Genomic DNA, 72089 nt, shown 5'->3' on the forward strand with positions numbered 1-72089 from the left:
CAACTGCAATTTGAGAAGTGAAAGAGTATTACAAATTATTAGCCCAACATTTGTTTGGGTCAGAACTGGTTCAGCGTGCAGGTTCAACTTTGCCGGAAAAAGTGGTGGCTAGTCGGCACAAACGACCTAAGATTAATAAGTTACTCATATAAATTTAGGCTTTCTGGGAATAGCAGATTGTTGCATTTCCTCATGACTAAAATTTTATGAGTAATGATATTGAGGGGAAGATAAGATTGCATGATTTGTTCTAGGGTTTTATGTGGTTAAGGACTATTCGGTGCAACAAGTAAGAACATAGTAAATGGCATTGACCAGACACACAGACTCAACAAAAACCAGACAGAATCAAAGTGCCAAGTGTTTTATGCTCATGAAAATTAAGAATATTAAGCCTTAGGACATCGTTTCTACCCTTTGAATTGCTGCAGACCGAACATGTTCGTAGCTTATCCTATGCAGATGTGACTGTTCATGCTTGCTGCTTGTAAGTGTAAATAGCAGACACTTTTTTTTTAACTTTGTGCAATCATTTTTATTTTTTATTACTTAATTCAATTTATATCTCAGTCATAGGTCCCTCTCTCCTCCTAGTTCCATCCTGCTTCTTGCATTTCCCCTTACTTATACCTCAGAATAGGGGAAACCCCTACCCAGACACCCCAGCGCATCTATTCACGTGAGGACTGAATCCATCTTCCTCCCGTGTGGTCTGCTAGGGCAGTCCCATCAGGGGGAAGTGATCAAAAAGCAAGCAACATAGTCCATGTAAGAGATATCCCCACTCCCCTAATAGTGAGCCCACAAGAAGCCTAAGATGCCCATCGGCTACTTATCAGTAGAGGACCTAGGTCCAGACCATGCATTGTCCTTAGTTGGTGCTTCAGACTCCATAAGCCTCTCTGGGCTTCAATTCATTGGCTCTGATGCTCTTCTTGTGGAGCTTTTTGTCACCTCTGGTTCCATTTATCCTTCCCCCCTCTTTTCCAGTAAACTCTCTACGTTTCATCCATTATTTGTGGGTCTCAGTATCTGTTTCGAGCCGTTGCTGAGTGGAGCCTCTAAGAGGACAGCTCTCATAGGCTTCTGTCTGCAAGTGTATCAGAGAATCATAATAGTGATATAGGGGCTGGCTCTCTTCCATGGCGTGGGTCTTAGGATTGGGCCTAGCATTGGTGATACGGTTCCTCAATCTCTGCTCTCTCTGTTCTATCTTTGCCCTGCAGGTCTTGTAAGTAGGGTAAATTTTGGGATGAGACTTTTGTGGGTGCAGGAGGGCACTGGTTCTTTAATTATGCATAGAATTTGGCTGTCATCCACTGATTCAGCTTGTAAGAAAGGAAGAGGAACACAGGAAGAGCAAGCTAGCGGTAGCACAACATTGTGTCCTAGGGATAGTGTTGTTCAATAACAATGTCTTGCACTTGTGAGCATATATGAAACCAGTGCCTATTTAATGTATGAAATGCTGCCTTGAAAACTGCTATATAGTGAGTGCAATTTTGTGGACATGATATTTCTATATCAAAGTACCAGTGTTCAGTAACCATTTTGCTACTCTGTAGGCAAATTGCTGTTTTCCTGAATTGAGCAACTGTCATTTCCTTTTTCTTGTAAGTAGATGTGCAGTGACTCACTCTGTTGGGTAATGAGGGGTTAAGATTACACTTTCAGTTCCTAGCCTTTGGAGAAGTCAAACATTTGTGAATGAAGACAGGTTCATAAAAAAAGTACAATGCCTGGGATGTTAACAAGCTTTAAAGAGTTTGTAATTTTTTGTGTTACATCTTGAGAGAAGAGTTATCTGCCTGATTATGAAGAGCCTACCCAGTTTGGAAAATGTGAAACATTCAGCATGGTTGGAGTATAGGTCCCTGGTGTGAGGACAGAAACAGAAGGAAAGGAGTCTTTCTTTGTGCAAATACTTATAGAATCATGATGGCTTTCTACATGTGGATACATAGCCTGAGTGAAGCCATTGTTTCTAGCTGACACTAGAACCTGATGATGTAGGGCAAGCAGATGGAAGGACCAATGGATGTGAGGGGGAAGAAGGCAATGAATCAAGATCAATGATGATCTGCCAATGCCATGAATTGGCATCATGACTAAGTCTACATTATTCTCTCATGGCTTTAAAGACTCCAGCTTGATAACGAAGATATTCAGGAAGAGCTGGAGCCACAGCAGTTGAGGGCCACTGGTAGGATCCATGAACATGCACCAAGAGTGTGCTTCAGTGAAGCAATTACATCTAGCATAATTGTCACAGCCATGCCCTATGGTGACCTTTTGATGCAGGAAGAATGAAACAGTTGCTTCTCTTCTATCCTGCATATGCGATGTAGTAGATTTCCTATAGTCTGGGATAACTGGGAACCCAACTGTGAAGTTTGCAGGAAAGGGAATTCTAATTCTCTACTACCAAAGTTTGCGTACACCTAAATTCAGAATAACAAAAAACCAAATGAATAACATATAGTTTTTTTAGTTTTAGTTGTTTATATTAATTACAGTTTATTCATTTTGTATCCCTTTTGTATCCCCCCCATCCCCTTCCAATTCCATTCTCCCTCCTTCATCTCCTCCCATGCCCTTCTCCAAGACCACTGATAGGGGAGGTTGTCCTCCCCTTCCATTTGACCCTAGCCTATCAGGTCTCATCAGGCCTGGCTGCATTGTCTTTCTCTGTGGCCTAGTAAGGCTGCTCCCCCTCAGGGGTAGGTAATCAAAGAGCCAGCCACTGAGTTCATGTCAGAGACAATCCCTGTTCCCTTACTAGGGTACCCACTTGGATACTGAGCTGCCATGGGCTACATCTGTGCAGGGGTTCTAGGCTATCTACATGCATGGTGCTTCAGTCTCAGAAAAGACCCCTGGGCCAAGTGTATCAAAGCAGATGCTGAGGCTCATAGCCAAACTTTGGGCAAAGTGCAGGGAATCTTATTGAAGAAGGGGGAGACAGAAAGACCTGGATGGGACAGAAGCTCCACAAGGAGAGTGACAGAACGCATAGTTTCTGAAAACACGTAGTTGGCTGGATGGTAGCAGTGTCATCCTGCTTTTGACTATAAGTGAGACTAATGCAAACTCACAAGACTCGAGGCTATTAAATTTCTAATGAGTTTGCTCTTAAATTGCTTTCATTTTCAAAGATGAAATGCTGGGGAATGAATCTGTCCTAGATAATTTAATGAGCCTGGATTCGTAAGATTGCCCTGTCTCTCTCCAGTCACATCAATTGGTGGAATCATGGTGCTGAATGGACAGCAACCGAGCAACTCCATTAACCATGGTCCTTTGCTTTACATGAGGCACATTATGCTTTACATATGCCCACATTCCAAAGCCACCATTTACTTTCCTACCATGTTTATACCCTTTATATCTACTTTAGGAAACAAAATCAACAAAGGTATATTGAAAACCTTATCAAAATTCATTAGCCATTAATGATTGAAACACAAAAACAGGAAGTAAAAAATGCACTCTCAAAATATGTCAAGTCCACATAATGGAAATGAGTTGCTTTTATGAGCTCTAAAGATTGTCTTTTCTATTTCTGCCTAATTTTATTCAATTGAGTCCGACAAAACTTTTTATTTAACCTTTATCCCAGTTTCTTTCATGCTAATATTATCTAGTAGGGAAGATTCTGTGTATTTCAAGATTCAGTATTTCCTGATACTATAAAAATAGTGTCCAACTAAGTGAAATAATTTACTAAACTATTTTATTTCTGTATCCCAAATATTCTGTCACTCACTATTGAAAAGAATATATTTTTGAACATTTTGTTAAAAATAATGGACTCTGTGGAGATGGTTCAAAACTGTTACCTACAATCAACAAAGGAACAGCTATCAATTCATAGCAGAAATTATATTTTGAAATTAGTATTTATTATGTGCTTAATTTACAAAACATTTTGTGCACCATTATAAGTGCTTTAAAATATTGACTCTTCAATCGTAAAGGTAGACTTTATTATTTATGAGGAATGGGCATGGAAGAACAATGGATGTTCCAAATGTCACACATGTGTTATGCTAAGTGATATAGCTGAGTGTGAGCCAGAAGCTCTTTCTCCATAGTATACAGCTTTAGTCACGAGGCTTTACACTCTCCAGATGCACAGTTTTCATGTAGCTGTATTTGTGTAACTTGTCGGGGATGTTAAAAGCATTTGTACCTGGCTTTAAGTGTTCTCTTGAGAGGTGCATGGGCTCTGAGTTGATGAAGTACGGTAGGGTGCTTTACTTCATCCCTGCTCTAGGCTTCAGAGTATTCACTGTATTGTATTGTTCTGTTTTTCACTCATATAAGTTCCTATGTGACGGTGTAGCTAAATACACTGCAGAATAGATAAAAAAAAGAAGAGATTATTAGTTTGGGCCTTAATTTCAGAGAGTGCCAGTAGAATCTTGGAAGAGCAGTTTGTTTTGTGGCAGTGGGTTCATGTGGAGGCTGCTCACGTCATAGTGGATGAGAAAATAGATTATGACAGGCATGGGTACCACACTAGGCAGGGGATCACCCTCGAAGACCCACACCCACTAACCTACTTCCCTCAGCTGGGGCTCATCTGTGTTTCATAACCTCCCAAAATAATGCCACCATCTGAGAAATGATTGGTCAAAACATTAGCCAGGAAGGGACACTTCATTTTCAAACAGTATTTACCAAATATTAAATAGCTTGTACCCTACTAAGAAATGTAAATGAAAACAAAACAAGCAGATCAGAAATAGAGGAGACTTTATCCAATAGGTACATCCTCTAATGTACCAGAACAGGGCTAGCCATTTACATCAAGAGCTAATAACCACACACAAACTTCAACAACACAAATCAATGAGAATTTAGACTCACTGAGCAACTATACATGCACAAGAAAGCAATGTTTCATCGATGTGGAAAAATTCACTGTTCCTTGCATTCCTAATGATGAGTGCCAATCTGATGGACTGAATATCAAATATTGAACTGGAACACCATTTGGGGATAAAGAAGTGAGCAGAAAAGTCAGATTCAGGACTGGTTTGTGAGTTGCTTAGTTTAGAATGAGAAGCTCCTCCCTAACCCAACACAACGTTAAGAGCACACGAATATGTCTTTGAAGTTGCCGAGTCCAGGTCTTCACCATAAGATTTTCATGAAAAAGCAAAGGCAAACATTACTTTCTATCTTTACGTCGCAATTAGTTAATGGAGCTGAGCAGCGGCACACAGTCACCTGCTAACATTTTGTGTGCCACTGAGTGCACGAATCCTATAGCCATGACCCAGAGTATATTATCCATGACTTCATATTGATGTTGTTTTCAATGTACTGCAGACAAACGTCTACAAAAGAAAAGGCACAGTTTTAGTGAAATATTTTCAGATTGGCAGAAGACGACAGCACCTAGAAAAGCAAGCAGCCCAAAGTCTAACTGTTGCTAAAGTCTACTGTTGTAGTTATAGCATCACCTCAGGGGGAAAATGAGGATGTTTATATTTTTCAGTTGAAAACAAGTATTATTGGAAAAGGCACTGTGTTGTCTTACCCTGGAAACCATTAGTTCAGTCATTTTAAAGATGACACAACCTTTGAGGTTCTAATAAACTTCTCTGTCATTTCCTTTTACGTCATCTCAGCTTTTAAACTAAAGATCAGTTCCTTTAGTGGCATTGTGTTATTTTTTTTTTCGGGTCCATCTCTAGATTTTTACTGTTTTGATTCCTCCTGAAAATAGCAAATGGCATTTGGGGTAGCATGTTAGAGCTTTGAAAGTCCTTTTACACTGATTGGCACATTTTAGGAAAATGACATTATGACATTTTCATACACGTATATAATCTTTTTAATCACAGTCATCCACTTTTGCTCTCTGTTGTCTCCTCTCACTTCTTTTGACTCTCTACTAGTCCCTCTTCTATTTTGTGTCTCTTCGTGTATGTGTAATTCAATTAAGTTAATTAATTTCATTAGGGCTGCTTACAGGAACACGAGTGAGGGGTTGCTCATAGAAGCATGAACAACTTAACAATACCTATACTTCTGAAGAAAATGGCTCTCATGCCAAGAAGCCATTATCTGTCTCTAGATCCTAAGGTAGGACTATGGTCTAGTAAGTCCTGTCCCTGCTAGCAACCATGAGCTTGACCCATTTCGTATCAAAACAACTTAGTGTTAGAAATCTTAACTGTAGTGCTGGGAACACTAATGGTCAGATTAATTAAGTGATATGATGGTATATCACAGACCCAGAAGCTCGAATTACTATATCTACTTCTCTTTCATTTATCATCTCAACACGACAGTGGCTTATCCCCTTTGATAAAGAACCCTTACAGGTAAACAGGCACATGTTGGTGCCTCCCCAGGATGTTGTATAGATTCAGAGCATTGACTATGCTCCTTGCCAATGAGCTACGAGCTCTAATTTAGCAGGTCTCAGTGTGAGGCAGTATTAGCCTCCTGTGGGAACTTGTAAGAAATGCCCTAACCCGGTCATCCACAATTCTGGGGACAGATGTTAGCACATATGTCTAACAAACTCCCAGCAAGAGTGTGGCACACACTGAAGTTTGAAAAAACAGGTGTAGGACAAAAAGGTACTTTTACAGAGCCTGGGCTGTCTTTGGAAATTGGGGCCATGGTACCCATGCCACACAGCTCTCAGGAGGATGGAGATGCGATTAGGAAGAGAAAGATAGCCAGCCAGCATGATAGAAATGAAAACATTCCCAGGGTATTCAAGTTCATTGCAAGGATGAATTCTACTGAATTCTTTAAAATTGGTCTCTATGGGGGAGAAAAGCAAGATGGTGTTCTGATCACCTTTCTTGGATGTAGCAGTATTTCTTAGCTTGGAACTGACTGTTAATTCTAACATATGTCTGGGTTACCTATGCTCACGTTGTCTGTATTCAAAGTCGTTAGTGGCTGCCATTAAAAAGGAGGCAAATAAAGTTCATTGATCTGTGCCTTTGTTTTCTTTCTTTTTTCTTTTTTTTTTAACACAGGCACTTTGGGTGTGGGGGAAGTATGAGCAAAATGTGACCTTTTACTTCATCACCTTTATCTCATGTGCTATTTTTGTGATTCTAGCTTTTGTATTCCGACGGTTTTTGCTCAGCAGGCTAATTTTAGTCTCCCGGTTTGAATTACCTGCAATTTATAAACCAAAATACGAGTTCTTAAGTTAAACATCCTCATTTTACCAAAGACAACAAGTTCAACTAAAAAATTCTTATCAAAAAGGATAGTTAGTCTTGTTTCCCCTAAAATTCAAGGGAGTTTTCATCTCTTCCCATTCAAGAAGTTACTGTGCTTATCTGTAGCCCTCACCCTTCAATCAGCAACAGTGTTAATTTTATTGGCATTTTGAGGGGGTATAATAGAAAAGTTCAGTACAGTAAGTAATAGTTGGAATACAGAAACACACACACACACACACAAATAAATCAAGCCAATTCATGTTTCTGGTTCTTTCTTTCTTTCTTTCTTTCTTTCTTTCTTTCTTTCTTTCTTTCTTTCCTTCTTTCTTTCCTTCTTTCTTTCCTTCTTCCTTTCTGTCTTTCTGACTCATCTCTACAAAGGCAAAGAAGGGCTGTTAAATGCCAACCCTGCATCAGGTTTTGTGCCGTGTGTTAAGGACCACGTTATGTCATTTATGTGTTTCTTTTAATGGGAGGCATTCCATAACATCAGCTGGAGGTGGTGAGCTAAATCACCTGGCTGTCTAAGCTTTGGTTTTTGAATTGAGTCGTATATTATTTATGTAGTAGTTTTTGAGTGATCAGAAAATAGAGCAGTTGTTTTTTGTTCTGGCTCATGTGTTAAACAAACACTCTAAGTCTCTCCTGCCACATCATTTTACTAATTTCAGTTGCACTCCGAAGTGATATTTCTGACCTGGGGATTACAGTGTCCAAATTACTGAAGCATAAAACTACAGGGCTTCAGCAACTTTAGTAGTCTACAACCTGAGGGCATAAGTAAGTTTAGTAAGTTTAACTTGCTTGGAATGAGGGAAAATATTTATCCATAAACCAGACTTCTAACTGCATGTAACAGTTCTTTCTGATCTCTGTTTATCAAATCTATGTGTAGATAGAGAGATGAAAGCTTCCTACTCCAATATTTACAGAGAATACACAGTGCTGAATGTTTTGACTCTACACTCACATTATACTGAGGACAAAGGAGACTATGATAGCACTGACATGGTAACTCTAGAAACACTTGTCCCTGTCCTTTTGGATCAATGCTAACTCCTGCCCTGCTGCTTTAAAGGAAAAGGCCATGGGAAGGGGAACTGGTAGAATCTACCTCTGCCTGGTCTCAGCTGGCTGGGTCACTGTACCCAAAGAATGCTGCCCCGTAGTTTGTTTGAGCACTTAGCCTTTAGACTTCACTCAGAATTTAATCACTTATTATCTTCTGTCAAAGTATCTGTGACAGTGAAATGGGGCAGGCGATCTGGGCAGAGCCTGTTTTTTCTGCTTCTGAGCAAAGGGTACTTGGAGAAAAGCTGATGGCAGTGATTTCATGACTGAATGGGGAAATTGTTCTGAGGTGATTTTTTTTTTTCTCTTTAAAGAAAATTCTACAGGCCTGAAAATTCTAAGATAAGTGGAAAGTCCACCATTGTTTATTCTCTCACAGGCCTCTGATGACTGGGAAAGTACATCATCCTTGTTGCTCGTTGGCTGGATGAAATTGCACACAAGTACTTGAGCAATTGAGGTCAAGAAGCACTTAGACTTTATTTTCCCAGGTACTTTTCTGTCTGGCTTAAGTTTTACTTTATAGTTCTATGAAGCAACTATACTGTACATTGGATATGTTCACCTAACATTTTAAAAACTGTCTTAACTCTTAGGATTTCAGGCAAATGTAAGGAAATCTATTTTGACCCTCTGCAAATTCCCTCATCCTTTTTTTTTTTTTTTTTTTTTTTTTTGAGAAAGGGCTTATGATGCCATGTGGCTTGAACATGCTATGTATACCACACAGACCTAAAATTCATAGAAACTCACTAGCCTTTGCCTGTATAGTACTGAGATTAAAAGCTTACCCCACACCTGGCCTGACATTTTGTTGTTGTTTTGATAACCCACCAAGTTTAATTATTGTAACTCATATGTGTGTGAATGTGGGACAACCTATTTCATTTTATTTTCAGTCAGGTTTTTGTTTTGTTTTGTTTTAACAGCAACATAATTGAAACTAGAACAGGCCTCTACAGGTGAATCCAAGTCAGTGACAAGATTGCCTTCGTGCAGAACATCAGTCATGGTGGACCAAATCCAAGTCAAATGAACCCATCTTAACCTGAGACTTGAGAACATGTACAGACACACTCCTTCTATATGAGGCCATATTGGGTTCAGTTAAGGGCACTTACAGCTCTTGAGAGGACACAGGCTCAGCTCCCAGCATCCACATCATGGCACATAGTTCCTGGGGTTCCTACCCCCTCTTCTGGCTTCTGAGGACACTTACATATGCGGTGCACATACATATATGTACACAAAGAAATCTTATGTAGCCTCGTATTTTGCTCCTCTTCAACTTCCCCTATATGCCTTACTTTATTTTATTGTTTTGAGACAGTGCCACAGTACATAGCTCTGGCTGGCCTGGAACATGCTATGCATGAATAGCATGCTCCTCCACTTTATGGGTGAGAAAAACACCCATTAGCACAAAATAAAAATGGAAACAAATCTCAAATAAGTTCATATTCACAGAAGTAAATCCTAAGTTCATGGTAAGGTAAGATTAGATGGAAACACTTCTTTTCCTACCTTTGACTTGGTTTATTCTATTTTCACCAAGAAGGACAGTAGCTCTTCAGTAACTCTCATAACTACCTGAAACTGATTTACTGTCAATAAGCCAGCTTCATTCTGGTGATAAACAAAATGGAAGGACATGGACTAAGGGAAAGACCAAATAAAAATGCAAATAAAAGGAACAAATTACCAACCATTTGAGGAACATGAAGCATTCTCTTAAATAGTTATCTTATAAACAAAGAGAAAATGGTGATTTGAGTTTTGATGCAAGAATACGTGACTCAGATTTTCTCCCATAACTTCCTACACAGATGGCATTTCGAAGCTTCCTCTATATTTTCCATCTGCAGCCTAAAGAGAAATAACAATAGCAACATTCGCATGTGCTTAAGGCTTTAGAAAACATCAAAGTGGGCTCCCAGGAGTGCTGCGTGGAAACCTGACTTAAGCAAATCTGTTGGACAAAGCTGTATTTGGGTCCTAATGTTCCTGGCAGCAAAAGTAGACAGTAAGGGAACTAACAGAGGACAGAATATACCAACAATAATTTCTGACAGAGCATCCACACGGATTAGTCTGTAAGTCAGAAGAAATTAAAGACGTTGAAAGAAGTTGATGGTAAAGTAAAAGAATAGATGGTTTGTGGTGACGCCACCGTGACGGAAGAAAATTGAGCCTTGAAGGACTGAAATGAACACTACCATCCACTGTACGGATTTACTAATGAAAAAATGATTCTGACCCAGATACAACTATCGCAAAGCTGGAAGTGGTGAGATAGATTTTCATGACTTTTGTGATTAAAATCCTCCAGCTGATAGATTTGATGAGGCTTAATGCATGATCCTCCACAGGTTTTAAAAAAATTGAGGCTGTTATGCAGGATCACTTTTGAAAGCAACTGCAAAGTAAGCAGATTGTGCTTCCAACAACATGGCATGTTGACACAGCAGAGTCCTGAAAAATGGCAGGAGCTACTACTTTTCAGATTTTCCATGGAGGGGGCAGCTCTGACAATACATTACAAATAGCCTAAAAAGCCCACTGCAGCCTTCATAGCAGCTTTCCCCAAATCGCTAGAATTAGAACAATGACTCCAAGATACTCTAAAAATTGCCTCTTTTCATGCACAACACACCAGAGACAGAGAGATGATCCTTCTAAACCAAATCCACAGAAGCTCTTACTTCTGCCCCACCCAGATCCAGCTTCCTCTGTCAACACTTACCGATCAGGATCAGAGCATGCTTGATGACCTCTCTCCCCCACACGTACTAGTACCCACCTCACTGATGAAGCTTTCCCAAGCCTGTGCATACTTTTGTAGCTGTTGCCAAATGAAAGTACTACCTGCTTCTTTCAGGACATCAAGGCGTGAATACATAACCTCTGCTTGTTTTGATTTGCATGATCTTTGACTACCTTTGAAGGCTATTATGCTTCCTGCACAGAAATACATAAACGAGAGAGATTAACTCTGAGCAAGCAACAAAGTAATTTAGGGCCAATTGGATATCAAATGTGGCATCGATCATTTTGATAGGCAGATAAATGGTTGAAATCGGTTTATCTTTAGAAAAAGATCCCTGTGGACTAGCTGAGGTCTGTGATTATTTGGTGTTTGTAGGCTCAGTTGACTTTCTAGAGATCTCAGCTTCTTTGAGTTTCCTGCACGCATCATTATTTGAGAGGTTATTTGTGGAACTACTCAAAAATAATAAGAAAGTCACCTGCAAATAACTACTTGGTTCTATTTATATTTTTAATAACGTAATATTTCTGCTCTTTGATAACTTCGTCCAACCTATCCTAATCATATCAACCCTCTACTACTTCCCCTAACTCTTCTTAGATCCAGCCCTTCCTCCCTAAGGCCTATGCTCTGCTTTATGTCTTTTTTTTTTTTCTTTCTTTCTTTCTTTTTTTTTTTTTTTAAATAGGAGACTGTCTCAAAGCCTACATGCTTGTCCTCTGGCTATTAGAATCTTTGGGCCCTCTTTCATCCATGATTCCAGAGTCTTAAAGGTGTAGGGGCTGTGCTGTAAATGTAAATAGGGGAAGAGATCCCATGGTCAGTTATATTGTTTGGATGACTTCAGTTCAGTTTAAGTCAATAATTTTTGTTCATTATGAGGCATTGAAATATTGTATTAATATTAATATTGAAGTCTCATGTTGCTCATGTAAAAATGGCTATAGTGACCTCGGTACTTAGTATATGATGTTTCTTAAGAAAGATCACATAATTTCTGCAAATCAGTGACCCAACTTCCAGTAGGAAGCATTCACTCAAATAAATAACAGCTGTTCTGATTCATATTATTGTCATTACACGAGAGCCCATGCTTACATGTTTTGAAGTGACTCATTCAGTGTTCAGAGTTAAGACATGCTAAGACCTGACAGTTCCCATTAACTGGATAATGTGTCAGGTTTTACAAGGTATCAAACAAGTCTGCTCAAGAAAATCGTAGTATTGAATGATATGTAGAATAAGTATGCTGTGCTCACAATTCAAACCAGGAAGACTTTTAACCATACTGCAAATTAAGTCTTTGAACCAGCAGGATTTGATATTATGCTTTCAGGGGTTTGTTCTACTTGCGCTTTCTCTGTGGCTTCTATCGTTTGAGCAGGTTATAGGTAGTATCTCCATCAAGATATTTATATATTAGCTTTACTTTTTGGAGTGGAGACAAACCTAAATTTGGAATACACTATTCCAGAAGAATAGACAAGCACAGCCAACCAGAGTCAAGCATTTCCTGAGGCACAAATCTATTCTCTTTTGCATCCTACAGAAATTTAACATATACTACAAAATACACATTTTGGAAACATGATGCATGCACATTTAAGTTCTGAATCAAACAGAAGAATTCCTTGGCATTTTACATGCATTATCTACAACTGTGATCTCAGATACTATTAACTATTTATTCAATCTCAAAAGAAACATGAACTCACCTGGGTGTAAGAGGGGTGTATGGCTTTTTTTTTTTTTTTTTTTTTTTTTTTTTTACTCAATTACAGTTTCCCCACAAAGGACAGCATCATTCACAGTGCCTTTGAGCTCATGCCTCTTCTCTGATCAAAGACATTGTGCCTCAGGGTCTCTAGCAATCACTGTTGGAACAGAAGGATTGTGATAACTTCATTTGTCTTTTCACAAAGGCTAATTTATGGTCAATCTGGAAACTGAAAAAGGAATGAGTGATCTATTAAAATTCACAAATCTGAAAGTGTTTAAGATAAGAAAATCATATCATGTATGTACTTCATGCTGCTCAGCCTGTGGGTAAGATGGCATTCTCTTCCTTTTATACCTTAGACAAACTTGCAATTGCAATATGAGAGTTCAGAAGCACAGAGAGGTATAGCCAACAGAAGACACAACAAGCCCTAATTTATTAAATGGTGTTTGTTCTCTTTTGAACCCCAGTACCTTTCAAGACACCAACTCATGCCTTGAAATGCTTTTTGTAGGCATTCTCAACCAAGTTCCTTGGAGTCATCTGGACTCTCCATCACATCCTCTACTCTCTCTGGCTTTCCACTGCCTTTTTCTTCTGCCTCTATTCCCTATTCTGATTGCTGTGGATCCCCTAGCTGACTCTCAAGAATCTCCCAAATTTGTCCCCTTGTCTTTATTCTCTAGAGTTATGCACTACTCTCCTAACTCATGTCTCCATCTCTCGTGTAATCAGCTTAATCATTCTCCTAGACCCAGAATCTTCAATGCAACTTCAATACTTTGTCTTCAGGGCTAGAGAGATGGCACGAACAGTAAAATGCCTGGTCTGAAAGCATGAGGACCTGAGAAGGGACCCCTGGGACTCACGTAAAAAGCTAACTGATCAGATTTGTAACCCCAGTACTGCTTGGGAGAAGTGAAAAGACAGGTGAATTCCTGAGGCTCATTAATCACCCAGCCTGGTTAACTGTCTCAGAATATAAAGTGGAAAGCAATTAAGAAAGACATCTGATGTTCTGGCTTAAATATAGACAAGTGCACATGGCCACAGGAATGTCTACATACATATATTACCCACCCACACACATGGATGCATGCACATACAACACACACAGACAGACACAGACACATACACATTTTACATCACGCTATTTAGATTGTCCTAGTTTTCTGATCAAAGCCTTTTATTTTGTGTGAGAATAATCCTAACAGTTTAGGATGATTTACCCAGTGGCTGCTCAGTACCTTAGCTCTCTCTGATATTTTTGATCGACAGAGGAAACTAAATAGACACGCTTCTTTTTCCTGCTGATTCATATTCAGGGCTCACCCCGTTTGTCTCCCTTTTTTTCATTCAGTGTAAATAGAGGAGGGGTGTGAGTTGCACCCACGGGAAAGCATTACTCAACAAGTAGTTCATGGAGAGCTTATACACTGGCAAGCAGAAGCAAACACATCCACAGCTTTTAAGAATGGAGGAGCTTCTCCAGAGTGGAAAAGACTCAACATAAAAACAAGCTTAGTCATAAGGAGGTGTTTAAGTTCAATGTGTATGGATTTTCCATAACTCTTGAAAAGGGCTTGAACATTAATTGAATTTTATGGAAGCATGTTAAGAAGCTAAGATCAATCATAATTGTGTCTGTGTGGTGTCACTCTTCACAAGACAAGCTTCTTACAAGTACATCCAGTTTTTATTAAAAGTTTTCTTTTCCTTTCCCTAACCTCCTTCCCTAAAAAAAAAAAAAAAGTTATACCTTAATGCCACATAACATTCTGTAGCCCTGTAACTTATCTTTGTGCATGCCCCTTTTACCTTTCATTAACAGTCCAATGGCTGGGAATTACAGGCGTGCATTCCTGTGTCCAACTTATGCTATCCTTTAAGAGGCACCCTTAAGAACTCAGAAAGACAAACGAAACCCTCAGCTCATAAGACCCAATTGTTCAGATCTCTTATCAGCTCTTGCCCTAAGATCGCACATTTTTAACTTAAAATCAGCCATGATTTTAATATATACAACACAGAAATTGAAGAATGACTTGTGACTGGACATGACTCAAATATTTACACCACAGAAATTGAAAACTTTACAAGTCAGCTTGTCTTGTATTCTGTAAGAGAGTCAGTTGTTAAAATATGCCAGAACAAACCTGGAGTTGTTGCTCAGTGGTAGAACGTTTGCTTGGCATGATCAAGGCCTTGAATTCTGTTGTCAGTGCTATGTGGCCCTAGCCACATAGAAGAAATTGACCATATAACCATCATTGGTACCTGCTTTCTTAGTGACTTGTGACTATAACATTTGTTCCATATAGTCCCAATAACAGATTAAATGATTACTGTGGATACTGACTTTGAGCATTTTTTTTTTCTGGAAGAAATGAAGGCTGTGTTCAAAGGTAAGCTATGACTACATGATTCTCATCTTTATTCAGTTGAAGAGCCAGTATTGGAAGCACTGCAAGGCTTGTTTTGGGGACACTCTGAATACAGGAGAGTTTGTGAAGGCTACAAGAAGGCACATTTTTATCTGAGCTTGAGGAAGAACTTCCTTTTTAAATTATGTAGAATCATAAAGCAATAAAAGAACATGTGGGAATTCCTGAGATACTGGTCTATGAAAACTATATCTATATAATCAGGCACCAAGAGCCATTTGGAAAGGAAATTATAGAGAGGACTTGGATGATAAAATCTTGCACTAATATTCTCATGATTTATATAATATTTTGAATAATCTCAGGTCATCCCTTGATCTATCATTTTGTCAGCTCTCAGAAAGCCTTGCCTAATACTGTGTGGGTTTGGCAGTGAGGGATACCAATCAGCTATTTAAAAATGTCACTCAATTTCTTAAGTAAAAATTCAGAGTGTGTGGGGTACTTTAGTGTTTGGTTCTAAAATTAAATGTTGTCTCTCATCTGAGAGGAAGTAAACATCTCACCAGTGTCCTAGGCATGATTTCAGAGGCCCAAATCTATCAGAATAACTTCACTTGAGTACAGCCTGGCCAAAGGAAAGGAAACCTATCAGGAAAGAGCAAGAGGCTTGAGGCTCTTAAGTAGTGGGAAAGACATTCGGGAGGGGCGCCCTGTTTACTGATGAGAACTTTAAACACTTCCTCCACATCCGAGGGTAGCCCAGCAGCTAGAATAACAGGAAGTTCTCAGGCCAGCAAAACATGGCACCTGTGCAGTTTGCTTCAGTCAGAAGGGGCCGTTTCAGCAGGGGCTAAGACTGTGCGCAACAGGAACCACTTAAGCATTTTCACTGGATGTTAAAAATCAGGCTAAAGTGAACATTTCTGCCATTGTCCATATGTACACGGTGCTGGACAATGCTGAACAGGTTTTTGTTTTTGCCTTACTCAGTTGTCTTTAATGGGCTGGCCACTGGGAGTTTGACCATGCTCCAGTGAGTATATGGGCAGCACAAACTGGACTTGTTTTCTTTCTTTCGTCTTCTTTTTTCTTGGGGGAGGGGGTGGCGGGTTTCACAAGTGTGAGGAAGTGGACGAGTGTGAGTGTGATCAGGCTGCATGGTATGATATTCCCAAATAATCAAACACATGCTGACTTGCTGTGATTGAAACCATGGGTTCTATCCCCAGGACTGCACAGATTCAGAGCGGTGATGCTCATGCTGGTGCCATGCCTCTATCATTACAGCACTAGGGATGTGGAGGCAGGAGGATTAGAAGTTTAAGATCATTTTAAGGCTCTGTAGCAAGAGTCAAGTCTACTATGCATGAGACCCTATCTCAAAAGAAATAAAAATTCCTTTGAAAAAGAGAATTACTATATACAAATCATGTAGTTTTTTATAGCTTTACCCAAAGTATAATTGGCAGTATTTTCAAGATAAATGTGTTTCATTTGCATGACTTTAATTATACCTGATGCCTGTCTGTCCATTCCTTCTGCTGTGTAATTTTTTTTATCCCCCCATTTCCTGTCAGTCTGTACATCATGGAAAAAACTAATTCCTCTCAGTCACCCAACTTCTTCTAGGTATACTTCTTTTTAGTCTTCCCATTAGAATAATTTCACAGTGATTCTGACACCATTTGCTTTGTTTAACACTGTTTTAACTATTTTGCAACTACCATTTTATTTGCTTCTTCTAAGAACTATATGAAATATATATATATATATATATATATATATATATATATATATATATATATGCTTGGTGTTCAAACATATATATATGTATATATAACTTGTTTAACATGATAAGCAAATTAAGTGTATCTATTTTAAGATCCTTAAAATCTTTCAATTATAAAGAAATCAGACAACTCTCAAAGCAAATAATTGTAATTATAAGAACAACAAACAATACATGGGACCTCATGAAACTGAAAAGTTTCTGTAAGGCAAAGGACACTGTCGTCAGAACAAAACTAAAGCCTACAGACTGGGAAAGGATCTTAACCAACCCTACATCTGACAGAGGGCTAATATCCAAAATATATAAAGAACTAAAGAAGTTTAAAAGCAACAAGTGAAGTAATCCAATTAAAAATGAGGTACAGAGCTAAAAGAGAATTCTCTGTAGAGGAATATAGAATGGCAGAGAAACAGTTAAAGTAATGCTCAACGTCCTTAGTCATCAGGAAGATGCAAATCAGAATGACCCTGAGATTTCACCTTACACCCATCAGAATGGCTAAGATCAAAAATTCAAGTGATAGTACATGCTGGAGAGGATATGGAAAAAGAGCCTACATTGCTGGTGGGAATGCAAACTTGTACAACCACTTTGGTTATCAATATGGTGCTTTTTCAGACAATTAGGAATAGCGCTTCTTCAAGATCCAGCTACACCACTCCTAGGCATATATCCAAAACATGTTCAAGTAAACAACAAGGACATTTATTTGTTCAACCATGTTCATAGCACCTTTATTCGTAATAGCCAGAACCTAGAAACAACCCAGATGTCTCTCAGTGTAGGAATGGATACAGAAATTGTGGTACATTTACACAGTGGAATACTACTCAGCAATTAAAAGCAAGGAAACCATGAAATTTGCAGGCAAATGGTGGGATCCAGAAAAATTTCATCCTTAGTGAGGTATCCCAGAAGCAGAAAGACACACATGGTATATATTCACTTATAAGTGGATACTAGACCTATAATATAGGATAAACATACTAAAATCTAAAGATGAGCAATTATGGATCTTTTTACTGTTCTTCTGGCCTTTGAGAAATAGGCATTTAGCACTGACTCTATGCTCATCCATGTTTTAAATGAGTATATGATTTAGTACAAGGCTATAATTAATTTGTGCATCAATAACAGGATTATCTTAATGATAATGAAAAAATTGTGGGATTTCTATTTTATAGTTTTTTACATGAATAAAAAGAATCATTACTTAAGAAATAAGAACAACATTTTTATAAGATGTAGGACTTAAAGAAGATATTGTGAATGAGATTATCCACTTATTGCACACAATGATTGGAACACTGATTTGAGTCTGATTAGAACATCAGACTCACTAGGAGAATCGAATGATGGATGACACTAATGTAAATGCTGTATTCACTTTCTATGATTTTCCAATGAAACCATAGAAGTAAAATAAACATCATCTTCATGTTGACCAAAAGACTTGGTTTTAAAATAAATGGTACGCAAGAGTCAGGACAACTACTTAATTAAGAAAATTAATCAACTGAGAATTTTTTCAGTGAAAATCATCACTTTTTAAATGATAGCCTGGGAGGCTCCACCCCTGTCCAGAAAGCCATTGGCATTTGTTGTCTAGCTGGGAGAAGGAGGAATTCTTCAGAGGTGTCAACACTGGGTGCTTACTCATGCTTCAGCACACAACTCTACACCATACTCGGGCAAACCATGCCAATTAAAGCCAGCGGGTCACAAAAACCATGAAGTAAGGGGAAATGATGGGAAGAAGAAGACGGATTTTAGCAGGTGTGAGAGTATAAGAGAGGGTGTGCACATTCAAACTAACTGATAGACATGTGAAATTACCAAGGAATTAATGAAAGACAAACAAACAAGTCTCTCTTTCTGAGAATGGCAAGCTGCTCTTCTTTCCTACATGCATTTTCATCCATCCCACTTTTCTACTCCTTTTGGTCCCAGAGCCCTGGGACAATCCTAAGGTCTCCTCTCTCTAACACATTTCCCACTGTACCCACTTGCTTTTCATCTAGTGCTTTGACTTCAAAATTGGGGACATTTTTCATCAAGGTCACCAGTGTGGTATTTCACTGTCAAATATCACTGCTCAATACTGAGCTGTCATCCTTGTCTGACAAGGATGGCATTCCCTACCGCTGCCAAACTTTCATGCTGTACTGTACAACATTCACTCTGCATGAAATGATTCTCTCAGTTTCCTTTTGCGGATCCTTTTCCTCATTCCAACCTCAAATTTGGTTTTGTCCCAGGCTTTAGTCATGGAATTCTCTCTTGTAAGTATTTTGGCTTCTTGTGTGGTTTCTTCCATTATCCGTGAGTTCAAATGCCTAGAATAGCAATAACTTCTAGTCTGAAACTCTAGGCCATTGTGTTATCTCCTGACATATCCATTAGTTTGAATAGCATATTCAGTTTACCCCAGCTCAGATTCCACTACTAAGCCTCACGTGTTAAATTTCCTCTTCTCAATTCTCAGTGAATTTGCCAGCATTCACTTGTTTTATTTTTTTAAAGTCAACATTTTCATGATTAATTATTCAAAATGATGAGAAGTCCTCATAATGAATGAAATCTAGACAATGCGTAAGTGACTCATTCTTTCTCTTATCCCCAAACTAATGAAAACAAAGAAAAAACAAAACAAAACAAAACACACACACACACACAAATAAAAGCAGCTTCTTGAAGAACTTGTAATGTCCTTGAAATTAATACCAAGGTTGTTGATAATTTTTTTCTAGGATCACCTACCACCTTGGAGCCCATGTGAAACGATGTTAGGCAAGAGGCTGTTTGCCTTTGGTATAGGGTTACACAGTCGGACAGGGTGTGTATTTCCACAGAAAACTCCACTGTGGCAGGAACAGAGAGCCCGCACATAAAAAGATCAGACTTAGATGAAGTTGTACCAGCCCTGGATGTCAGCATAAGAGGATTCAACCTTCTAGGTCAATGTGATGATTAGGGGGCAGCATGTGGCCACTTGGTAATGTGAGAGATTCTTGTGACTTACCAGGGTCCTAGAGCTGCGATCAAAAGACTGAGTTGTAAATGAGGATGGAGAAAGGATATTTCTCCTGGCTTTTTGTTTTCTGTCAGCCCCCGTTGGCAAGCATCTCTACCATGAGTAGGCATGGGAACCAGTTAAAGAAAGTGTCGATTCACTCGCGTAACGCTGAGAACTCTGGCTTTTGTCTGTGCTGAATGTGTCCGGAAAGGCAAAAAAGAGCAAGATTCTGCTGTGGAGTTTCTCATCTCCATGGTGGTTGGTCCTGACAGACTCAGAGGGTGAACTAGGAGAGCACAGAGAAAAGAGCATGCAATGTGTCTGCTGTAGTCGTGTTGAAGATGAAAAGCCCAAAGGGTCTGGCTCTGTAACAAAGGTAAGATCTTACTGTCATGTGCAAACTGATCCAAGCCTGGGTTACTTGCTTGCTCTTCTGTTCTCTTAAGCTCGTTCTTTCTGTGCAGAGGCCTTTGTTTTGGGTATCTGCCTCTGCTATGGCTATGTAATCATGCTTTATTGCTACAAGGTCTATAACTGGGGATTCTTTTTAGCCCTAGGGAGCGCTGAACCAAACAAACTAAGAATGCAAGTGCCATTACAGATTTCTTAAAGGGAAGTGACATTCAGAGAAAGAGACTAAAAGGGGAGCGAATATTGCTACTATTTATTGATGTGGCTGGTGGTGGAAGATGTGACTCTTTAATTTCCTGTTCAAACAGGCATTCATAAAACAAAGCTATGCTGTACGAATTTGTCACCCTTTCATTGCCTCCAAGTGACAACAAAGGGACAGGATGGACTTAAAGCTGAGATGAGTCATGTTTTTCTGCAGTGATTTTTGTCATAATCACATCTTCATAACTAAAACTAAGGGCACAGAGTATCATTGAAATGCATGTAAAAAAAAAATAGCTACTAAAATATCTTTGGTGAGGAGTAATCCTCCAGCCCCCAAACATGGGATATACTTTTGGGATAAGAACATCAGCAGGCTTTTACATTTTTAATGTTTATCTTCTTAATTATTTTATTTCAATTTTTATATCTGAGTGTTGCTATGGAGTAAATAGCAGCTGAACTATCTCATTTCTATAAGTTTTCATTTCACTAGTAGAAAAGAGAAAAGACACAATCAGAATAGAGTTTGACTGCCTGAAAATTCTATTATAAATAGGTGCAGGATCATAGATTTGGCCATAAGTGTCTTAGTTATACAGAACATGAATCTTTGCCTTTCAGAAATTCCCTTTCTCTCCTTGATTGCTGTTGAGTCTTCAAGTCACTCTGAGAACCCAGAGGAAGCCGAGACAGTGTCTGCAGAGCTAATTGAAGCTTCCCATCCAGTCAGCATTGCCAACTTATCAGCAGTGACCTTTCCAAGTTTTTTTAGTTTCTCAACACCTCCTTCAGAAAAGCCTTTAAAAGTGGATTATCCCTAGATAATCTCTGTTGATACAGTACCTGGTACCTGAACTACATGGAGATAATTGCTATTAGAATTTTTGAAAGGAGGGAAGTTTTGATGTAAAGAGTCACTTGATTTAATAGCTAAACTCAGAGTTATATTCCAACAAATGGCTCAGATCCAAGGAACATACTTTGTTTTGTATTTGAAAAAGTATCAGCTAATAGTAATGATGTAATGGGGATGGTGGAACAGGAAAAAAAATGTAGTTCTAACAATATGTCTGTCTGTCTGTCTATCTATCTATCTATCTATCTATCTATCTATCTATCTATCTATCTATCTATCTATCGACTTTGCCTGGCATGGTAGTGCACTCCTGTAATTCCAGAAATCTGGGAGGCAGAGGCAGGAGGATCACTGTGAGTTCGAGGCCAGCCTGGTCTACAAAGTGAGTCCAAGACAACCAAGGTTACACAGAGAAACCCTGTCTTGAAAAAGACAAAAGAAAAGAAAAGAAAATATCAACTTTGATATGCTGCTGCCATGGATTTTGCTCTTTGGTAGCTGTCTTCCATCCCTGGGCCTCACTCTGCTGATGAGCCCAGTCTCTGCGGCTAGTGATGCCACTGAGGTCAGCAATGGTATGTAGGGATGGGCTGGCATGAGGAAGAAACAGGGTCAGGTGCACTCAGAGCTGGACACATTTTCTTCTGTGTAATGATGTAAGAAAGATTAACCATTTTGTATTTTGATCTTTTAAGTTGGGCCACATCAAACCATCCGCTATTGGGTGAATCTGCCCCAGTGCCTTCTTCTTCTATGCTTGTCATGTGGCTGTCTCGTATCAACCCTTGTTTTTACTCTTAGTGTACGATTTACAAACATTGACAGGACCTCCACAAGGACCTCCACAAGGCTATTGTGTTTAATTTTTATAATTACCTCTTTTTAAGGGGTACAATAATTGGTGTGGGTTACATGAAGTGACTGATTGTGATGTGATTCAAATGGGGAATCAGTCTGTTTGTTAAAATTAGCTCTGAATAACTAAAGTAAAGGCAATGTTTGATTTGACAAATGATGTATCTGGTGTGTGAGATGATATGAACATGACAGATTCCTCATAGGGCACAGATATATGAAAACAGAACCTTGTTTATTTACAAGAGGCAGTAAGCCTAACCTCATAGGGGATCAGGGGCACCTGGAGTTCACAAGCTACTGGCCTATAATCATCTGTGGTTTTGAGCATTTCCTATGGCATTATGTTTGTTTTATCCTGTTTTAATGCAGTCTCGTTATACAGCTGCAACTGAACTAGAACCCAGAAGGTGGACCCCATTGGCTTTTAACTGTTAGCAATCCTCCTGCCTTTGTTTCCCAAGTAATGAGAGAGTTAGCATGTGCTACCATATATAGCTCCCTAAGTTTCCCTTAACAGTTGCTCAGACAATCCCTCATCACATGTGAACTCCTTCTCTTCCTATTTTTGATTTGTTTTTAAGGTTTGAGCTACAGGCAGATCACAAAATAAAAAGGAAAACAAGTCAACTAAGCTGTGAAAGTCAACACTGATCAAAAGCAAAGATAGCATCCAGACATGAAAGGGAATGCTACTTCCTGTTGATATGACAGCAAGGTTCATAATTCTCCTTTTAAATCAGAAGATTCAAGATCCCAATACAAAGATGGAGTCTTTGTGATAGTGTTTTATTTTTAATCCTCTTGAACAGCTGTTTACCATTGTTCATCCCTTAATGCTGGAGTAAATAGTGCCTGCTTGGGAAGGAAAACTTTTAGCATCTTACTGTTAAAAGAGAACTTCAGAGTTACCTAGCCCAACTCCTTAACAAATGCAGGAAATTCCTCCACAAATCCTTTGGTTACACAAATTTCAAACAAATAGTCCCAGCATGGTATCTATTGTTAAAAATATCAGTGACAAAACATTGTTGTTGATATGGGTATTAAATCTGTAACCTTATAAATTCAGTAGGCAGTTCTTAGTCAGACTAGCATCAGAAAACAGAGCCTCTGTGTCTGTTGCATAAATACATGGACTTGCCATTTTTACATGTAAGGTGCCAGATCCTTGGAGCAGATGGTATTTTTTTCTTTTTTTTAATTAATTTATTTTTTATTGATTACAGTTTATTCACTTTGTATTCCAGCTACAGCCCCCTCCCTTATCTCTTCCCAATCCCACCCTCCCTTCCTCATGTCCTCCCATTCCCCTCCCCAAGTCAATTGGTAAGGGAGGTCCTCCTCTCCTTCCCTCTTATCCTAGCCTATCAGGTCTCATCAGGACTGGCTGCATTGTCTTCCTCTGTGGCCTGGTAAGGCTGCTCCCCACTCAGGGGGAGGTGATCAAAGAACTAGCCACTGAGTTCATGTCAGAGACAGTTCCTGTTCCCATTTCTAGGGAACTCACTTGGAGACTGAGCTGCCATGGGCTACATCTGTGCAGGTATTCTAGGTTATATCCATTCATAGTCCTTGTTTGGAGTATCAGTCTCAGAAAAGACCCATTTGCCCAGATGTTTTGTTTCTGTTGCTCTTCTTGTGGAGCTCCTTGTATCTCCCCCTTCTTTCATAAGATTCCTGCACTCTGCCCAGAGTTTGGCTACGAGTCTCAGCCTCTGCTTTGATACCTTGCTGGGTAGAGTCTTTATTATCTCAGAAAATCTGTATCACCAAGTACCAAGTTTAGTTAATACTTGTTGAGTGATTTTTTTTCCTGAGAAACTATAAGGAAAGGCCTCATGTGCCTCCATAGATCATCCTCAGACCAAAAGAAGAATTACTTTCAAGTCTACAACAGTGAGCCTATGAGATTTTGTACTTACTTATAGGAATATGGGCAACTCAAAAGGCAGCTACACTACTGAGAGGCACTTTGAGTAACTCCACCAGAAAATCCCATCCCAATCAATTATGATTATTTGAATTTGAAGGAGGAGAGAGGCTTCTGTTCCATCTGTAGGGAATGTTAATAACTGTGACCGTATGAGGTTCTCTTGTGGGTGATTACAGACACTCAGCTCTAAGACAGCGATATGCATGTCCAACCTAGAAAAAGCTGTTTCACTATGATATTTGATAAAGATTTTCAATACAACAGTGTATATCTTTAATAGTTTCTTCTTCACTAATTCTTGTATTATATCCCACTTTTCATCTTTACCATTATGTAGACCTGTCTTAAAGAACACAATACCCTCAACAGACCTTCACATCTAAAATATTTCCACTTAGGCAACTTTTTATTATTATTTTCACTGGACCTTTGGTGTGGAACAAAAACTGTTTTTTTTTGTTTGTTTGTTTTTTTTTTTTTTTTGGTTTTTGGGTTTTTTTTTCTTTCTATTTTTGTTGAAGAGTTGCCTTGAATTTTCTGGGAAAGATGTTTTTCGTCCATTTGCCGTTGTTCATGTCTCACAGTTTGTTTGTTCCACGTCTGGGCTGAACTCAGATGCGCTCTTACAGACCAGTTTCTTTAATTCTCCTGCTTGTGACCTCCTCCAGTCCCTGCAGCTGAAGTCATTAAATATCACATATGATCTTCCCACCTCTAGGTTCTGAGGTAGGATCTCCCCTAGATTCTTATCAGCAAGGCTCTCTAGCATACCACTCAGGATCAAACCAACATTCCTTGCAGCTAATTGTGTCTTGAATCTATCCCTAAATTATAAGAATGATGTCTCAAAACAAATTAACCACAATTTTGCCTCCAACCACTCCTTAGCTCATAACAGCTTAAGACCGTAGTGACGTCACAGATGGATGAGTGTGTCTCAGTGGTAAACTCCTTCATAGCACAGACCTTAAGTGATGGAACGAGAGGAGTTCTTCATACACCTTTTCTCATGATAGTTGCTGTTGATGCTGGAAAGTCTACCAAGCTAGTTAAGCATCATTTTTGTATCTGGGAAAGGGAATGATATTGATGCCTGGTTCTCAGGGTTATTGGAAAAATTAAGCATGTTCCTGACACTGACAAAGAAGGCCCTCTGATTTGAGATCACACTTCTATAATCCCATTTCCCATATCTAATGATTCCAGTTACAATATTATTAGCACAATGCCAGACCTTTATTACTTTTTTTAATGCTCAGGCTGGCATCAGATTCATAATTCTTCTACCTCCCAAACACTGGATTACAGGTGTGAACCTCCACACCTCACTCAGTCTTGAGTCTTTATAACTAGGACTGTTTCACACATGAGAGCAAAACGAAGAATGAATCAATGCCAAGATAGTTTGAATGCATGCAGGAGGAAACTGTATCCTTGTTGCTTCCCTCAGGATACTTGATGACATCATCCACACAGAATTGTGTTTCCCACTGTGTTCATACATTTTGGCTGACTTCCAAAGGATGTCCAGACACAAGAAGACTTGCCTTTCATCCAATCATTGAGTGGGTAATCTCACATATGAAAACACTGTCCACCAAAAGGATGACCTTTTGGTGATAATGGTTCTCTTGGGACTGGACTTCCTTTGGTCTCTTGCCACTAGAGGCTTAAGACTCTTTTTTTTTTTAAATTTAATTTTATTTTTATTAATTACAGTTTATTTATTTTGTATTCCAGCTGCAGCTCCTTCCCCTTGTTCCTCCCAACTCCACTCTCCTTCCCTCTTCTTCTCATATGCCCCTCCTCCAGTCCAATGATAGGGGAGGTCCTCCTCCCCTTCCATCTGACCATAGTCTATCAGGTCTCATCAGGACTAGCTTCATTGTCTTCTTCTGTGGACTGGTAAGGCTGCACCCCCCTCAGGTGGAGGTGATCAAAAAGCCAGCCCCTGAGTTCATGTCAGAGACAGTTCCTGTTCCCATTACTACACACAAGGCTTAAGGTTTTTAATGTTTTGATTCACTCAAGGTTTTCGGGCTAACAGAAACTCAATGTACATGTGTAAACTGGTGTAGTTGTTATAGTTCAGGTAAGTTGAAATATTTTTCATCAACCTGGTTACCCAGAGATAGGAGAACAGAATAAAAATCTGCTTAATTCTAGAAACTAGGCTTAGTCTTTACCGACCAAAGATTGACAGTCTCAGAGTATGGAACTGATCTCTTTGCACCATTTTTGTCTCATTACAGAGAATTGGATTGTGATCCTGGTTTTTTTGTTTGTTTATTTGGTTGGTTAGTTTTGGCATACTCCAGTACATGGCTTCATTTTCTTTCGTAGCTAGTTAATTGGTAACACATAAAACATTTATAGATAATATAAAACATAATTAGCAGGGCCTGGTGGTGCCTACCTTTAATCCAAGCACTTGGGAAGCAGAGACAGGTGGATCTTTGTGAGTCCAAGGCCAACCTGGTCTATATAATGAATTTAAGGACAGCCAGGGCTACATAGCAATGTTTCAAAAAAGAACAAAACAAGAACAATAACCAGCAACAGAAGATAGAATTAACAGGTGTGAGTCTCATAAGTGAGAGCTACTTGTGCTAGTCACACCTCTGGGTAGTACTACAGGGATGGAGCTATAAATTCTGTGCCCACTCTGGGCAGGACTTTGTAAAGTTGGTCCACAGTTTCTAGTACTGGCTTCACTAGCTGTGTTCTGTCCAACAACAGAGGAAGCAGAGGAATAGATAACCTGCTGTATGTGTACACGCTGGAATATTTACGGCCATAGAGAAGAATGAAGCTATGTGTTCATTGCAGAAAACGTACACAGTGAATCCAACTAGAGATCATCATATTAAGCAAATTACGCTAGTCTCAGACTGATATATATTTTTTCATATGTGGCTTCTAGTCTTTATATAGATACATAAATCATATATACATATATATTATTAATAAAACTGTCTAGGTGAACAAAAGGACAAAAAAGGAGATTTAGAAAAAGAGGGGAAGAAAGGGAGTGATGGGATGGTATGTCAGAGGATTTGCTCAGTGTATGTTATGTATGTGTGCAAAATTCTCCCTATCAGACCTAGTACATGTACAACAAATGTAAACAAGAAAAACTTTGTAACTTCGAAAAGGAGATTTATTGAAATTTGCCTTGTATGATTATCACTAGGAAGGAGGAGTAAGTGGCTAGGTACTGAAAGCATGGAGAAGAGGACAGTTTTCCTAAAAGCAGAAACAAGGAACCCATTGATGAATTTTGCTTGGCATCAATAATAACCTGCAAGGCTGTATCACACTGTGACATTGTACCTTTTGACATCCTGGCCATCCTTGCTTATGTAGTTATTTGATTAGTGCTATTACAAGGAATTGGGAGTAAAATCTACTCAGGGAAAGGAGGAAGGCGGCATGTCCACAGATAGGCAAGACCAAAGGTTCCAAGGTGTTGTTTCCATATAAAGTAATATTCTTTGCTTCAAAGCAGAGGAGGCCCTTCTCTGGAAAAGAGGAGGAGACCTGCTTTGCTCTATGGAGTAGATAGACCCATGCTGTTGCCATGTTTTTGCAGCTCTGGAAGAGAGACCTGGGATCCAAGTGGAAATCCCAGAGGCTGAGGGAGTAATAGACTCAGCTTTATAGTTCTCGGCTTTCAAAAGATTTTAGTGCCATTTAGCCAAATGTGAATGAATAAAAGCACAAATATTTTCTTAGCCTGTTATGTGTCCTTTAAAAAATGTTTGTGGATGTGGGAGCTGGCATGAGAACCCTCGAAACTGGCTGAAATTCTGCCTTGGAGAGCTGGTTTCTAATTGTGTGTGTGTGTGTGTGTGTGTGTGTGTGTGTGTGTGTGTGTGGTCTCACACATGCTAGGCAAGTACCCTACTCTTGAGCTTTCCTTCAACCTTTCAATTTTTTTTCTAATTAATGTCTCCAGTTTGCTACTACAGGAAAGTTGCAAGAGATGCAGGAACAGAAAATGCCAATGAAGTTTTACATCTCAGGAACAATATCAAAACAGTATCTCTTCCTCGGTTCCCAAATTATATGAATGAAAAACAAACAAACAAACAAACAAAAGAGTGTACTGAGCATATACTTCAATTGCATTCCTCAAGAGAATTCCTAGACATATCAGTAAATTAATTTCTTGCAAATAACATTTATCATATGTGGATGTAAAATGACATTTTGGCTCAGTGATAGCAAAATTAAAGTTTATTTCCAAAGAAAATACTTGGTCAATCTCTGTGTCTTCTCCAGGTAACCACAAAATAAAGGCAGGGCTATAGTTAAAAATCATTGTTACTAATCACTAATACATTAGTAGAAAAATGTTACAGAAGTTTCAAAATACATTCACCATATTGCTATGTTATGTAAATCCTCCGTTAATAAAAAGTTTTGAATGGCATGTTGGAAATGCATTTATATGAGTCAAGTATGATACAATTTTTTATAGGTAACTGCCTGCTGAACAAGCTATACTTAGTAATTAAAGTCTGAATTCCTAAATTGCTTTTTGTTCACCAATCTACATCCAAAGTCTTTTATCTGATCATTGATTGCAGGGAATAAAAAGCCAGTCTGGAAAACCTTTCAGATACAGCAATACGGTGTTCTTTATAAATGCAATTCTATATCTCATTTTGTTTCTTTTACAGTTTATCTGTGTTTGGCCATAACCGCTGTCATTAGCCAAGGAAGCAGCATTAGCCACACAAGCATATTGTTAGGCTGCATGTTGGAGTCGTGAGTGCTGGAAAGATCTCAGGCACAGCCACCTTTCTTTTGCCTGAGCCCTATCCTCAGTCACTTTGATACTATTCTCTCCAGAAGATCTGTCTTCTGAGATGGCTGTGTGAATAAAATATCTCACACATATCAAAGATGAGTTTCTTAAAGGCAAAAAGAATTGTCCCAATCCTTAGTCCAAATCATCACAGATACAGTGGACTATTGATCACATCGAATATACATAAAACCATTTTTTTTTAACATCACTCTAGGCATCAGTATATTTGGCTGCGACATGGAGACACTAAAGAGAACGTTTTACTCCTTTACAAGGAGATATAACTCAAAAGTGCCTTAGACTGACTGTCTAGGTGACACCAAAATGAATATTTTATTTAGCCTGAGAAACAAAGGGACTAAGACATATATCACTTGCCTTTCTAAGTATCACTGGTTTGGGATGTCACTGTACAGACATTCATGAATAATGAATTAAGACCTCCCAAATCAGGTCAGGCTGGGTAAATCTATAGTATCATCATGGGAACAAAATTTTGACAAGAAGAGAAAGCATAGAAAATCAGATTCATGAAAATTCAAGGGTCCCTCAACTGCATTTTAGTCTTACCATCTACCTACATCATCTGTCAACTACCCAATGGCCATGCTTCCCACCTAAGGAGTCCCGAGAATGCACACGCTGATAGAAAGCTAATCCCACTTGCTAGCAGCATGCAGCATGTGGCATGCTTAAGAGCCTATGCATCTGAATCATCCTAGGAGGCTATCTTGTCTCCTATTCTAAGGTCTTCTTAATTTTCTGTGTCCATGGCGGAAATGGGAATTGAGCCAACAAACGATAATTGTTGCTTCATTTTCTTCCCCAATAAAGATGTTCCGAGTTTTCATTTTGACAGCTTAAAACAGAAACTGAATCATTTAAAGGTCAGGGAAGTTGTAGACACTATCCAGGGAGTTCCGAGTCTACAAGCATAACACATCTGTGAGTTCACTGATTCCCGGCAGATGCAATAGACTAATAAATAGCCTTCACGTTGCCAGAGGACAGTTCACAGGCCCTCATCACAAATGAGAAAACAGTAACAGAGACACAGGGGTTGGGTTTCTGCTGGAATGCCATTAATACTGAACTGAGAAGGTCAAAAGTCGTGGCACATATGCGTTCCATAAGTTACGTTTGTTTGGGAATGCACAGTTAGGTCTAATCAAAGTAGCTTTCAAATAAAACTGTCTGGAATCTATTATAGGTCAGTCATAGGCAACCTGGCATTGGAACCACAATGAAGAGTATTTTGTTATCCTTGGGGGAAGAAGTGTGTGCTGGGTATCACATGATTTCTATTCTTAGTGATGCAAATTCTTCTGGGCAGATCCGTCACATCTTTCTAACTAACCTGAAGGTCAAGACAATTAGATGTGAGAGCAAATGTTTAAACAAGTCTTGGAAGTTTTCATCTTATGAGTCACAGCAGGTATGCTCACACAAATTCCACTTCATGCTCGTCTCATAAAAGCTTACGCTTGAAGGTGGCGATGTTCTACAAGAGATGATCCTGATTCATGGTCTTTGATTCACTTGAAGTGATTGTAGCTATGATCCCGGCTGTTAACCCTTTACTAAATTCCATGTCCTTCAAAAATAGGCTTCAGAGCACGGTTTCATTTCATGCTCAGAGCAGTGCTTTTCCCAAAGGTTCAGATGAGTAAGCGCCAGCTTATAGAGGTCATTTGCTTGTAGAAAAATACAAAATCCAAACAAGGAAACAAAGAAACAAATTCAATTCTGCACATCCCAATCTAGTCTAAAAATGCCAAGTCTTCCAGTGAGCCATCAAATATTTGAACTCAAATTCTTATCTTTCCACATCTAGTCTCAGGAAAAGAAAATTAAGAAAAGCAGACAGACTGCAGTCTTGAGGGTATATAAGAATCTCTTGGTAGCATGAAAGCACCACGAGGAAGCTAAAACAATCCCAGAATCTGCAAGTGTCATGTCCCCTTCTGGGATTTTAAAAGCATGCTGTTAGAGGACTACACATTCAAACACACTGCAGTGCCAGCTTGGGTGTGGGTTTGTGCATGAGCAGAACACATTAAGATACATTCACTATGAACTGGCTAATCTCAGCTACTTAGGCAAAAGCACATCCTATTAATGCTTTGTATCACCCTTTCCCTTTCCTATTTCTTTGGGATCTCAAAGTCTGTTCTTATAGACCATGACACTACACAATGATAGAGTTTTTAAATATTTCTTTCAAAGATAAAAGAAAGATTCTGAAAACAGACTTGGCTCTGTTAATCTAAGAATTGGAGGTGTTAGCAGTTTAATATGGTCTGGAATGGGAAGGGCAGAAAAGTCGGTCCTAAAAGGGGCACTTCCGTGACTCCTTAGAATCAACGCTGCTTTGTGTAGCCCTGATAGATTACCTACAGTTTCCTCGGGTTCCCCGGTTGTTCTCAGTGGCCAGATCTGATCAGCTCCCTCTTTCCCCAACCTCTGTGTTTCAAAGGAGGTCTGGTTTTACTTAGAGGAATTAAATGTCACTATATTTGTTTCTGTGAATTGTTCCAGCCAAAATTACCGCATCCATGTCTGACTTTAGATGTCTGTAAGCCTGTCTGCTTCTCTGGGCTATTTATAGCTGCCTTTTTAAAAGGTCTAATAAATGCTTGTATATTGCTATTGGTTTGTTTTCTCTTTGCGGAGCCTCAGAATTGGCAGGTTTCTAAGTCTGAACTGAAAATACCTGGATTTCTTTTCGCAAAAGATGTGTGTACCGTAAACATGTATTCTCTCTCACGGTGTGTGTGAGTGTGTGTAGCGTGCTGTATGTGCATATGTTTGGTAGAGTAGGGGAGCAGGGCATCTGGTGTCTTGATATATCGCTCTGCCTCATTCCACTGAGTCAGGGTTTCTCGCTGCATCTGGATCTGGGATGGTGGCCAGCAAGCCCCAGCAATCTTCCAGTCTCTGCTCCCTTGCCACAGTGCTAGGGTCAAAGGTGCACTGAAATGTTTCAGGCTGTTTTCATGGGTTCTGGTGTTTGAACTCGGATCCTCAGGTCATCTCTGTAGCCACCTATTTTAAAGTTCAAGACATGTAAACATGCAAATAACAAGTAGAAGAAAAAGGAGAATGAGAAATCACGCTAAACCGATAGAGGAACAATTCACGTTTTTTGCTGTATTATATCACACCTGCCCTGTACTTAAATGTAATTAAACTTTAAAATTACATTGTTCAAACTGTCTTTCTAATCATGTTTTTATTTGTGCCAAATCATATGTTACATGTTTTCCCGTATAACCTTTAAGTTTACAGAATAAACCTGATTATGCTAACTACCTATACAAACCTACATGCTTATTAGATGGTCTCATAAAAACCAAAAGTCACCATAAGCAGCTTTCTCTTTGGGTGTGCTGTTTGTGCCCATCCATGATAAAGTTTTAGAGTAAAATTTTTCAGTAGAATTGCTAGATCAGTTCAAGTTTCTGTAATTTAGATTTGTATTATTATTTTTTAATTTTTAAAGACCAAAATATAATTACATAATTTTCCTCCTTCCCTTTTCTCCCTCCAATCCTTCCCATATACCCCTTCTATTTGCTTCCTTTTAAAATCATGGTTGATATATATATGTATCATATAACATATATCATATATATATATAATCTGCTATACCCATTTGATATTGCTTGTGAGCATGTTTTCTGGGTTTGAACTCGTCATTTTAGGATCACCAACTAGGAGGCTCATCCCCAGAGAATATCAGAGTATCCCATTCTCCAATGGTGTAGAATATTTTCTTATGTAGGTAGCTGACTTTCAGAAACAGTTCCAGTTACATAAATGTACTCGTTTCAATGTGTACATTTGGATATATCTCTAAAATAAATATTTGATAATTTACACTGGTACTGGGAGTGACCCATTTCTAAAAATGCACTATTTAGACCAATTTAAACAACTTTTACTTCTCAGTTTTATTTATTTACTTATTTAGAAACAAACCAGCCAGAGAACAGCATGTCTTCAAACTTTCTGTGTGACGGTGTATAACCTTGAACTTCTGAATCTCCTGGTGAGAGAACAGGCAGATAGCAGGAGCAGAGGTGTGACCCTCCATACCATGTTGTATGATGTGGGGACTGAACCCAGGGCCCCCTGCATGGTGGGCAGGAACTCTGCCAATCGAAAGACACCACTGGTCTAAGGCAAACACATTTTTGTACCAAGTATAATTTTTGAAATTTCATATGTCTAGAAAATACTTGTCACACAGTTGCTCTAAGTTGCATAGTATTACACTAAGGCCTACAGTTGGTCCAAAGAAATTTTGTGTCCATATTGATGAGGTGTTGAGTATTTTAGGCTTATATGTTCTTTGGTAAGAAATACTGTCTTCCTAACATTTGCTCATTCAGTCCAGCAAGCTCCAATTGATGAGTGCAGGCAGGCTACACATTGTGCTAGCTATAGTGAGTACAGGAGTGAAAGTGTGAACCTGGTCTTGTCCTCGGGTAGCTTTCAGTCTTTTCCATGACGTGATCCAGTCAACAATCCAATCATGCAGTTAGGACAGGTTTGGGGAATATATTATGTGTACTGGTCAACTCAGGAAGGGTAAATGTCTTACTCCACTCAAAAACACAGGGAGTCCAGAGGTCTATAAGTGAGGAGCCAGAGTGTGTCATTAGATGTGTGACCGGTAAATTCAGAAAACGTTTTCCTAGGTCCTGTGTGGATGTCTAGTGTACTGTCCTGGCAAAGGAGTTTCTCTTCCTGAAGAATGGAACTCTTGGAGAAGAATCAATAACTACTAATTCTATTAGTGTTTTGGGAGTGACACCTCCTAAGCTTCTGTGGAGTATGTGTGGCCATTGGAATGGGCATTACAGACAGTTGTGAACTGCCATGTGGGTGCTGGGAATTGAACCCAGGTCTTTTAGGAAGAGCAGACAGTGCTCTTAACCACCGAGTCATCTTTCCAGCCCCCGAGTATGTGTGGCCATAGACAATACTGACACTGTTCTCTGTGTTCCAATCTGAGGGTCAGATCCCCATATGAGTGAAAAAGAAGCTGTGGGGCGAAGAAGATGACTCAGTCGGCATGAAGAACTCTGTTGAGATCCTCAGCACTCAGGAAAGCTGGAAGTGGCAGTAGTTACCTGAACTCTAGCCCTAGTGAAGGGGTATGCAGAGAGTTTTCAGACAGAAGGTCTCTGGCCGGCACCCCAAGTTCCATCACATAAGTGGGGAAATGGTTAAGAAGGCATCCCACCTGCACAGTTGAGTACACACACACACACACACACACACACACACACACACACTGCCACCTATGACACTACACCCACACATAAGAAAAACTAAAGATGCAGGAAAGAGCTCATTCTGTTGAGGAACAGTGAGAGATGGGTAGAGGTCAGAAAGCAGTACTCTGAGTGCTGCAGAGATTATGCAAAACACTCCTATTTAAGCCAACACTGGCTGGTTTTGATTTCCCTTTGTACAAGAGAATAAAGCAGGGAAGAGACAAAACAGGAAGACTTATCAGGAGGCTTTTACTGTGGTCCACCAAAGACACTGTCCATTGACGATAGGATGATTTTGACAAGAGGAGCAAACCGTGAGAGAAATAATTCCAATAAACTGGGACCTGGTGACAGTTTTAATGACGCTAAGAAAACTGATTAGACTACATTCTTGCAAACAGAAGATATTTTCGTGTGCTTTAAATTGATTTTTTTTTTTAATGTTCTGCTGTTCAAGCAACAAAAATTGTTACTGGTTGCTACGAAGATAAAAAAAAAAAACTAATGAAAAAATTCAGCTTAGAGAATCGAAGAGTGTTCACAATGTGAAGGAAGTCCCAGCAGAAAGAAGCAAAAGACATAGCAAGATGGAATGTCTGAGACTGTCTCCTAAGAAGTGAGAGCTATACCCTTCTTGAACACTTCCTTAGTTCCACCGCACCACTGGCCTCTGGACCCCTGGAGTGGCCTTAAATAACAGAACTCACAATCTTTATGTAATTTCTTTAATTACATAAAGTAACAGAAGTAGAGAGTTCTGCTACATCTCTCGATTCTTCTTTCAAATCCCTCTCTTTCTCTCTCTCACACACACACAAACACACATAGAGGTATTTCTTACATCATTGGGTCATAGAGCCAATGATGAGGGTTTTCTTCTTCCTGAGGTGGGGGGTATGTTTTATTCTTTTTTAGATCACTCTAATTCATCTTTCATCATAGATAACTTAAACATCTACATCAATTGGGCTAGATAAGTATTCAGTATGATTAGCTATTGGAGTGTAGATATTTATTCAGGATAGGAAATTACAATAAAACTAGAGAATACCCATGGTGTGAATGAGTTTTATTTTTTATTCATGGAAACCTTTTGAGATACAGAAAGTGCTACTCTCAAAATTCATACAATGAGTTCAATAAGCTTAAAAATATTTGTAAGGTGATGATATCACTTTGCTAACATGTGGTAAAAACACACATAGATACAAGTCTTTGATTCTCATGCTCCTGTCCTTTATGCACTTTATTAATTACAGTTATTCACTTTGCATCCCACCTGAAGCCCCCCTCTTACCCTTCCAATCCTACTCTCCCTCCTTCTTCTCCACCCATGGCCCTCCCCCATGGGTGGACCCCCAGTCCACTGATACTGGAGGTCCTCCTCCCCTTCCATCTGATCCTAGTCTATCAAGTCTCATCAGTACTGGCTGCATTGTCTTCCTCTGTGGCCAGGTAAGGCTGCTCCCCCTCAGGGGGAGGTGATAAAAACGTCAGCCACTGAGTTCATGTCAGAGAACTAGGGAACCCAGTTGGACACTGAGTGCCATGGGCTACATCTGTGCAGGGGTTCTAGGTTATCTCCATGAATGGACCTTGGTTGGGGTGTCAGTCTCAGAAAAGACCCCTGTGCCCAGATTTTTTGGTTCTGTTGCTCTCCTTGTGGAGCGCCTGTCCCCTCCAGATAGATATTTCTATCTTCCCCTTCTTTCATAAGATTCCCTGCACTCTACCCAAAGTTTGGTTATGAGTCTCAGCATCTGCTTTGATACCCTGCAGGGTAAAGTCTTTCAGAGGCCCTCTGTGGTAGGCTCCTGTCCTGTTCCCTGTTTTCTCCCTCTTCTGATGTCCATCCTCTTTGCCTTTCTGAATGGGGATTGAGAATCTTAACCAGTGTCCTCCTTCTTGATTAGCTTCTTTAGGTGTACAGATTTTACTATGTTTATCCTATATTATATGTCTAATATCTACTTGTGAGTGAGTATATACCCTGCCTTACACACTCTTATGCATGCTCAGATTGCTGTTTTGGACTGTGCCCACAACAGCAGGAGGTTTTATTTCATGTTTAAAATGTTCCCTGGAAGAAAGAAGCAAGAGATGTGTTAAAGGGCAGGTGTTATATAAGCCAGGTGAGAGAAAGCAAAAGCCTGAGTTCAGTGGTAAAATGCAGATGAGTTCCTGTGATGTTGAGTTCCTGTGAGAACCAGCTCTTCAAATTAGTGTAGAACAATCAGCCAAATTGCCCTTATTAATAGTGGGAGCCTTAACAACCAGATAGTGACTATGTCTTAGACAACAAAATAGAATGAAAAGCCAGGTCTGCTTGGAAGCATTTTGCCTGAGGCAAAAAGTAAAGAGCACTGAACCTGACAGGCAGGTTCTGAATCAAACCCATTCTGGTGGCCCGTGTCACACACTAACTTTCCCTTTTGCTTCTGTTCCTACTGCACGTGACATATATTGTTTGTTTTCCCTAGAAGAAATTAGTAACATAGATTATCTCCTTAATCACTGACATGGTTATTTGAAGTGAAACTCACAAACGTAACCTCCACACAAGTAGGAGGCTGTCCTCCGATAATCAGAAGTGACTGGACATTGTATATAGTAGAAGTCACTTGAACAGAATGAGAAATCATAGGAGAACTGTTTTCATTCCTCATATACAACAAATATTTTAATTTGTCTTTTAAAGGGGCATTTGATCTTCTCACAACTGGCTTTCGTACCAACCTCAATCCAGATCAAACTGAGGTATGAGCAACTCAGGCTAGCATCCAACCAAGTCAGGGGTGGGCTAGTGTCCAATCAAGACAGAGGTTGGCTAGCGTCCAAAGAAGGCAGGAATGGGCTAGCATCCAATGGAGACAGAGATGGGCTGGCATCCAACCAAGACAGGGATGGGCAAGCTTGTTGTGAAGATAAGACTAAGAGAAATCACCAAACCCTGTCTACCCAAACAGGTACTCTAGACGGCAAAGAAGCACAGGATTGCCTTGTGAATGTCTTAGGATGTTGAGTTTGCCGAGCTTGGGAATTCTTGCTTCTTTTTGGTTGAATTCCCCTTCACCCCAAAAAGTAACAATAAAATTGAGATGGATGAGCACGTGTCTGTGCATGTGCTCACGCATGTATGTATATATGTATGTATGTAGAAAAAGACATAAGTAACCTTTCATATGAGATAGCTGTTATGAAAAAAAAGCCACCTGTTTTCTGGGCTTTCAGGAGCTAGTAGAAGGTCAGAGAAGCAACTTAGATGGCTTAGGGGTAAGGACAGAGGTGCTATCCCTGAATTGACCCAAAGTTATTGACTGATTACCATGTAAGGTTTGCTACTGTCATGCCAGTGGGGGATTATTTTCTGAAAGAGTGAAAACAAGCGTTCTGACATTTCACAGTAAGAAAAGAACCTTCACCCAATAAAGACTCAAGCAAGGATTACTGAGCTGTAACTCTTTACCTGTAATAGTAGATGGCGGCTCTGCACCCATTATTTCATCTAAGCCTCAGAGTGATACAGTGATACAGGCCATATTCTCTCATGTCACAAATGAATACATTAGGTTTCAGAGAAGTAGCTTATGCAAGATGTTCTTGGAGTTGGAACTAGACCTTGAACTAGTCTGTCTGAGAACTTAGTGTACACGTGTGCTGTGCAGAAACCATATGAAGATATTACAGAGGTTAGACAATTCTGCTCTATCACTCCATATTTATTCTCTATTCAGGACAGAATCTCTTGGGCAACCTGTGGCTCCCATGATTCTCCCATCTCTGTCCAACATAGAGATGTGGTTATAGGAATGTGTATGGACATGTTCAACTTTTTAATGTGACCTCTGGCCGCTGAGATCAGTTCATTATACTTGTATAATAGTCAGGAATTATAGTCAGCCATCTCATCTCTTCAGCTTCAAAAATACCTTTTAGACATCCTTATTACCATAACTTTATTTTTAATTTAGATTAATTGTAATTATAAATCATTTTTACTTTAATTTGTATTTTAAAGACATGTTCTCATTATATGTGGCAAAGCTGTGGAATTTCAACATGTGTATGGGATCTGTAAAAAGCAATCTATTTTTGATAATGTTCACATCAAGAAAACTGAGAAACATATTCTAGTCTTAAACTTTGCACTTGTTTATAAAGCAGCAAGGCAGTTGGGTGGAGGACACAGCTCAGCGACTGTGCACATCTACTGTGCAAGCCTGATGACCGAGTTCCATCCCTGGAACATGTGCAAAAAGCCAAGTGTGGAAGCAGCAACTGTAATCCCAGCACTCTTAGAGCAAACTGAGAAGTGGGGACAAGAGAATTACGGGAAACTCTAGACAGGAGTCATAACCATAGCCAAAAGCCCAAGAAAAACCCTGCCTCAAAATGAGGTGGCTGGATAGAACCATGCCTGAAAATTATCTTCTGACCTCAACGCACTATGGCATGTGTACGCAGGTACACTCAATACACATATACTCAGAATAAAGTACGGAGTTATCAACTATAATTCAGTTGTGGTTGTCACAGAAGGACAAATTGGGAACGAAACAGGACCTCAGGTAAACGTCCTCACAGGTTCTGTTAAGGCCAAGTTCTCTGCCCCACATTCTGGGCTGCTTGCTTGCTCCTAACAAACTGTAGCCCCCTTATTGATCTTTATTTTTTAAACTGTATTTAGTACGAGGAAACATAAGGATCTTGCAAAGGAAAACAGCAGGCACCCTCCCGCTTCCAACTCAGTCCCCTGTAACTGCTGTGAGCCAGAGCTGAAAGTCTTAGATGAAAGTCGGCTGCTACAAAGAAAACAGGAGAATGAAACAAATGCATCCTCAAAGAGAAACTATTTGAGACTGGAGCTGAGGGGATTTAGGGAAAGAGGTATAGAGCTTATTAGGTTCTAGGTAAAGCATAAATTTTAGTTACTGAATACAGAGGGTGTCTGCATACCTTACAAGAATCAGGAAAGATACAATTGAGGCACCAATCCAAGGCAAAGAGTGATGGCACAGGTTTTGAATAAAACAGCAAAATACATCCTTTATTTTGAGGTCTAATTCAAAACCCCACTCCCTCTTCCTTTGACCAGAGCCCATCTCTACCCTCACAATTGCTCCCACTGAGTTTATTATTCACCACCCTGCCTTCCCCACTTTTCTTCACAAAAGAGGCTATTTTCAAGGCAATGAGCTTGCAGAGGAATGAAGCCATTCTTTCTCCTCTTTGACCTACCAACTCTCACATTTCCATCAAAACTTATCTTATTTAATGGTTGCCAGGAGGGTAACTTGATTACTGATGACTTCAGTGTCAACTGCCTCAGATCCTTTATATGGGGAAGAAAGTGCTTGTTAACCTCAGAAGCCACTGGTTTCAATAATTGGATTTCACCAAAAAGTATTTTAGGACATTTTAGTGTGTGTGTGTGTGTGTGTGTGTGTGTGTGTGTGTGGGTGCACACTGAATTATGCAAGAGAGATAACAAATATGTTTATGATAAGTAGGCGGTAGAGGCAAGATTGCATTTTAGCATCTATGAGACACAAGGTTGCAAGCTCCAAGTCATTGTGTTGTACTCTCAACCTGCTGTGGATAAACATATTTTTGAAGACCTGATTGCAAAAGTGGTTCACCTGGTAAACAGTTAAATATTGGGAAGATGTGGTTGAGTGGAAGAAAAAAAAATGTTTTAGTGTTACTCATGGAGAAACAAGAACAAAGAAGGAGCTGTTCATGTGTTTTCTTTCTAAATGTCCCCTCCTCTGTCTACTGCCTATTCAAAATGGAGTAGTAAAAGGTGCTGCCTTGAATCCATGCAAAAAAGCATTAAAACATCAGTCTAAAAACAGAGCTCAGTCAAAATGGGTTAAAAGTTTTTTTTTTTTTTTTTTTTTTCAGTGTCTACTCTTGCTATAATTAGCAAGATACTAGAAAAGTATCTATCAGGAATAGAAGTGCTGAACAGGCCTTAGCTACTTTGTGGGTTCTTTCTTCCAACCTTCTCCACACCTTTTCTTCTTCCCTTTCAACCCCTCTAACACTAGATATGAGAGAAACAAAGATAGAGAGGAAAGGAACAAGATCCCTAAATAAAATCAGGGGTCAGAAAGGGGATAATGATATCATTAGACTACTTCCTGCTGACGAGGGGTGTCAAGTTCCTTGGACAAGTTTGGTCTTCACCATCAGGACATCTAATTTCTTCTTCTTGTTGTTTCTTCTTTGCACACAACTACTTAACAAGCAACCGACAGCAACCAACAACCAACCAACAACCAGTCACACCTCTTGGGGACATAGCATTTATATACTCTGTGAAAAGTCCCAAGAATTCCAAATGTCACACAATCTCAGAAACTATCTGCAGCTGGCAAAATCACGACTCTGCTAGAGCATGAGAAAAATCATAGTCAGCTGCTGGGAAACAGCCCCATATCCCACACCTGGGGCTGGAAAACATTCTTACAATATTTATGTGTGTGTGTGTGTGTGTGTGTGTTAAGAGATCAAAACTCCAGAATTTTCAGTACAGAGTCCTTTCCCCAATTCTCTGTCTTCTCCCTCCCCATGGACCCTCAGTTATCTCCACAAATTGAAATAAAGTGAAATACCTCTTTAATTTTCTAAATACCTTTGGATGGAATTATTTTATTTTATATGTATGAGTCAATTTCCTGTCTGTATATCTGGGCACCATGTGCCTCTCTGGTGCTTGTGGAAGTCGGAAGAGGAGAGAATTCCCTAGAACTGGAGTTACAGAGGTTGAGAGCTACCTACCATGCAGTGCTGGGAAATTGAACCAGGGTCCTCTGGAAGAGCCGCCCCTGTTCTTAACCTCTGATGTGTTTCCCCAGCCACAACCTTTGGATGTTTTAATAAACTCTAATAATGTTTTAAGGACTCATCGTTCTGATTGTGAATGGTCCACTTTGTTTTAAGCGCAGCTCGAGAAAGAGCTACGCCTGAGTTGAGGAGTCAGCGTGCCTCTGTTAACTATCACTGGTAAAACGGGCCTTTCTCAATCTGACCTTCATATGTCCTAATTTTATAATACTTTATCTAGCCCTCTTTCTAGAGGGCAATCTGCAAGGTAAATGCTCAAGTCGGGAGATTGCAACCGCGTCCTCCTGATGGAACTAGTGGTGACAAGACGATTACGAGAACACCGAAGCAATTTAAAATTATTTCTTACCTTTATTTGCGTGCCTGTGTATGTGATGTGGTGTGTGGAGGTTGGAGGACAACTTGCAGAAGTCAGTGCTTTTCTTCCACTGTTGTGTATCCCGGGGATTCAGTCACATAGTTAGTGTTGTTGGCAAGCACCCTTTCTTCCTGAGCCATCCTCACTGGTCAATGTATGGCAGTTTGAAAGGCTCAATTTTCATCCTGAGGAATACATATTTAAAAAAAAAAAAAAAGAATTCCTATGAACTCACAAGCATTTGAAAAAGTTCTCAAGTTAACACAACACACTCACCAGGAGATGGATACATGCTTATTTTATTTAACTATTTTGACAAAAGGGCCTCCACCAACCCCTCCATTTAGTGTGTAGGCTCAGATGAGGGCTGTACACAGCTGAATGAGGTTGTTCTGCTCTGGCTATCATTTATCATTTATACTGCAGATATCTGCTTCAGAGCATGTCTCACTGACATGTTTAAAGAATATATATATATATATATATATATATATAAAGCATGGGAACCTAAACAGAATCCGAATGCTTTTCTCTGGATAAGTTAAACTCTGTGGTTGCAATAATCAACCCTATCAGAAAACTGGAGAGTTTGGGGCAGAATTCTCAGTCATAACTTGAATCTCTGACCCTATTAATAGCACTCAGCAACAAATTTTCCACATACTCCAATTTACTTGCTTATAACTTGTATTAATTGCCAATTAATAGCCTGATTATCCTGTTTTGGGAGGTGTTTTGAAAGTGGCTTGTGTTTAATAGCTCCTAGCACCACTGGAATCCAATTGGATGCCAACTGAACACTTTTTCAAATAAAACCGTTTTCTCCCTTTTGGATGCTAAAGAGAACAGAGACACACAAGTAGCTCTTGATTTGTGATTTTTTTTTTTAACTCTCAGCCTCCCCTGGTGTTAAGTAGTTCTCCTTAAGAAACTTCCTTGGTTGAAAAAGCATATAAAAAGAAAATGATTCTACCTCTGCATCTATTCTTTAGTTTGAAAACATCTTTCTTTCTTTTTTTTTCCCCCCTAAGCTTGTGCCTATGGTTAGTATAAAGTAAAGAATGAACAATACTACAGGGCTTCTATTTTGGAGTCATTTAATTAGACATTAATTAGACAGATACCTCTGATGACCAATAAACAGATATTAGAGATAACGTTCGGGGGAATATTTTATTTTCTACATTCCTATCAGCATTTTGGGAGATCTAGGGCATTTCATGAAATTATTCAAACATCTTTCCTTTAACAAGGCCAAGAATTGTCCAGAGAGAAGAAGAAGCCACTAAAACAGAGCTGGAGGATGGCCACAGACATTTGTGGAGCAAGAGGGGGGGAGGGGAAGGAGAAGGGGAGAGGTGAGGAAGGGAGAGAGAGTTTGAGAGAGCAGGGAGAGAGAGAGAAAGAGGGAGAGAGGGAGAGCCAAGATACTTTACAGGGCTTTTGGCCATAAGCACAGTCCATCCTTGTGAGTGGTCCTCTAGACAAAGAGTTCTTTGTAAAGTGGGCCTGATCCCTGGAGAGAGAGAGAAAATGATTCTTTCTAGCTGGAGAGTGTTAACTCTTTCTTCTCTTCTGCACTGGGAAAGGTGGTAGGTCCGAAGTGATTAATTGCCTAATCAATTTTAGAGAGTAATATTTAACAATATGGCAGTTTTCCTGTGACTGAGTGGGATGGTAAGATCTCAATGCCTGTTTCTCCCTATATTCCCTTGCTTCAGTCTGGCATGAATGGATCATGTCAAAGACATAGTCCAGTAACTACTGAACCATTAAACATGCTGATTTCATTACATAGAAAAAGCTGAGGAGTATTTTTATAATCACATTTTTAAAGTTTACTTTCAAACTTGAATGTCTTTAGATGTGGATGCCCCCAAATGAGAGGTGGATGTTCTGCTTGGCAATTAGTTTTGCCCAGGGAAGGCTACATGTGCATCAGAGAAAACACTCAGAGCTAAGGGGTGGGAGTTGGGGGGGTTCTATTGACTGGCAGTATGCTCCCTTTAAGAATGAAATAAGCTTAGCAACGTTGGCAGAATTTCTGTTTCTATTCAGAGGAAAAGAGAAGAACTGTTAGTGTCAACAAAACAAACAAACAAACAAACAAAACAAAACAAAAAACCCCCAAAGCTAGAAGGATGGATGGAGGCTGTGAGACAGAAAGAGAACAACTTTACACCCATTAAGGACAGCCCACCTGGGAGTGGTTTGAGCTCCTCTGGGGTTTAGAAAGCTTTCTTTTCCAATCAAAGCTAAGGGTGGAGCTAGGAGAAAAGGGGTTTAATGTGAAGTGGATGTCAGTATTAGTTCTGCTCCGTTTTGGGAAGCAGACAAGAAGAAAAACCCAAGTGGGATGGAGAAGAAGCCAGAGTGAGGGGCTGCCTACTCCATTAGATACCAAAGGTATAAACGGTTTGTTGTTCTGAGTTTAGTAGTTGGGAATCTTGTAATTGGATCCTACTTCATCTCTGTGTATTATAGATTGCCTTGTTTTCTCATGCAAGAAAATGTGTCAGTATAAAACTACTGCTCTATCAGGTGAAAAAGGTTTGTGAGGTACCATTTCAGGGTAATCAGTGTTTACTCAAACACTGTGTATACATAAAAATCTTATTTTCTCTAATGGCATATTTTATACCTGTAATGACAGAGCTGCTTTCTATATCCAAATGTTGAATCAATACTTAATGTCTCCATGGTTCAAATGAAGTTGTTGTTACTTTAGATAGCACAAAATTGCTCCCAATTTGTCAAACTGCTGTCAAGATGGAAATTGGAATCTAAAGCTAAAATGTTGTTTAATTTTCTTTTTCTTTTGTTCTCTATTTTATTTTAGGCTTTAACTAAAAATTTAAAATAAAAAGCACAAAATTTAGAATACACCTAGGAGTATTAACTGATATAAAAGTCCCCTGGATGCCCTAAAGGACCAAGAAAGAATGAGTTACTACGGAAGTAGCTACCGAATGTTCAATGTGGACTCCAAATATCCAGGCTATCCCCCAGAGCATGCTGTAGCTGAGAAAAGAAGAGCAAGGAGGCGCCTGCTCCACAAAGATGGAAGCTGTAATGTGTACTTTAAACACATTTTCGGGGAATGGGGGAGCTACATGGTCGACATTTTCACCACTCTTGTGGATACCAAGTGGCGCCATATGTTTGTAATATTTTCTTTGTCTTACATTCTCTCCTGGTTGATATTTGGCTCCATATTTTGGCTCATAGCCTTTCATCACGGAGACCTATTAAATGATCCAGACATCACGCCTTGTGTTGACAATGTGCATTCATTTACGGCAGCGTTTTTATTCTCCCTTGAGACCCAAACCACCATAGGGTATGGTTACCGCTGTGTCACAGAAGAATGCTCTGTGGCCGTGCTGACAGTGATCCTTCAGTCCATCTTAAGTTGCATCATAAATACCTTCATCATTGGAGCAGCCTTGGCAAAGATGGCAACTGCCCGGAAGAGAGCCCAGACCATCCGCTTCAGCTATTTCGCCCTCATCGGTATGAGAGATGGGAAGCTTTGCCTCATGTGGCGCATAGGAGACTTCCGACCAAACCATGTGGTTGAGGGCACAGTGAGAGCCCAGCTTCTCCGCTATTCAGAAGACAGTGAAGGGCGGATGACTATGGCATTTAAAGATCTCAAGCTCGTCAATGACCAGATAATCCTCGTAACCCCAGTGACAATCGTCCACGAAATTGACCATGAGAGTCCTCTGTATGCCCTTGACCGCAAGGCAGTAGCCAAAGATAATTTTGAGATTTTGGTGACATTTATCTATACTGGTGATTCTACTGGGACATCCCACCAATCCAGAAGTTCCTACGTCCCCAGAGAAATTCTCTGGGGCCATAGGTTTAATGATGTATTGGAAGTGAAGAGAAAGTACTACAAGGTGAACTGCTTGCAGTTTGAAGGAAGCGTGGAGGTCTATGCGCCCTTCTGCAGTGCCAAACAACTGGACTGGAAAGATCAACAACTCAACAACCTGGAGAAAACATCCCCTGCACGGGGATCCTGCACCTCTGATACCAATGTCAGGAGGAGGTCATTCAGCGCAGTAGCCATTGTAAGCAGCTGTGAGAACCCAGAGGAAACCACCACTTCCCCACCAGATGAGGACAAGGAAGTCCCTTACCAGAAAGCTCTCTTGACTTTAAACAGGATCTCCATGGAATCCCAGATGTAGCCCTCTTCTCTGCCTCTTACCTAGAGGCATGAAGCTGTAAGCATGATTTTTAACAAAATGTTAGGTCTGTTCTTTGCAGCAGGAACAGAAAGTAGAGCAGGTGAGGTTTGGTAAGTGATCGTCTGAAAATTCCGTAGTTTTCTAATATTAAAATTTGGTTTCGGTAGCAAAGTTTGTATTGGGAAAATCAATTAAGAAGCTTAATTGATTACAATTGGTCTCATGATTGCATACACTTGTGTCTTCTCCTGAAGGTGAAATATTTAGGAGTGGGAGAAAAGAGGCTAAAATAAAAAAATAGAGAAACAAGTAAGCTAAATATTGACATTTATAAAATAATTATGGAATAGAAACTTATCACGATATCTCTTCACCTAAGCACCACAGATGAGATATGCCTCAGCTCAGAAACATTGAGACAAGTAAGCAAAATCAAGCGTGGTCTGAGTTACCCTATTTGTGTCTCATAAATTGACAATGCCATCAAGTCACAGATTCCTTTACTTGCCTAAATTGTTACTACTGAGTGCAGAACCATGTGCCAGAAGAAAAGGGGACATCATTACTTAAAGAAGTATTTCTCTCTTAAATACCTTGGTTCAACCAAACAAATGGGGGACAGAAGTGAGGCAGGGCCTGCGTGTGTGCTCCATGGAGAAGTCTCCTGTGCTCACACTCCCACTGTCCGTAAGCATTTATAGAAAGGCAGGAACACAGGGGCTGGATGCAGGCGTGAGCGACAGCTGTATGTATCCTCAGACCTGTGGAGAACAGATGCTCTTGGCTGCTGGTCCAGAGAGGATACCGTGTGGGCTGAGAGGAATTCAAAGAGATAAAGCCCTTTCTGAAGGCAGGGGCCAGTGTGTGTGTGTGTGTGTGTGTGTGTGTGTGTGTGTGCGCGCGCGCGTGTGTTGGCTTGAGATTTGGGGTATGGACACTTTTGTGAAACAATGTAATGAAGTTGATTTGATTGTGTACTAGGGAGATAAACTGAATAAATAGTATAGGAATGCCTACATTTTAGAACTGGAGATAAATGTGCATTTTCTGTTTTCATGTTAAGGGATTAAGTTAACTCCTGATTAGTTGTAGCATGAACCCGGTCTCATACACAGTAAGCTTTATAAACTGAAGAATTGTTAGCTATGGCTCGGCATCATTTCTGTATTTTTTCCACTGTTGCTGAGTTAGGAATGACTATATGATACAGCTGTTGTTTGATTTAAACACACACACACACACACACACACACACACACACACATGCATGCACGCACACATCCTTACTTAAATTTACTCTAATAAATAGAATGAACTGAATCACACAGTTCAAAATTGCCAAGCTAAGTAAAACAAATCTGTATTTTCTGTCATTTTCTTTTTTCCTCCTCTCCCTTTCTTTCTTTGCCTCTCCCTGTTACCCAGGATCAATATAAAATACAGTGTACCTCTTCAAATGCAAATGTGTAAATAAAGCTTTCTTAGCTGCTGTTTTAGAAATAAGAGATCAGTTCAAGGGGGCAAGTTAAAAACTGCCTTGAAACAGTATCTGAGACCTAGGTCATGTTTAACCTGCACTGCTCAGGAGTGGGGACTATTATCTAACCCATACACCATGTATTTATACACCCACACATTCTTGCATGCATGTGCAAACAGAGAGAGAGAGAGAGAGACAGAGACAGATAGACAGAGACACAGAGAGAGACACAGAAACAGATAGAGGCACATACAGAGAATTTGGATTTCATAGCAGCAACTACTTGTCTAAATTAGAATATTACTATTTCCAAGCCTGAGAATTATCAGCATAACAAAGCTTTCCTCACCAATTTGAATTTGTCTCCCTAGAAGGCAGGTACATGCTTCCTTTGCAGTCCTCCCATGGGGATTGCCTTGACAAGAGCATAATGGGAGGGGAGCTGGGATCATCCATGTCTGAGTAAGCACATTCTGGTGCACTATGTGTTCAAACACAGAGTGGAATGTATGGTCGGCATTCGCGTGTCCCATGCATCTCTAATCTTCTGTTCAGATTTATAAGATGCTCTGAAAACCCCCAATGACTTACTTAATAAAGATCATAATAGAGTGACGCAAAACACTGTGTCCATCTCTCTGAACCCTGTGGTGTTGACTCAACTTCTTGAAAATGAGAATGTTGCCTCACGTAATTCATAAAACACACGGGCTTTTTACAGCACATGGGGCAGTTGTGTCCGAAGTGACAGGCTCTTCTATACACAGCACAGACTGGCTCTGTGCAAAATGTATTTCCAGTTTTAAGTGCACTGTTGCTGATGTTAAATGAGTCAAGTCAATCATTTTTCTTATGCCTCCCATCTCTCCTGAAACATGAAAGTATTCATCAGAGTTAAGTAGAAAACAAACTGTAGCATCAAGTCTCTGCTCCATTGGATACTGTGGTCTATGTGCAGGAAGAGCGAATGAACAGAGAAAGAGAGTGGAGGGGGAGGGGACAGGGAGGAGACGCTGCCCCTACCTCACCACTTCCACACACTCTGATGTGCTTAGTCTCCAGGACGAAGGGGTGAGGTGGATATTTAACAAGTATCCAATTCTCTGCTTCTTCCTCACAAACAGCGCTCTAACTGGGACAGCAGTGGGCTCAGGTGAAAGTACGCAAGGCTTCTCAGTTTCTCTTTCATCTGGGGAGGAGCATGGGGGGGAAGGTATTGAGTAGCACCGTTCTGTGCTATGTGTTATCAGTGCAGGTCTCTTGGTGACATTTGTATAAAAGCACTTTATAGAGGTGGATTTGGCAGGCGTATCTCTTTCGTATCTCTTTCGCTCTCCCTTGTCACCCTTTTTCTCATGGGACTTCAGACCCGATAGCTGTTGGCTCTGCAGCCATGTTGTATGAAGACAAAGTATATCTTCTGCAAAGCAGAATGGAGGGTCCAGAGGGACTGTGCTCTCCAAATGGAAATCTCTATGTAGTTTCTCTATATACATGCATTCAGAATATGTGTACTTTGGTCATATTCATGCCCCTTTTTTAACTCTCTTTTCAGATCCCTCCAGTGCACCCCAAACTTCATGCCCTCTTGTTTTTTTAAACCCACTGAGTCCAGTTACTGCTGCCTATGTATGATTTTGTGTGTGTGTGTGTGTGTGTGTGTGTGTGTGTGTGTCCATCCACTGGCACAGGGGCAACCTATCAGAGGCCCTGAAGAAAATGGACTCTCCCTCCAGTAGAAGCCATCAGCTATCAGGGCTAGCTACTCAACTGGATCCAGTTTTCTTTATGCAACAGTAAAAATAAACACTCTGTAACCATCACAGGAGTACCATGTCTCCAGGGAATTACTTTGAAAACAAGGCTAGAAAAGGGGGGAGGGGAAGCTGTACAGTTTAAGTCCAGTTTGTACTTGTACTTGACATTTGTTGGAGCTGGTCACTGTGGAAATTACATATTTTCTAGGGAGTTGAGGAAATGCCATTATTATTGTAAAAAAAAAAATTGCTTCTGACCTGGAAACCCCTTTGAGACACTGGTGGCTAAATGATCTTGATAAGAGGATTGACCAAGCCTCCTACAGGGGCTGCCTTGACTTTCTCCCTTCCTTGCTAACCCGTCATGTAAGTTCTGTGCTATTGTGGGACATTTGATGGGGCCTAATGATGTGAAATAAATAACAGGCCTGGCAAACCCTGTAGTGACAACAACAAAACAAAACGGCCCCCCTCAACTGTACTCAAACTCTCAGTAGACCTCAGAAAGACCCAATGTCTTAAATTTAGAACATTCACAGAAATCTTAAAGATACTCCAAGGAACCTGCATTCTGAATATTTCTACTTTTAGGGGCTAGCTCAGTTGATAGAGTGCTTATTTCCCTAGCATGCATAAAGATTTCTATCTATCTCCAGCAAAGAAACAAAACACGGTGTGGTGGGACATGTCTGTAATCCCAGCATTTGGAAGGTAGAGGCATGGGGATAAAAAATTGTAAGTCATACTCAGCTGTATTTCAGTCCTAGGCTTCAGTTTTTTTCCTCTGACTTTCACAGATTTCAGATAAGTACATGGTACACAGACAGACTTGCAGGAAAAATGTGCATACACACATAAAATGTGTTTAATGTACTGTAAAACAATCTCTCATATCATAGCTGGCCACAGAACATAGCAGGTTCTAAAGTCTACAGATATTTAAACCACTGGGCAGCAAATTCTCCTCAGTCAGAGGTATTCTCTGCCCTCTCTCAACAGGCCTGCTGAAGCTTCTCCAAAGGCCAGCACAATGCTCTGTGGCTTTTAATGTCAGCTTAGCCTGAGAACTTCTAGAAGCTGTGTCTACACACCCCCAGCTCCCTGGCACCTATCAGTCCTGCCTCCATTCTAAAGGGAATACACCTTCCTTCTCTCCCACTCCTGCTTTTTAAGGAGCCACATAACCCAAATCCAGACACATGCAGAAAAGAAAAGTGGGGTTCACACAGAGCACACGGATAAAGCAACAGCAGGGAAAATCCCCTGCCAAGATGCTCCTGGATCCTGAGAAATGGAAACTGATTCTTGGGACTTGGTTTGGACAAATCTGTGGGCAGAGAGCAAGCGAGGTCCCCAGCAGGGCCTTTTCCTGAAAAGTCCCAGCCCTAGTGTTGATCACCTTCTGTACTGCCATGGAGATTTTCTTTCCACCTGCTTCTTTCACTGCTCTTGCTTCACTGAAATACTTTCATAGGGATCCTTCAGGGCTCTGTGGTTGGGTCCTGAGCTGCTTCTTGCTCTGTCATGCCACTGTGTACACCATTCCTTGACAAGGTTCAGGACTGGAGTTTGGGGTCCCTCATGCAGTGCTCAGAGATTGAGTTCAAAGCCTCTAAAGATAATCAGCTTTGATTTTGGATATGACTGTTAAGGTTGAGACTGCTTTGTGGTGGAGGAACACCTGACACGGAAAACAAAGAAGATAAACCAAAAGTAAAGAATCTTAACAAGATATCCTTTGGCTTTTTATTTTCTGTCCTACTGATTTATTCTGTTCTATAAATACTGTAAAGTTGGAGTTGAAGAGATGCTTGAGCGGTTGAAGGGCAGTTGGCTGCTCTTGCAGAGGGCTTGGGTTCAGTCCCCTGCACGGGGTCACTCACAGTGGTTTGTTATTGTAGCACCATGAGTAGTGAACACTGTCTTCTGCCCTGTGCATGGATGCTAGACATGCATGTGGTGCACATACAAACACACAGGCAAAATACATACATAAAAAAATAAATCTTAAAAAAAAAATGCTGTAGTGTGCCTGTGGAGGAGTGGGCCTGTTGTCTCCAGGAAAGCAGGTGGCTGTTGGGAGGTTGCACAGTTGCTGAACTGCTTGTCTTGCAAGCATGGGGAGCCGGGTTTGACCCTCAGAGTGCAGTTATAAAATTCTGGGCATGATAAGGGACATCTGTAGTCTCAGGCCTCAGCGTGCTGACCCTCAGCATGAGAACTCTGGGACTCACCGGGCACAAGCTCTGGGAGAAAGAGAGAGCCCAGCTCCAGAAACAAAGTGTGGAACACCCCACAAACATTTAGAACTCAAAGTCGTCCTCTAGCCTCTATGTGCACCGACATTCGTGTGCATGCACAAGTACAGGAACATGCCAACATGCCCACACCAAAAAAGAGGGGCGAGGTGAAGATGAAAAAGGCAGACTGAGGTTTCCAGACTTTCTAACGAGTCTGTGAGGTCTCCTCTTGTCTGGCCTCATGTGGAGACTCTGAAAAGTTCCCAGGCTGCACAGAAATCGGTAACTTGGAGCTTTTTCAGTAATCCCAAAGGGTGAGAATCCCGATTCTCTTGCTAAATTGCTAAATTGCATAATCGTGAAACGATTCTGGTCTCGACTGCTATGTTGACCCCAGGGGACTCTAAAATATCCTTAAACACTATCTAAGAAACTTGAACTTGATGCAGACCGGGCCCAACTCAGAAAGGTTAGTCACTGTGGAGTTTTCTTTAGGAAAAATGATCCGTAGCCTCCACATTTCCACATAAAAGACTTCATCACATACAGTCTTCACTGTGGACAAAACTTGTTTCATTTTAATTAGAAGCACATGTTGGAGATTGATTATTTATTATACTTCTGATTGGATTTTTCTGACATTAGTTTGCCTGGAGAAGAAAAGCCTGCCCTCAGGCTGAGTTTATGGAAGAGCTCAACCCTCTCAACTGCTAATTTACACCTAAAGATGATTGTGATTTTGGCTCATTGTATCAGATGCCTCTTTTATTATGGATAAGGAACTCTTCTTTGCAGGGACAGACAATGTAGAGCAGAAGAGGAGAGACACTCAATGATCAATGACCTGTGATAAATAACACGCATTGACAAGTGGTCCTGATGTGGTTTAAGATTTATATGCCAACACCTCTATAGGATAATTAGTAAATGAAGATATGATCATGTCAACATCCTTTGTGAATCTGAGGACATAATTTCCTTTTTAAAATATTTTACATTTATTTTATTTTATTGAGAATTTCCTACAAGAGCACCATTTTCACATCATTTATAGGTTCCAGAGACTTTTTTAGGGTCATGTTTTCTTTGGTTTTAGTACTAAAGTCTGAACCCATGGATTTGAGCATGAGAGAGGCAAAGATTGTTTGAATGGTTGGCTGACACATGTGTCAAAAGATGGCTTGCTGAAAAGAAGTTGGAGATGGCTACTAATCCCTGGCTTAGTGTTGATGAAAAGATTTTCAGACTCAGGGAAAGTGCAGTGCTAGGGTGGGCATGATGTGTAAAACCTAATCCTTGACAATGAGAAGGCCCAGAAGACAGGCCCAGCCCTAACCCTCGAAGATGCAAAATGCTAAGAGAGGAAACAGCACATTCGAAGAGCTTTGTTTTCACCCTTTACCTTGTTCCAGACCTTAGGGTTGGAGATGCTGCTGCTCAGTTAGATGAATTAAATGCAATGGGTTTAACTGGGTCCTAAAGTAGCAGGGCCCAGGTGGCAGCACTGAATCACCAAAAGCAAGGAGATCATAGTTACCATAATGGGCAGCACAGACAACTATATATGGCAATGCCAATATTTATTGTGATAAGAACACCTGAGTCACATAGACCTGCATTGACCATAATTGTGTATCTTATTAATGGTACAGCCTGGAGCGAAATAGCTGATGTCGCTGCTCTGTACTTCATTTTTATATCCTGTTGCTGTATGAAGCTGTAATGGAGAGTGTGGAATTAAGTACCAGTTGCCTAAATCTGAAATGTGCTATTTCTATATTCTTACTAAATGACTTTGGGAAAATTATTTTAACCTTTCTGCGTGCAAATTTCCTCAGCAGCAAAATAATAAAACTAATCACACCCACTTCATAATTGTTGTAAGATTAAGTGAGAGCATATTGTTAAAGGGTTAAAACAGTGCCTTGGTACATAATGGGTGCTTATAAAATACATGCTTCTGATGGTATTGCCAGTAGAAAACTCTTTGTATCTTTTAGTGTTTCAATAACTTACACTTGATGAGATTTGAACAATGACCAGAACCAAAACTAAACTAATTGAGGGGAACTGAGATGCAGCCATTTGTAGGAAATCCAGGAGTTGTCAGCCACAGGTAAGTGATTTATGGACACTCTAACCAGGATCACTTTGGGCTTCCTCATTATATATCACACTTCCTTTCAGCATCAGTGTGCAGTAAGAAAGGGACTTTGAAAGTTAAAATTCCACTCTACACAGACATGTAAGCTTCACGAAGAGTGCCAGACTGAGGAAGCACCTCATAAAGGTCAACACTCCTGCCTGCGTGAAATACAATGGAACATCACGTGAGAGCCGTTGCCAGCTCAACTATTTTATTTTATTTTATTTTATTTTATTTTATTTTATTTTATTTTATTTTATTTTATTTTTTTGTAACTTTTAACTTAGTTTATTTAGCTATTCACTTTACATCCCAATCGTAGTCACCATCTGCCTCTCCTTCTGGTCCCACCCTCTCTCTTTCTTCCCTCCTCCCCTCACAACAAAGGGGGAACCCCTTAGGAGGGTTACTTTCAAGTTGTCCAGCATTTTTCAGTACACTAGAAGGTCCTGAGAAAAGCAAGTTTATGATCCCAAAACGGTTCATCATAACCCCAATACAACTTTATTGAATCAGAAGTATTTCGCTGCCTACAATGGCCAGGTGGTCTCCAAAGATCTACAGCTCACCTGGGAGCCTTCTGGCCACACTCACTGCACTGGATGAGAAAAGAAATGTAGAATTCATGATGGATAGAGAAGAAAATTCCATTCTGCTACCCAGTATTGTAGTCAACCTCATGAGTGTCCCTGAGGTACCATCTTGTTATTTGGAGTCTCTTCTTGTCCAGGTATTCTGCCAGTAAGGTAGGCTGACTGGCTAGTAAAACTCGAGGATCCAACACCCATTTCCACCTCCACAGCATTGGGATTATAAGTACAGGCCACCAATCCTGTTTCCAACATTGGTTTTGGGGAGCTTCTGTTTATGCGGCAAGTAATTTGTGGACTGAGCCACCTCTCCAGCTTGTGGCTGGTAAATTTGAAATGAATAGTCCTGGAAACTACGAAGACAGACTGGGGGCCCAATGTCTGGCAAGGGTCTCCTTTATTGTATCACCCTGTAGAAGAGTGAGAAAAGGAGAAGCAGAAAGTAGGCCAAAGTTACCCTATATATTTAACTACTCCCATAACAGTGTGGATGCACCCATGCAGGTCAAACCCCTGCATATAATCACTTCTTAAAGGTCTACCTTAAGACAGTTATGAAGGCCATTCAATTTCCAATTTCGGTGTTCTTTGGAGGAAATAAACATCCAGATCATAACATGGATTGTGAAGACTGTATTGGGATATCTTCACACACACACACACACACACACACACACACACACACACACACACACAGTGTGTGTGTGCTTAATAAATCAACATTCTCCCTTACTGCAAAATCTATCAGTAATACTACTACATTTCACAGACATTTAAAAGCAGAGCAATTATCTATTATGCTTTGGATCGAAAAAGGGCTCACAAAGTCCCACCTTTAGCGGACTCATCAGTAGCAATTGATGGCTGCTGGGAAGGGAAGAAGCAGTTTTCTTCAAGGATTCAGCCTCTGAGGGAGTATTTATGCTCTGTAGATGGTCTTATGCCTATGTACACACAGGCAACAGGAAGCAGACTCAGTGGGTTAAAAAAAAAAGAGCATGTCGGAGTTGAAAGGAAAAAGTAGTCTAGAACCATAGGTGAGAAACAAAAGGGCAATGTGATCAAAACACATAATGTATACATATGAAGTTCTCAAATGATAAGTTTCTAAAATCAGACTATCTCACATTTTTTTTTAAATGTTCACGGTTTCCACTTAATGCAGTGGAGGATGTTTAAAGACATGGCTCTACATGGATTGTGATAGCTCTGACTCTAGCAGAAGCAGAATTGTGTCTCAGTGCTACCAAGGATGAATTATGAATATGATGGAAATGGCCTTATTTCTCTGCCCCACTCTTTTGGAATACTTATAATGCAAATATTCCTTAAAAGATTTATAGGTTCCATGTAGCCACCAGTTGTCATGGTTCCTCCTCCACTTCTAATCTTGCCCTCTTTGTTTGTTGATTTTCCTTCTTGACTTTATGCTTGCTGTTACTAGTATGTTACTGTGGTTCATGTGTCTATATGACCCTAAAAGTCCCATGCAGACATTTCAGTGCCCAAGTCGGTCTCAGTGAGAGGTGGGTCCTTGGACTAAAGCTTGGTCAAGAGACTTCACAAGAGGTATTAGTGCCCTTGTAGACCTGAGACACTCCACCCCTCTCCTATGTGGGGTTCAAAGAGCAGGCTTTCTTCACGAACTAGACACACTCTGACAAGTTGTTGAACTTTTACACTTCCACAAATAAATTCTTACTTCTGATCAGCCAGCTGCTTTCTAGGATGTTGTTAGTGTAGCCCCCAAAGAGGGAGCATGTAGCTCCTGCTTCTTTTCTTAGGATTCTGACAACGTGAATTTACCTGGAAATTTCCAGGGGCCAGTTCCTCTCTGTACCTTTGGGAATCCTCCTTTAATGAGTAACTAACCAAGTTCTACTCTGTGATTTATACAGTAAGAACTTGATAGTTTAGTTAACGTAAGAATTGCTGACCTTGTCTTTCCAAGCTGCTTTTATTGTCCTTTTCTATGACAGTACCTATTTTTTTTTTAAACAACAAAATAAGGAGTTTATAAACACCACAAAGTCTGATTGTGGAAAAGATGGGGGAATAGTGCTTTTCTACTGCAAAGGTAGGGTATTCTAACTGAGAAACGGCACTAAAGTTGTGAGGAGGAACTTATAGTCATGAGATAAACCAAGAAAGGACGTCATTCAGGCTACTGTTTGTGATGTTTCTGATTTTATTCTTATTGCTTGAGAATTTCACTCATTTGTGCAGTGTGCTTTGATCAAATCCTCACCTCCATCCCCAGCTCTCTAACTTCTTCCCCATCGCCTCCCATTTTTCCCTGCCAACCTCATGTGCTATTTTAAAAAAACCCACCAAGTCCGGCTAGTGCTGCCTGCATTTCCATGGATGTAGGACCATCTACTGGAGCTTGAAGCTACCATCCCTGAAGAAAACGGATTTCCCCTTTTTCAGTAGCCACCGCTTGCCAGTACTTCCTTAGCTAGAAGTGGGACTTCATCAGCTGTTCACCATCCATGCTGGGATAATAACAGCATTAATAATTATTATGGAAATGTCTCTAGTAATTGCTTTTCTATTAGAGGTTGAATATTCTTGATCCCTATTGTGCCACCTTGTGGTCACAAGACAACACAAGTTTTCCCATGAAGTAAATCTGGTATATTTTTCATTTTGCTCCTCTCCTATGGGATAATATTTTGAGTGTACTTTACCAATGATAACTATACTGAAAATGTAACCATTCCACTCAGGAAGTAGTATGCAGTGAAAGCAAGTGGCACCCCTCAAAGCATGGATTGCAGCTACTCTATTTTCCCTCTGCTACCTTAACCTATATTGTATATTTATTAGAAATTAGAAATTGGAGCTCACACAGGCTGTTTGTCTGGATCTACAAAGATGGTCAAGGAAGTCTGAATTGCGTTGGTTGAGAATCAAACAAATGATTCATCATTTTATTTAGTACAAGAAAAGTAGCCAGAATTTATGTATTAACCACCAATCTATTACAGAATGCGCATGCAAACACAATTTTCTTACAATAACTTACCAAAACACAATTTTCAGAATTTTTTAAAATTTTTATTTGTTCATTTTATATCCTGGTTGTAGCCCCCTCCCTCCTTTCTTCTTGATGTCGCCCACCCTCCCTGTTGCCCCTAGCTCCTCTCCCCTACTTCGCTGAGAAAGGAAGCCCCCCCACCCCCACCCCAGCGTATCAAGATGCATAAGAACTGAGCACATCCTCTTCCCTGTGGCCTGGCAAAGTAGCCCCACCGGGGGAAAGTGATCTAAAATCAGGGAACAGAGTCCATGTGAGAGTCAGCCCCCATGACCCCTACTAAGGGACCTATATGAAGGGTGAGCTGCCTGTCAGCTACACCTATGTAGGGGACCTAGGTCCAGTCCATGCATGGTCCTTTGTTGTGATTCAGTCTCCACAGGCTCCCCCTCCCCTGGGCCCTGGTTAACTGGCTCTGTTGGCCTTCTGTGGAGTTCCTGCCTGCTCTGGGTCTTTCTATCCTTCCCCCGACTCTTCTGCAAGGCTCTCTGCACTCCATGCAATGTTTGATTTTGGGTCTTTGCATCTGTTTCCATCAGTTGCTGATGGTGGAGCAACTCAGAAGACATCTATGCTAGACCCTGGTCTGTAGGTGTAGCACAGTATTGTTGATTGTGTCAGAGTTGGCTGTCTCCTGTGAGGTGAGTTTCGGGTTGGGCCAAAACACAATTTTCATTTCTGAGTAAGATTTGCTTCCTAGGAGCACATTCCCCTCTAGTAAATTGTTTGAGCCTCAAGGATCTGCGTATTTGCTTACAGGGCATTTTTATTCTGTTTTGCCTTCTACATTCCCACTTTGTCAAATATATCCAGATATAGATACTAGAAAAAGATGGGAACTGTTCGTTCATCCTCCTACAGAGTGCTGCTTGCTAGGGACTAAAAGTCATATTGCAAAATTTAGAAATGAAACAGTTATGGTCTTATAACATCAAAGCATGTTTTCCTTGGTGTGCACAGTCAAGGATCAAAGAATTAGACAACAACCCTCACTTTATGGAGAGAGAGAGCAAGAGAGAAATAAAGAGAGAGGATATCCGAAGTGTATTGCCCTGTTAATATTACCTTTAAGTCTCCATCCATCCGTCCATCCATCCATCTATTCTCTACCTCTGTTTCTTTGAAATTATATCTATCATATTCATTCTCTACTGAGATAGATTGATAGAATCTAGAATCACTTTGGAGATGGGACCTCTGAGCATGCTGTGAGGGATTGTCATTATTATTGTGTTAAATGAGATGGAGAAGAGCCATCCACAGTGGGTGGTGACCCCACTCCCTGACTAGAATCCTGGGGTGTATAAATGCAGAAAGGGGCTGAGCAACAGGATACATTCCCCTCTCTCTGTGCCATGTACCTTCTTTACTTAGTTCATATATGCCTTAGTCTCCCTGCATATTTTAGCTTTTCAGTCTTTTTCTCTCTTGTTCTTGCCATCTAGCTTACACTAAATATATATAATAGTCAGTGATCTTGATGTGAATCCAAGCTCTTTGGATTCCTTTATGTGGCCTTGGGCAGATGAACACAAACATTTAAACTATTTCCTTACCCATTAAGTTGGGATTAAAGTACTTTCCATACAAAGTTATTACAATTAAAATGACACATCTAAGATAAAAGAATTGGAACCTTTGTAATTATATTTTCTTAAAATGTAAATAAAATAAAAATAAATTAAAATTAAAATATATAAAAGAAACTAAAAATAAAATACAAATGGAAGAATTTAAAAATAAAAAACTCCTACCTTTAAGAAGCAGGAATATTGTCTAACATATAGTACCTATTTTTATTTTTGTTGTCTGAAGGAAGTGAGGAGTTGTACTATCCCAACTATGATCTATGACACTCTAACTGCCTTATTTATAGGTCTAATATAACCATAAACTAGATCTGTGTCTGAGAATTTAAAAATAGAATCATGCTTGTACCACTATGAACCAACTGCCTTATCATTATCCACATAGCACACTGGAGAAGGGTGTCCTGTCTGTGGTCACAGGTCGTTAAGTGCCAATAGTAATTAAAGAATTCATGCCTTCTACTTATGCATTCTTATTCAGATTTCATGGCAATGAATACAAGTTGTCATTCTAACCCATAATTATTTCTCCTCCTCTTCTCCCTTTCCTTCTCCTCTCTCTCCCTTCACTTTCTCCCTCCCTCCCTCCCTTCCTTCCTCTGTTCCTTCCTTCATCCATCCACATTTACACACACACACCCTTTCTTTTTTACTTTTGAGTTCCACACTAGACTTAAACTTTGCTGATAAGAAGAATAAAGTTCCTTTAACTGGTACCCAATTTTTAAAAATTTTATTTATTCTCATTTTTATATGCATTGGTGCTTAGCCTGCATGTGTATCTGTGTGAAGATGTCAGTTTTTGAAGTTACAGACAGTTGTGACCTGTCATGTGGGTGCCGGGAATTGAACCCTGGTCCTCTGAAAGAGCATTCAGTGCTCTTAACCACTGAGCCATTTCTCTAGCCCTAGTACCCATTTTTTTTTAAAAAAATAAAAAAATTGTGTATTCTTATATTAAGAGACTACTATATGTTTTGTCACTCGTAGACATTGTAAAGGGATAATGAACTAAATAAAAGCAGATCTTGTCCCTTTGAAACATAAAGTAAGAAAGACAGAGAACAAAGGAATAATATACAGGTTTATGTCAGAGTTATTTATTTAAAGGAATTTGCCCATTCATAGTACAATGAACTCAGACTCACAGACAAGAGACAGTTTAACATGCAGAGATCTCAAGGAAGAATTCCAAACAAGTATAAGTGCCTGAAGCAGAATTTGAGACTCTGGAACAGAAAGAAACATGTTTTGGCTGGGATGTGTTTCAATATCTAGTTGATACCAAATGGGAGCTAAAAGTAGAAAGAGTATGTGCGAACTTGGTATTGTAGGAGACGGTCAGACCTGAAGTAAATTTAAAAGCTATTTGCATAAGTACTTGTTTAAGAATATGAATCTGGCTTAGATCTCCTAAGACTCAAATAACAATAAAGAATCATAGAACTTTATAGAGCTGGACCCTTGAACACTATGTGATTCAGACATAAAATAACATTAAAGAACAATGAGAAGGAGAGCTGTGTAAAACCCGGATGAAGAGTACAGTCTGAAACAGAAAGTAATGGTTGCTCTGATACAGCTACAATGTCTTTGAAATAAAATGTCTGTGGTGTCCGAGTGAACGACTCGATTGACAGAGTGCTGAGAGCGTAGAGACTAGTTTTGAAATATAGAGAAACACACACAGTTAAAATGAGTGTGAGCTAGAAGTCAAGGGAAGCTTAGGGCTTTTTATTTGCAACTGTCTTTATTTTTGTTTGTTTGTTGGAAGGTAGTTCATTATATTTATGAACAAATGGGGATGGCGGCTTGCTAGGGGGAATAGATAATGTAGGAGGAAAACGAAAGAGAAAAGAAGCCCCTTGAAAACGGGAGGAGTACTATGGAGTCCAGAAGTAACTGACAGTGGCATGCTACCTTAGCAGCAGACACTATATGGAAAGAGTATCAAATGGTGGGTGCTTCCATTTCTTAAAGTTCAGTGAGAAGTGAGATAATCTTAGGAAAATGAAGAGTATTATCAGAAATTTTAGATCTGCAGGCAAGATTCGCCTATTCATCATGCACCCTAGAGATTAGCAGCTCAGGTGGACTATGGGAAAAAAAAACAATAGGACTGGACTGGGTCACACCAGTGACACACACTCTAAGTTTGAGATAGGAGAAATGAGGGGACTTGGTCATGACTGGTGGGATGAAGGGGAAGGTTGATGAAGATGAGTTCTACCCATAAACCACCATGTTAGCTGACCCACAAATGGTGCAGAAGTGCAAAGCTGGGCATGACTTCCCTGCACATCAAACACTGGTACCAAAGAGGGAAAAAAGTTCAAGACACATTCGTTTAGGAGCCAGTCAGCTCTAGCATGTCTTGCTGACTCTAGGACGAAGATATGACAGATTGAGGATGTCACTAGTGTCCTCTCTAAAAACAGGAATGAGGCGTGCCCTGGTCACTGTCTGTAAACAACACTTCTCAAATTATCTTCTGTTAATAAGTTGCCTTCATGTAAACTAGTAAATAAGTAATGAATAAGCCTCTATTTCTTCACATTGGTCATAATCTCAATCACTTGGAAAATTTAGGATCACTCCTCTCTCTATTTATTTTGCATTGCTAGTGATTGAGACCAGGGCTTCATACATAATGGACAAGTGTTCTACCACTGAAGTAAAGCACCAGCCTTGGGGAGCAGCATTTCTTTGCTTCATTTTTGTTTGCTTTGAAGTTTAGTTTGTAAGAATTTATCATTTCTCTATGTCGTTTCATTTTTGTAAGTAGCATAGGTGAGCAAGAAATAGTTTTATCTGGTATTGAAATATCAATTGCAAGGATCTAGATAAGTGGCCTCATCACCATATGGCTAAAGACCACCATACCACGATTTTAGTAGCCACGTAAGCAAGAATTCTAATTCTGCCAGAGACTCTAGCTCGTCATTTATTACAGCCAACTGTTGAAGGGAGATTTACACAGTGTGTTTGGATTCTATCAGAAATAGTTACCCTAGCCCCACAAGTCTGCACAACATTTCATAGGCTCTCTAGTCCATTACTTTAAAACATAGTAAGAGGAGTCTCAGTTGTGAATATGTGGATTACAAAAAAAAAAAAAGAAAGAAAGAAAGAAAGAAAAAAAAGAATCTGTTTAAATCAAACTCAACAAACTGAGCAGGGACTAACATGGGTTGGCAGTAGAGACAACAACGATCAACTTGCAGAGGAAATATCAATCAAATATTTGCTTTCCTTCGTGACATTTTAACATTTTTTCCGTCTATGGAAAAACATTTCCTACACACTGCTCTGTAAGTTTAATCTGATCCTTCACTCAAAACCTCATTCCTATTGTAAATCCCATTAATGATTACATTCTGATCAATTGACCCTTTCCTCTACTGACTTTTTGGAGGCTGGATAGGGATTGAGGAGCAGAGTTTTAAAGGATTTTAAATTGCCTTGGATTGTTGTATACTCTTTCATATCCCGTTAGTACAAAGCTGTTTTAAATTGAGCATTTAAATGTATTTTCGTGATTTTAAAATTCACTCTTGAAAGTATGTGGTAGTGGTAAAACCCACTGGACTGTTCTCAATGCAGCTGCCATAACATGAGACTAAAGAGGCTCCCATTTTATCGACAAAGCTATCGAAAGGGATAGTGCTGGGTGGGCTTTAGTCTTGTACCAGCGTTTTCATGATAGAGAATGTTTGAGCATATAGTAGGGTATGCATTGCAGCTATTTCATTGTTATTTCATCATGGTGACTGATGAATAATGTTCCATGTTAACCTTCCGTAGATTAAACTAGTTATGATGTAAACAGCACATTCTGACGACAGCTCAGATCTTAAGAGGTCTGAGGTAAAATAGTGTTGCTTTTGAATGTGGTTACTCTGTTGCTGTGCTAACCACTGTAGCCATCTTTCAGTGCTATCACAACCCCCTTTCTTGGGCTTTGTAATGAGGATTGAAGACCAGAAGCTCTCCAGCAACCCTTCATGCCATTAGCACCAGATTGGCACTTCTGGAGCGCCCAGACTAATGGACTGAGGGCAGCTACTGAGTTCTCTGCACTTCCAGTGTGCAGACACCTGTGGTTAGACTATGAAGTCTGTGTCAGTTAAGCTACTCTAACCCTCCCTACTACTATGTAGTATATATTCATTCTGTTTGATCTGTTCATCTAGAACACCTTAATATAAGTCATCACATATACATAAGAGAGCCTCACAGACAACTGTTCACATGCTCACTGACAGATATTGACAGCAGACCATTCTTGAAAGTGTCAGTCTCACAGTATTGTTGACTGTTAATTACTATCAGTTCTATCTAATAGTCTGTTTTCCCCAAATGCCTACATGTCTATTGAAAAGACAGTACACAACTGATTTTAAATTCATATACAATTTGAAGTCATGATTAAAAGAAAAATAAATAATGGTCTTTGCACAATTTTCTCTGAATATTACAGTATCAATGACATTGATAAATAACAGTACCTGTTGTGAAGATGTCTTTGGGTCCAATGGAAGAAAGAATAATAGTGGTGTCACATTGAACATCCCATGGGTGAAAGCTCTGGACCATGCAGAACTGAGAGAATGACAGTTAACTGGCTTCGTATAATCCTTGTTTAAAGGATATGAGACTCAGAAATCTTACATTGGGTTAGAACTTTTTTGAACAGAGTCTGAAGATTTTATTTCTAGTGGATGAACTTCCTCAGAGGACTGAATCACATCTGGGGAAATTTCTGAACTTTTGGTTGTGCCAACGAGATCACAGAACAAATAACTCTGAAGTGAGCCATAGGAGAGTGTTGATCCAGTCCACACCCTCTCCCCTGATCGCAGGACGAAAAAGGATAAAACAAATGAACAGACTTGTTTATGGGTTTTGATGCACATTTAACAACTCACTGGTGTTAGGGGGCTGGAGAAAATGACCCAGCAGCTAAGATACTCTTGCAGAAAAGGGTTCAGTCCCCATCCTCTGCATAGCCAATTCGTAACTGCCTATAATCCTAGCTCCAGGAGATTCAATAGCCTCTTCTGGATTCTGCAGGCTCCTTTATGTACATGGTACACATATATTTTATGGAGGTTTTTACATCTATCAATAGCTGTCTGTGATAAACAAACCGAGTTCAGAAGAATTCACTACAGGATGCACCATCAGCTCTCTTGCTTTTCAAGAAAAAAATATTCTGTGAACTTAAAATGTCTATTTAATACTGAGTTATTTTATACTGGTATATGTTCATTATACATAACACTGACTTCCATAAAGAGAGCTGAATATGAACACATAATATCCTTTGACAATATTCTCCCCCACCATACCCTTTGGATTAGGTACTTTTTATGTGATGAAATACCATGACCAAAAGCAACTCATAGGTGGGAGGAGGGGGAGAGACAGAGAGAGACAGAGAGAGACAGAGAGAGAGAGAGAGAGAGAGAGAGAGAGAGAGAGAGAGAGAGAATGAAGACAGACAGACAAAAACAGACAAAGAAATAAGCAAAAAGTGGGATGGGGTAATAAACTCTCAAAGCCAACTGCTATTGACATGGTTCTTACATCAGAAGTCTACCCCCTAAAGGTTTCATAACCCACACTAAACAGCACCACCAACTGGGTACAAAGTATTTCAATATGTGTGGGTCTATGGGAAACATTTCTCTTTCAAAACTACAGTATATCTGTACTCTTCTCTCCATCCCTTTCCTGTTGGTCCTCTTTATTCCCTTTCTACTTTCATGGCATAATTTTATATACATGATTTTACATATCTACAAATAAGAGAAACACAATATTTGTATTTCTGAGTCTATCTTTATTTGCTTAATATTATTATCTCCAGCTGTATCAGTTTTCCTCCAATTGGCATATTTGTATTTTTTCCTTGTTTAATAATTTTGTTTTTTAAAGAACTTCTCATATTAATGTTACATCTACATTACTCCCACCACTCTCTCCCCCCAACTCTTCCTATGTCTCTGAATCTCAAAACCATGTTTCTTACTCAATTATTATTGCTACATGTACATTCATATGCATGTATAACCTACTGAGTCCATTTTGCTTTGCTTGTATGTACACGTGTGCAGACAAGCATATATAACCTACTGCATGCTACCCCGGAATTTAAATCCTCCCTGAAAGGCCCAGAATCTCACTTGTCATAGTCCAGTAATGTTATCACATTTTTTCATGAGTCTCACATCTCTGCTATGGTTTATCTTCTTGATAAAAGTGCACTAAATCCATTCCTAGTGCTCCGTCTTGTATTGTTTGTCATGAACAAAAATAGCAGAATATGTTAATGGACTTGAAAGAATCTCTCAGTGACCCTGTTGCTCAACCTTTCAGTAAGTTTCTTCTGTCTTGGCCCCAGCTTCTATATAAGTTCAATTCTTCTTTAGCACATCTAATAGATTGACAGTATTCAAGAGTCCAAAACACAGCTTTTCTCGATACCAGCTGTCCAGAAATTTGAGCCTCAGAAGTATTCTTGGGGGAGTTTGCATGTACATGAAAAAAAACGACGGGGGTAGAAGACCACAGCCAGCCGCTCAGGGAACACTGTTGCAGCACACCTGTGAAATGCTGGCATCTGTGTACTCCACACTCAAATTCCTGGCTGCTCAGATGCACCCACGCCCAATGGCAAAGGTGGAGTTTACCCTGCAGTAACAATGCGTGAAAATGTACTAGAGAAGAAAAAAAGATGGAAAAACATTTTTAAAAGTACTGCTCTAAGAAGAAGGGATCTGAGAAGTGGGAAGGGAAATGATGGAGCCTGTCCCTGCCCACACCATGCAGGCTCCTGAGAACCTCCTACCTTGAGCTCAGTTTGCATTCAGCTTCATCATCTGGGAAAGTTTCTCCTTCACGGTTCTGACTAAGGTAGCCACTTTGCTTACTCTTTGGTTCAATTGACACACACGGCTTCTCTGTTTGCCCTTCAAGTTCTTATCGCTTGCTTAGGCAATACTCATTATGGTATTTTGTAGAAAACATACCAGGGCATTTGGTTTGATGAAAGACAATAGTTTCAGGGTCATTATCCTGGTTAGTTTTGTGTCAACTTGACACAAGTGGAGTCATTTGGGAAGTGGGTCTTTCACCTGAGAAAATGCCTGTAGGCAAGTCTATAGTGAATTTATTTAATTAATGATCCATGGCGGATGCCCAGCCCATTGTGGGTGGTGCCATCCTCAGTAGATGGTCCTGGATGTATAAGTTGGCTGAGAAAGCCAGGAGGAGCAAGCCAATCACAGCACACCTCCATGAATTCTGCTTTAGCTCCTGTCTCCAGGCCCCTCCCTGTTTGTGTTCTTGCACTGATTTCCCTGGAAGATGCACAACAAGGTATAAGATTAAAGAAACACTTTCCTCCCCATGTGGAATTTGATCATGGTATTTATTGCAGCAATAGAAAAGTGACTAAGACAGTCATGTTTTCTCTTTGTTTGAAAAAAAAAAAAAAGAAAAAAGAAAAAGAAAAGAAAAGAAAAGAAAAAAGGCAGTGCAGTAGCTTTCCTGTAAGACTCATAATCCAAGCCATCAACTTGAGATGGAGACAAAATACTTATAATGCTAGAACTTGTCAGCCAGACTCAAACCGCCAACAAACAAACCACAGAATGCGGCTCCTTGCAACTCAACCCTTGAGGTTATTTTTCCATGATGTAATAGACCTTTTAGATTCTTTTGAAAGAAAACTCACCAGCAGATCTGTCTTAACTGGCGTGTTACAGAAATCATCCGCACAGGCTGAAAAAAGTGTCCTTCGGGGACAGGGTTTTTGATACTAGAAGCATTAGTTATGAGGGCTGTCATTGTTGTTGTTCCTTGCAAGGAAGAGAATAAAAGTGTATTCACACTAGGTCATGTGTAAATTTATGCTGTTTTTACTGGCTCTTAACCCTTTTCCTTCCAGGAATTGTTAAGTTCCTCTGCGGTCATATATCAGCCTTTGGGTATGTTCTCACCGAGGGTGGCTGTTTGACGGTAAGGGCTCTCAGTAGCCCAACAGAATAGAAGTCAGGTCATGTAACTGGTTCCCTGGAAATTACGTAAGAGAAATAAATACCCTGGTATTTCAGAAAGGAAATTATGAAACTCCCTTCAAACATGGATTCATACACTCTCTGAAGCTCTCTTGTGAGAAAAAGTGTTCTTGAAGGGGTCTTTAACAGAATCATGGATAAAGGTTTTTGCTGGAGAGAGCCTCCGGTCATAACTACTGGAAATAGGATATAGGTCGAATTGCCTTCAGAGGGGTCCTGGAAGAGGATCTGGACCCAGGAGAAAGGAAGGGCATCTGTCAATTCTGAGAGGTCTTTATCCTGCTCCCCTTTATCCTCCTCCTCTTCCTCTCTGCACTCCTGTCCTCTTCTTCCTCCTTCTCTTCTGCATATCCTCCTCCTTTTCCCTCTTTTCTCCCCCTTCTCTTCTCTCCTTTGCCTCTTTCTCACCTACAAATCAGCTCATCACGAATTGCTTTCTATTATTATGAAATATTCCTAAACTGATCTATTTTTCTCCCAGTCGGAATTGTTTCATCCTGTGAGTCTGGCTGAGCTTACTATGTCAGATGTGCCTGGTGCTTTTCTGGCATGTTCCATTGACATGTGATGGTTTTTGGATGAAGCTAGAATCATGCAACTCTTGAGCTTCATTTACAGAGATGTAAAAATGTAATAACAGTAGCACATAGGGAGCCTTACCTTGATCACTGTCACATTTGAGGTTTAATTTTTTGGGGGTGGGTATGGAGGTGATGCAGGGGCCATGGAGAGGCAAAATGAAAGAAGAGTGCTGGACATAGAGGGAAAGAAGGTAGAACACTGTAAGCAGCGAAATAATTTCTGTATGTACATCCCTTAGGGAGGAAGAGTGATTCATTCTGAGGCCAGGATTAAGGCGACTTTAACAAATCCCCATCATGTTGCCTGGATTTTGCAACTATGGATACAGCATTGGTGACTAAGCTCAGACCCACTGTGCTGACTGACACTGTGACCAGGCAGATGTTCTGATTGCTCCTAGAAGGAAATAGAAAGACGATTGCAATTGTGTTCTTCTCTATGGAGACTGCCTAAGCTATCTGTCCTTGGCTTGTGTGTTACTTGAAGGCTGAAACCATTTAGGCTCAGAATTTTGTAGGTGATTCAGCCTTCCAAAAATGTCTGAAGTAGGTGTTGGTATCTATTTAGAAATTTTTCACACTTTCAATGTAGAAGCAATGTGTGTGCTGGGTGCAGTGGGTTAGTAGGTGACTTTTAAAGATACAAATTGTGAAATGTAACTGGGCTTAAAGCTCAGGGAATAAGATTCGCAGAAGAACATTACTCAGATGGAGAGTCTATGAGCTGACCACCACTTTTCTGCAAATCAAAGCTTAGCTCTTTTCTTTCCTTTATCGGATTTTGCAGATGTTGTTCCTGCCCCCTCTCTCAGTAATATATTCAATATATCCCTTCCTTAAAGCATATTGAAGAGGCATCCTGATTTTATATAAAAATGATGCACCGAAATTACAAGAGCTTTGGAGTTTGGCATTTATCCAAGTGGGAAATCCATCATTTTTCAAGAAGCTATTTGGAACCATGACTGTACGTGTTAACACACAAACAACATTTAATCTCAGCAAATGTGAAAGGTAGGTCTCCGAATTGAGTTCTACTGGCCAAGGTGCCGTAACAGCCACAGCGCATCTTCACGGATTTCAGCGGGCTGGCAGGGAAAAGGCCATCAGGCTGCAGAAAAGGCATTATTTATAGTGTCAGTTCCTGCTTTGCTAAAACTTGGTGACTCAGTTATGCAAACCACACAAAGGAAGAGACTGCTGTACGAAGGAAGGCTTGAAAATGAGATCAGAAGCCGAAGTACTGGTGATAGAATACAAGTCTGTTAGGAATCTGGAGTCCATTGCTAACCCCAGAAACCATTTCTGAAACGCTTGCTTAGAATAGAGAGACTTTGGCTCAAGCATAACTGTAAGAGAAGAAATATCTCGATTTGATCTTCATAAATCCATCAAAATATCAAAGTCCTTATAAAAGGAGCAATGATATTAGTTGAATTTTTAAAATCCTATCATTAAAGCTTCGTTATCACCACCAGTGTTGCTGGTGATAATTGGGTATGCCTCCTCTCTTTTGTATAGTTATCATACCAGTGTTAATAGTTCATAGCTTATACAGAAGTAGACTCTGGGAAAATGCGTGCTTAGGGAATAGAAACTGATCAATGCCAGAAAATACCCACAGATACCGATCAATTTTTAAAATAGGAGGCATGAACCTTACGCCAGACTGGCGTAGATCTGGCTGCTATACAAAGACCCAAAAGTCTATGTGTATATATTTCAGCGTCATGGAAAATGATTTAGGGAGAAGTAGTAAGTTGTATATATAAGCCCTTCTCTCTGCAGAATGTTGCTAGAATGGCTAACCTGAGCATTACATTCTGCACAGTGCTGTGCAAGGAACGGGTAGATGTTAAATTTGGAGCCAGTAGGCTTAGAATTTGTGTCATCAGGCTTCACACTTGTGGGGCTGTTTACCAGAATATAATTTTTATATCTCTATTAAAAAAAAACTTACAGTGGGGATTTGGAAAATTAACAGTTAGCCAAAAAAGACAACTAAACCAAGACACACATACAAAAAAGGAAAACAATATGGCATGCTTATAGTCAGAGCCCATAGGTGAATAAACGGCAGTCTGAATAATTGTTCCAGTTTCTCTACACCCACCTTTACTCTTGTAGATGACTTGTAGAGTTCACTCCATGAAAAAATAATCATCAACTGGTTGTCTGGAGGTGTTTAGAATCTACCCAGAGTCTATGTTTCAGTGAGTACCTCTTTAAGAAATTCTTCAGTGTGTGCATGTGTGTGCTTGTGTGTGTGTGTGTGTGTGTGTGTGTGTGTGTGTGTTAATGGGGGATGGATGTGTGCATCCACAGTACAGATCAGTCTTCATTTTTCTTCCTCATCATTTCTCTATCTTGATGTTTTCCTTTGAGACAGAGTCTCTGAAGCTGAACTCACCAATTGACTAGAGTAGCTGCACAGCAAGCCCCAGTGATCTTCCTGTCTCTGCATGCCCAGAGCTGAGATTTCAGGCATGTGCTATCATGCCATGTCTAGCCTTTGACATGATCCTTGACCAAGGATCCATACTTACGTCCTTTTGCTTGTGTAACAAGCACGTCCTTACTGGGCTGTCTTCTCAGCCCTCATGAAAAATGTCAAATATGAACCACCAACTGGAAGATGCCTTTTGCTTTCCTCCTTTAGCTTACTACTAGCCTGCATCTTTGCCCTTGCCTAGAAGACATTTCTGGGCTCCCCAAATACTTACACTTCACTTGTGACTGTGACATTTAGCTGGGCACTGCAGAAGACTGATATGTCATTTAAAAGCTTCTTGTATACATAGCTTAGTCCCCCAAGTAATATCCACTGACTGGGAAATTTTCAGTATTACTAGACACACTTGCAGTGGAAATATCTACCATTGTCTAGGCTATCAGTGTGTCTCATCCATTTCAATTATCTCATTTCCAACATTGGCACATTTTTTTCACAGATAGAAAGTGGCAGACTCAAATTGCAGATTTATACCAGGGTAACCCACCTCCCAACTCCTTCATGCTGTATGGAATTTATACCTAGCAAAAGAATCCCACAATTTAAAAGTTAAAATTCAACATGTTTGGTTTAAGGCAATGAGAATTGAAATTAAGGTAGTGTTAAGGGTTCCCAGGCTTTGACAGTCACTCAACATCTAGAAATCTATTCAAAGAAAATGAAAAAGATGAAGATAAACACTAAATTGCATAGTGTGTATCCCAAATGTTTAACAAATTTAATTTAACAAATTTGCATAGTGTGTTACCCGCAAATAAATAAAAGCATAGAAGGATAACTGTCGTTCATATGTATTATGAAGCTATTAAGTTTGCCTTTGGGTGATTTTAATTGCATCACAAATTCTTAGGTAAAGTGTTACTCTTGAGTAAAAGGAAGACCCACGTGTTATTTAATTTAGTTAATTTAATGATTAAAATAATACAGAAAAGTAAGAGAAGGTAAGAAACAATGCTAAAGTATATTTATCCCAATGATAGAGATAAGGACTTCTTGTATTTTTTTCATTTTCCAGCACAAATATATTTTGTTTTTTAATGGTCTTGATCTTCTGTGTATAAAATTTTGTCTGCGCATGGGTCTGTGCACCACATGAGGACAGTGTACTCACAGGCCGGAAGAGGTACTCCATGGCCCGTGATTATAGTTACAGAGGGTTGTGAGCCACTATGTTGTTGCTGGGGATGAAATCCAGGTCCTCCAAAAAGCCTCTAGTACCCTGAACAGCTGAGCCATCTCTGCTGCTCTACATAGCTACATTTTCAATTCATTCTAAAAACCACTTTGTGTTTCCAAAAGGAGCATAAACTGTACTTTTTAAAAAAAAAGTTGCAAAGTGCCCAAGACAGCATCCTAAAGCCTAAGCATTCAGGAGTATAGTCTTTCTTTCCAAAGTATCATTACAATGTGATGGATTGGTTTAAAATATATTTTTGTATTTCCCCTGCAGCCTGGAGCATAAACTGATGAGTCTTGGCCATCTATTTTCTTTGATGTTAGTAAAAGCCAAATTGGGTAAGTCTTATGATGTTCCAGTGAGTTATTTTAAAAGCAAAGAGGCATCATTTCAAGTGTTTTAGACTTTGGATTTAGTTTCTAATTGCAATAATAGTTTGTGCTATATTAGGGAGGGGCTGAGGTGCTAAAAGCATGTACGTCTTCTAGAAGTATGTGCCTTCTATAGGCCACTAATGGTTTTCGTGTCTCTTTAGAGCACATTGGAATGTTTTTTTTCCCAAGAATATTCTCTTGCCTCTTTTCTCCCCTTCCTACACTCATTCCCATGTTCACAGTCTCCTTGTACGCACGTGCACATGGTGCTGAGCCCCTGTGTGTCTCGCACCGAGAAGTCCAACAGCAGCGACTGCTTCTTGGGAAGCCCTCTGTCTATTCTGGCTTCTTACCGATCATCTTACGAAACTTTCATCACTCTTACCAAATGATGGCTCTGAGCTTCCAGAAGTAAGGCTTCCCTGTCCCCAGCGGCAACCGTGATGATACAAAATAATTAGCATTTTTTCTCAGCTGGATTCTCCTCAAACCAGTGTGCTGATGGCAGAATGACCCAGTCTAGGAAGCTGTGGTGAGAGAGGAAAAGCAAAGGATGTAGGGCTCACTGTCTTTGAGAGAACTAAAACTCCCCAGATAACACAAACAAAACAATCCATGTAATCACCGATGTTAAAACCAGTAAATGAAGACCCAGCCCTGTGATGAATTTGATATTTTCAGAGTCTAATTGTCTCTCCTACCTGAGATAAACAAGGGCTCCCAGAGCGTGACAAAAGAGCTGATTTACTAAATAATACCCTATCTGCTTTGGAAGTGAAGGCTTCTT

The 72089-nt window shown here is 40.0% G+C and overlaps 1 protein-coding gene across 3 annotated transcripts; it reads left to right on the forward strand.

Moving 5' to 3' along the window:
• Positions 1–20177: 20177 nt before the first annotated feature.
• On the forward strand, positions 20178–47857 carry Kcnj16 (potassium inwardly rectifying channel subfamily J member 16). 3 transcript variants are annotated; one of them, XM_055592270.1, is made up of 3 exons: positions 20178–20334; positions 37023–37081; positions 44371–47857. In XM_055592270.1, the coding sequence occupies exon 3, from the start codon at positions 44474–44476 to the stop codon at positions 45731–45733; it is 1260 nt and encodes a 419-aa protein (XP_055448245.1). In that variant the 5' UTR covers positions 20178–20334; positions 37023–37081; positions 44371–44473; the 3' UTR covers positions 45734–47857. The 3 variants fall into 3 exon arrangements, with proteins under 3 accessions (XP_055448245.1, XP_055448244.1, XP_055448247.1); XM_055592269.1 differs by lacking the exon at positions 37023–37081; XM_055592272.1 differs by lacking the exons at positions 20178–20334; positions 37023–37081 and adding an exon at positions 43875–43937.
• The last annotated feature ends 24232 nt before the right edge of the window (positions 47858–72089 follow it).

This window comes from Psammomys obesus, unplaced genomic scaffold, assembly GCF_907164565.1.
Source record: "Psammomys obesus unplaced genomic scaffold, mPsaObe1.curated_primary_1811, whole genome shotgun sequence".
NCBI lineage: Eukaryota > Metazoa > Chordata > Mammalia > Rodentia > Muridae > Psammomys > Psammomys obesus.

Coding starts and splice junctions, on each gene's coding strand:
- Kcnj16 (XM_055592270.1), top strand. CDS start 44,474: ATGAGTTACTACGGAAGTAGCTACCGAATGTTCAATGTGGACTCCAAA.